Source organism: Drosophila navojoa, chromosome X (genome assembly GCF_054131105.1).
Source record: "Drosophila navojoa isolate 15081-1374.11 chromosome X, UAZ_NAV_1.0, whole genome shotgun sequence".
Taxonomy (NCBI): domain Eukaryota; kingdom Metazoa; phylum Arthropoda; class Insecta; order Diptera; family Drosophilidae; genus Drosophila; species Drosophila navojoa.
The window spans coordinates 21,708,304-21,768,076 of NC_142895.1; the positions used below are offsets into that span (position 1 = coordinate 21,708,304).

The following is a 59,773-nucleotide window of genomic DNA, read 5'->3' on the forward strand; positions in this document are numbered from 1 at the left end:
GAATGTTGCACTCGTGCATTTCATGCGTTGCATTTTCAAATTGGGCCCCTTTGGAAATGGTCGGCGGTTTGTTGTCTTTTTCGTTGAAATACCCTGCGTGTAAATGGGGTATATGGTTTTGATACCCCATGATACTGTAATGCTGTGACATAGGCAATTATTTTTCGGAATCTGCATCCGATCTCGTTGGGTCCACCTCTGTATGTCTCTATATGTCTCTTTATTCCAATGCATCTACCATTCGATCTGGCAACGTATATGAGCTAGAGGCTCAAAATTATTTTACGGCATTTACTTTAGGTATCTCCAAGTCGAGCACTCCCCAATTCGATCACTCTCACTTGTTCTCTCGTTGGTGACAATTAGCTCAGAGTGCATGTATGCGTGTGTGTGTGTGTGTGTGTGGGTGATCATACATTTCCCACAATTGAACCGGAAAACAAAGGCTACGTACGCTGCAGCCCCGAAATGCGTGGAAACTCTCCCCCGTTTCAGTGGAAAACCCAAACAAGTGCCGAGTGGGTAATATAAATATCCGTATTGCCTGCTCGGATTTGATAGGGCCCAGGCATGGGCTTTTCGTTCTGGGAACTGTGCGGCTAATCGATATGAATTGGCCCTCCACTCGTTCGACTTGTGATCAATTTCTGTATTACTTTTGTTCTATTTGCGTACTTCCGTCTGCAGCTTATTTTTGGCTTCCATCTAGCCCTATCCTATTCTCTAGCTCTCTCTCTTTAGCCCCTTTCCCCTTTTGTTCGATAAACAAATCGATTCAAAAACTCGTTCGAACTGCGATTGCAGCTGACCCACAAATCCTACGCGCAAATCTCTTTGGACAATTCGCTCCTCGTCTCTGGGGCGTCGCAGTGGCGCCCAACGCGTTGGCCCATATTCGTGAGGAAATCGTCACTCGGTGGGGGCCACGGTCACCGGCTGTTCGGCATATTGGCGACCCGACAACATGCCATAAGCGATATGCACAGAGATATATATATATCGTCAAGCATATCATGACACAGCACCACAATTTCTCACGGTTCCCGCTCTGCGATTTGCCAAAGTTCGTGCGGGGATCTTGACAATCCGAGATCCGAGATCCGAGATTCCCCCAACATCTGACAACTTGTCAGCAGCGGTAATAATGAGCTGCGTTTAGGGTGCCCCAACTAGGGGCACATTACATATGATATGATGATGATATGAAGCTAAAAAGCAGATATTCGGGTATGATATATAAGTTTATTTATATGTATATAATTCTTATAGTAAGCGAAATATATATATTTATAGATTACTTAGAGTTTAACCAGTCTCTAATATGCAATTCGTGTCCAGGAATCTGTTAGCCTAGTTATCAGCAACGTCTCGAAACTCCAGCCCCAACTTAGGCCCAGGCAACTCGATGCGAGATATCGTCGCTTGAGGGGAATAAAAATGAAAATTGCTTAAACACATGTTGTAAGACAGAGCCAGCCCACTGCTCGCTGCCTCGACTGGCCACCCACTTGCCGCAGCCGGAGTGACTGGGAGATTGGGGAGAATCGGAGGCAGAGAAGAGCCAGAGGCGTTGCAATGCAGTTGCGCAGCTCTGTGGCAAGTGCAACTGCCCCAAAGAGTGTCGCGCAGCAGCAGCGTGGGAAACTTTACTTTGCTGCAATCTCGAAAAGATCAGCATGAAGCGCAGCCCGAAGCCGGCTAAGGAATACCCTGCCAGAGTGCCAAGGTCTGTATATCGATATTTATCGAACTAGTCAACTATATGCTTAAGATAAATTGAACCTATTTTTGGATAAGCCGACGTATGAGGTTTCATTGCCATAAACTAGCAGACATCAAGCGCACCTGCAAATTGAGCTGGTTTCTACTTCACTCTCATAACAAGCATACTCTGTCTTATCTATTTATAGAGGGTATACTCTAATTACAGTATTTGCTATTATGAATGACAAAGATATCGCTGGCAGCTTTGAGCTTGATTATAGGTAGTTATGATTAATATTTCATGGTGTTAGAGTTTGCCCAAGAGCTAAGCAACTACAATTCAAGCACCAGCATTTAAGACTTAGTCAAGCCCCTAGCAGGCATTACACTCCCATTATACAACTATCAGGAAAGTAAAATGAATATATATTGTATTATTATATGCTCCATGTGAATCAAACCATTTCGTCGCAATCGAAGCTAGAGATCCTTGCCTGAATAAATATGAAGATTCCTCCGATACGTCCATTAGGGGAGTGGCAAACCGGTACATGATATTCCCCCCTTCGTCACATAGCCCATAGTGAACATATTGAAAGTAGCTTAACACTTTATAAGACGACGATCCTCTGACGACGATCCTCACATCTCTACATTTAAAGGTAGCCATAATACCAAAGATAGTACTTTCCGGTTTGCTCCCAATGAACTTATCAAAACAAACAAAAAAAATTCCAATTAAGGTATCTTTTCTCTTTATAAGATAATAATCCCAAGGAGTGTACGTTTCATATTGCTGTCTCTACCTCTATAAGTTCCTATATTACCAGAAATATAAAAAATCCAAACAGTTTATAAAGCGAAGGTACCTCATATGTGTATATTCTATTCTATCTTTTATGGGTTACCTGCAAATGGACAGACAGCAAAACTGATAAGAGAGTGATGCGGTATTTAGACATAACCCGCTTTGGATTTCGTATATTCATGAAGCAATTAAACCTGGATAGCTAAGGACTCAACATCGATAGAAATAATTTCAAGTTAAGCTTAAGCTGAGATCGTAGAATATCTATATTAATTCATTAGCAATTCCTGGCATTTCTTTCAATAAAACAATTTTTCATTTTGGTTTCTTTATAATAATTTCAAAAAACGTTTATTTTCCTTGCTTTAATATTGCATATTAATTTTTTTTTTGAATTACCATCTTCTATTTTTTTTATTAGTTGATGTGTTGGATTTTTATATTTTGATAGGCAAAATCAGAGTAAATCAATTTGCTTAGTTCTTAGTTGAATCATTCAAACTTAAATATTGCTTATGTTTATTAAAAATTATTGCATTCGGCTCGATAAAAGAAAGGAGTCACAAGTTTCTCGCTTGATTTAAGTATTTGTATTAAGTATTATGAAATAGATTAAATTTAGCAGATAACGTTTTTTTTTTTTTTTGCATTTGTAAGTTTTCTTTGCCTTAACTTAACGGCTAAATTTGGTTTATATACAATGCTTAACCCCTTTTTTGTCGAATGCATTAAGCGCCAAAAAAAAAAAAATTGATTGTTGCTGCAGTTTTTTTTTTTTTTTTTAATTTTTTTCGTTCAGTTTTGGTTTTTACACTTTGCTTCCAAAGGGAAAAAGTATATTGCTTTTTTCTTTATATTAAAGCAGCTTTTCTCGTTTGCTAGCTAATAATATAGTTTATTTATAACTATATAATGTATAATATAATTTTATTTTTACTTTGTTTGCTTTTGCTGAAGTATTTCGGTGAGAATTAAAAAGGCATGCAAATATTTTGTGCTTGAATGCAATAAGATATAGGTATATGTATATAGTTTACTGGCTATAAATAGGCCCTAGAAAACGTAATTTCATATTATGTATAAATATATACGTACATGTATGTCGTGGCGTTGGTAATACTAACGTCTTCTGCTTCGTACAGTTCACTAGCTGAGAAATGCTTTAATTCGTGTTCTATCAGACTCTATTTCCGATAGCATTCTGATCGTTTATCGATAACATAGCGAACCTATGTCCTCTCTCTCTCTGACAGTCAACATCATAATATTACACCGATACGACATATATGTATATACATATTATTTATATATACATGTACCATATAAACAATATCTGATGATATTTCACGTTAATCAAATTTGGCCTCTATCAATGCAAAGTTTGTTCATGAATTGTTAATTGTGCTGAGCAATCGAATAGTTGATTAGAGTGTGTTAAACCTTGTTTTTGCTTAGTATATGTTTAGCTACTTGCTTTGAGTAACGGAAACCAGATTATGTCAGCTTCTATTTATTGCAGCAATTTCTAGATTTATTTTGTTTTCCTTTTCCAACCAACACATTTTCAGTTTCAGTTTAGAACAAAAGTCTTGAGTACATGTTTTTTTTTTTCACATTTTACTATATTAATATCATTGCACTTCAAATTGGTGTTAAGCAAGTGATTTCACAATTTCTATTATTATATATTAATATTAACAAAAATATCTCTAAAAAATGTTTAATTTCATATATACGTGTATATTATTTTCATTGATTGCTTTTCTGCTGGAAACGTTTCCACTAAAAACTATACTAATACTTCAGACATCATATCGAATGATCACTGTAGCAACTGAAACTCAATTTTCGAAGAAATCGTCTACAAAAACGTAACGCAAGCATTAAGAAAAATTCCTTTAATGAAAACAAGATAATAATCAGAATAAAATTGAAATATCGAACACTAAGAATAATATAGAAACTCAAAGCAATATTGACGAATAGATAACATAGGTGTAAAGTAAGTGGATCGAATAGAGTATAGGTTGTATAAAGCACATTGCACCAGAGAATGTACAATCGAAATATGTATAAATAGTATGCCCTGAACCCAGATGACACTAAAATATTTCATTTATCGTTTCTTATTTAAGTTTTTAGTTTTTTTAAGGAGTTTAAGGAGTTTTTAATGGAAATATCGGTTTATAAATTTGTTTAACGGTATGGTTGCTTTAAAGCTGAAAGCTTTTTACTTGATGTATGTCAGGGTATTTCCTGGTCAGGCAGTCAAATATATCGGAGTAGAGCGAACAAAATTCTTCTGCTATGCTGTAAAGCTAAAAGTGGAGATAAAAGACTCTCTATTTTGGCTGAGTTATTCATGTGTATAAAGAAAACGATGCAGATCTCAGGATATTAGAAAGGCAAACTTTTCAGGGTATTTCCTAAGCAAGCAGATATATAAATCGGACTAGATCTAGCATTTTTTTTTTTTTTTTTTTTTTTTTTTGCCAGGGTATTTGCTAGTCAATCTAGTCAGGGTATTTCCAGTCAGGCATTCATATAAATCGTACTAAAGTCAAGCAAGTTAATTCTTGTAAACTATCCATACTGGGTTCAGGGTATTTGCTAGTCTGACAGTGCTGACTAGATTATCATAGATATGGTGTTTTAACATTTGTTTTTATTATTCTCAGTTTTTTAAGGGGATGTTTAGCTTATATTTTATTGATATATATATATTTGTTTTATTTTATTTTTGTTTTTGTGTATTTTTTTATGATTTTACTATTTCACACATTTGATTTTACTGTAAGCTGAGTTTGTCAGAGTTTAGAGTTTGGTTTTAATGCTTTTTTTCCTTTGTTTTTTTTTTTTTTTAATATTTTTTTTTATAAAGCTGAACCACATATAAAATAGAAATCATTTTAGTATGGTGATTAGACTGTTTGTAGAGAAGAAAATATATATACGAAAGCAGAAAATTAGGAGAATAGTGTATAAATTGTTAAGCATAGGTGTATAGTTCGTATAGAGAGTGTATAGAGCGTGTATAGAGCGTGTATAGAGAGTGTGTGTTGAGTCTGTTTTCCAGAGAGTTTGCACGACGATGATTGTAAAATGCGATAGTTTCTAAGGCATTCCAAACGTACTTATATTATTCTAGATATATAAATATTGTATGTAAATATATATATATGTATATTTTTTGTTTGTTTTTTTTTTTTCGTATTTTCATTTGAATATGTTTTCGAAAGTTGCAAGCTCTAAGTAGTTGTAGATTGCCAAAATAAATCGAATAGAAAATTTTTGATATTATTCAATAAGGCATGCATGAAAATATCATATCATATCATATATGTATATATGTGTTTAACAATAGTAAATTTAAATAGAAAAAAAAAACACACACACAAACACATATATTCGTATTAAGTATATATACAGAGTATGTATAAGCGACTTTTATTTCAATTTGTACTCCAAAAATATCCATATCCGCATCCATCCATCTCCATTTATCATGTATGTGTGCAGCTTGACTAAACTTGTAGATAAGCTCAAGCGTTGACTATTCCAATCAAGGTTTCAATATGTAAAGGTTGACAAAATTGAAGTTTTTAATTAAAAACGAAAGTAGATACATCCACTATTTCTTATTGACTGTGGGCATTCGACATTACAACTGTCTATAAAGTATAAACATATATGGTTTGATTTAGCAGAGTCCATCCATTTGTTCGTCCATCCGTATTATCCTTCCATTTATTCTTCTTCATAAAATACTAAAAAGATAGATTGTCTGAGCTCCGGAAAGCGAAAAACTGAATACAAATCAATGAAATACTGCACGCATACATCACTCAGCGGAAAGGATCGATTAGAATATACAGAACTTAGTATGTACATATATACATATATATAAATATATTTATATATGATGTATACATATGATATAAATAAGTAGATTAGAAGCATGCCACATGCAATAGTAAAATTAAAAAGTTTTTCCTTTTTCAAGTTTGATAAAAAGCTTCCTGACTTTAGATTTGACTTGAGTTATCATTTTATATATATGTATGTATATGTATACATAAATACATAGGTAGGTACATATACATATGTATATACGCACATGTATACATATGTACATATATCTACATATATATATACTGCCTTACAGCGACGCGAGTACTGCAGGACCGGCCCTCGCAACTGGAAGTAGAGCTCGTCTCTGTCGCTGACCATTGGGAATTGCTAGCCTAAGTAGCGTTTGCTGCCCAGAGAGAGTATTGGGTGGTTTAGTTACTCCCGTGTCAATAGCAGTTCTTAGCCCAATGAGAGCTCAGACCAGATTAAACCATCAATACATTGTGTATGTATTATAGTAGATGCTTTCATACATCGGACCGGCTCGAGCTCGAGATTCTTTGTTGCTGTGGAGCAATACCCATATATATATATACATATACATATATAAATATATATATTTTTTTATTTGATTAGTTCACAATAAGCAAATTTTGTATTCAATGAATATCGATTATCAACATATCGATATAATCGAGCTGAGTAAGCGGCGTATTTAGGGGACTGCCTTGCTTCATTTGTTTTTTATCAATTTCTTTTTATTTTATTTTAAAAGCTTTAGCATTAACTTTAGGCAATTGTAATGCAATAATATATATATACCTATGTTAATATATATATATTGTATATAGCATTGCCTAACATATTTCAGATATTATATGTATGTATATTAGCGTATTTCATTTATTATCGACAAAAAAAAAAATATATATATAAATATTAAATAAAATTTCGGAATTTAAAAAATTTGCAATTATTTTTACTCTTCTCTTTGAATTTGTTTTTGTTGGTTTTTTTTTTTTATTTCTTCAAGCATTTCAATAAAAATGCTTTCACAATTGAACAAATGCCTAATGTTTAGTTATATATGCATATATTTATATATAGTATATACATACATACGTAATTAAAAAAAAATACAACAAGCATTTCCTTTATTTTAGTTGGTGTTTTGTTATATAAATATATATCATATATTCCTATTATTTTTTTTTTATGCATAACATTCCACGCTGTTAATTGTGTTTCTATTTTGTCTGCTTATTGTTATTGCTTGTTTATTTTTTTATTTTTTATTTTTTAGTTTCAAATATTCTGCAATCATGTTGAATTTCTAAGAAACAAATTTTCCAATTTGCGTTTCGCTTTCATTTTTGCCTCCAGCAAATGGTGTGCGTGTGTCTGTGTGTGGGCGAGTGTGGGAACGTGTGTGGGAGTGTCTGCATGTTTTGTTGGATGTACTTAACCATTTATAATATACATACACATATACATATACATACACATACATGTGCATATGCATATATATGTGTGCGTCTGTTTGTTTGTATATATCATCGAACCATATTCAGATTTATTGTGCACGAATTCGTTGTCTTCCAACTCGGTGACAATCTCGAATTACAATTACTCCATTGGTTAATCACCACCTAAACTTAACGCCTGAACTATACGTGGATCAGCTTTACTACCCTCACGAAACTCTTCCAAGGTTAGCCGATCGTCGTGATTCTTGTCCATTTGATCGAAGATCTTGTCGACACGCTTCTGCGGCGTATTCTCATCCTCCGTCTGCGGCTGTTGGCCCTGCCGGAAAGTAACGAAATTGCATCAATAAGAAATGAATTCTATAAATATTCAATAATGAATTCAATCAATTTCTAATCAATTCAATTCAATTCAATCAATCTGAATCTGACTCTGACTCTGACTGTGACTGTGACTCTGACTCTGACTCTGACTCTGACTCTGACTCTGACTCTGACTCTGACTCTGACTCTGACTCTGACTCTGACTCTGACTCTGACTCTGACTCTGACTCTGACTCTGACTCTGACTCTGACTCTGACTCTGACTCTGACTCTGACTCTGACTCTGACTCTGACTCTGACTCTGACTCTGACTCTGACTCTGACTCTGACTCTGACTCTGACTCTGACTCTGACTTTGACTCTGACACTCCTATTTACATATATTAGAGATGTACATTCCTTTGCTTGCCTCTACTACTTGACTTCTACTCTTTGCATAGTCTCCTCTCTAACAGAGAGAGAGAGAGAAAGATGTGGTCACACGTACAGGCTCATTCCTGCGATTGTCAGTGGACAGTGGGAAGGTGTCAGGGCATTGAAATTCTGGTATCGTGCACATTGTGAAAGCGCAAAGGGAATTCGTTTTTGAGCGCAGTAGTGAAAAAAATATCAAATTAAAAGTTGCCACAACTCCAACAAAAATGTTTTTATTTCTGTTTTCATCCAACTCCCTTTTACGCGCTGTGGCTCCCTCTCCTGGATTTTCTCCCGGGAGACTCCTCGAGCACTTACCACCATTTGATAAATTGCATCGACAATATTGTACATTTCCTCTCGCGTGATGTAGCCATCGTTGTCGACGTCATAGAGACGGAAGGCCCCTATCGAGTGAACAGATTCGTATGTTGAATAATTATTCAGCTCTAGCCGTAACACCGGCTCCACTTACAGTGCAGTTTCTCATCCAGATTTCCACGCGATGTTATGGACAGCGCACGTATGAATTCCTCAAATTCAATAGCTCCATCCTGCCGACATTTTAATTGATTAATTCATTCATTCAATTGATTCGCGTGAAAGCGCCTCACTTACATTGTTCTCATCGAATACTCGAAATACCAACGAGGCAAATTTACTGGGATCACCGTCTGGGAAAAACTGCTTGTAAATTTTGATGAATCCCTGTGCGCAGAGAACGTTCACAATAGATGACAAGAAAATATTGATGAAATTATATCAAAATATATTGAGGATATATATTTAAATGTTTGTTAGTATTTTTAGTATATTTTAATTAAGACACGAGTCTAGAGCAATTCCTCTCGCCTTATTTTGTAACCATTTCAAGTAGTTTCTGTATTGATATTATGAAAAATCGAGTACTTCATATTGAATACCAATCGAATCTCTTTGAGCAGTTATCGATTTACTGTATATATATTCCCCTTGTATTTCGATAAATTCGACTAATCAATTTGTTATCATATTGAATTGGAAATTAAAGCTTAAAGTACTTTTTGAGCAGACCTTGAACATAGAGTATATAGAAGTATATGTACATCAGAGTATAAAAGCATAAACCAATTCGCAGCCAAGACATGTATAAAATTTTAAGCAAACAGATAAATATCATAAAAATTAGTTGAAGTTTTATAGTTTAGTTTGCTTTTACAACGGTGAAAAAAGTTAGTTCTAGTGATTAGAGTAGTTCGTAAAAGTTAAGCAAGAGCTGGAAGTTAGTGGAGCGTATTTACATTAATTGGAATTTCAATTAATTTCAATTTCAGAAAAAACTGACTGGGACAGTCTTAATAGAGCTATATATTTATACATGAAGTAAAAACCGAATTTTAATGCTGCACTAAATTTAATATCAAATAAAAGCAAAGCTCATATGCCATAAAAATGTTCATTTTATTTATTATGATTTTATTTTATTCTATTTTCGAAAGGCTCTGGTAATACATCATTGCATGAGTTGCACGAAAACCGCAAATGCCTTTGTGAGTATGCTGTGAATAAATTATATATCTACATATATGTGTACAAGGCAAAGTTGTATTACCCAACTAGCAGATACCACGTAGTTGCTCTAGTTGTTCAGTATGGGAAATGTTTCTTTCCCCGCTCAACTACGGAGGTGTCTAAACATCTATTCTCAGAGACGATATCGATATCGAGACGGTATCGGGGAATCGATAATATGCCTTATTTGTAGGTTTGTTATAGGAAATCTTATTATCATAATCGAAACCTATTAAGCTAGATAGACATAGTAAATGTTCGCTATATATGGGCTCTCATTTTCGATGATTATCGATTTATTGCAACGAATTTGCGCTTAGCAAAAATCAAAATGAGTAGCTACAATTTTTACATCAAATTTTATAGACGATATCTGGCGATCCACAGAAATGAAAACATGCTCGAATAGGCTACCCATTGAGCTAATACTCGAATTCTTTAAATATGCTCCTCAATTGCTCATCCTACCCAGGATCAACACAATCATATTTGGTGTGTCTAGCTCTTAAATAGTTGGCTTAAGTAAACTTAATTCTCTCACTCACATTACACTAAATCTGGAGTGTTTGCCTCAGACTCAGACGCTGCCTAAGAAATATTTGTTTACTCGACTATTTTGTGTATTCGATGCTGTCGCATGATACCCCTTTGTCAAGCATTCAATACTTATAGTGGAAGTGGGACCTGCGCCCTGGCAGCAACCACATTTTGCACAACACGGGAAAAAAAGCAAGTACAAAATTCAAGTCGAGGCTATTCGACTATGGGATGTCCTTTGAAGAACTGAATAGTTATTCGATAATAATCGATAGCATTAGAATAGTAATAGTTATCGTTGCTTTGAAGCAAACTTGATATAAGCTTGACTTACAGGGAGCTACAATAAAAATTTCCTTTTCTTTCGAAGATCATACAAGCGGACAAAGGCACAGATAGACAGACAGAGAGATAGAGAGTTCTAAATGGACTTAGATCATCAACTTGATCGAGAATCTTTATATACTTTCTGGGTGCGGTCACGCCCATTTCTGGCTGTTGCGAACATTTTAAGGAAACCTTTACGCCCTGACTTTACATTCTGAATGGATTCAGGGTATGGAAAACATGGACAAGTTCCATTGGCAGCCGCAAACAGGCCGCAAAAGGCCCCAGAACTGCGTCACCAATAATCGCGTTGGCATTGGGCGTGGCACAAGGCCAAACAAACATAAAATTTCGAGTATGGCCATAACAAATTTGGCATGTAAATAAAAAAAAGTAAAAATAAAAAGACGAGAAATAAAAAGAAGGAATTTCCAAGTAGTTTTCTCTTTTGTTTAAAATTGTGAATTATCGAATCGAAAGAGGCTGCGAAAAAAAAACAGAGCTCAGTTGGGCATGGTTATAGCTGGGTTAATGGGTTTATATTGCTTCGTTTTTTTTCCTTTAATTTTTGTTATTAATAAATAAAATTATGTAAACGTAGAGGCGTTGGGCTCGCGCCCTTTACTTACTTGTTCAGTCAGCAGACCGTTCGGGCAGTCTTTGAGAAAACCTTTGTGCCTTCAAAGTGACATAGATTTTGTTTGGTTTTTGGTTTTTGGTTTTGTTTTGTTTTGTTTTTGGGATAGCACAGTTTAGAGTTCAGTGAGGTACAGGTAAAACAAAACGAATCCAGAGCAAAATGCAAGAGTTGAAGTAGAGACAGTAGACAGTAGAGAGCGAGAGTATAGAGAGAGGGAGAGAGGTAGACGATTTAAGATTAACAAACAGTCCAAAAATCAGTTGATCAAACGCAAAAGAAGAAGACAAAACAAAAATGAAATAAGTTAAAGCAATTTAAGAGTAAAAATTCTTATTTAAATATCCGAGTATATATGTACATACACTAGTTTATATATTGATAGAACAGAAAACGAAAATGAGAGAAATTCGTACATGGAAAATTCGTTGAATGTAAATATTTAATAATCGAATGTCAACAATTTGGTGTGCATTATTTAATGCTAATTGAGTTTGTGATATTTACATAATGCGAGGCATTCGCAATCGAATATTCGAATATCGAATGCACACACAAACGCACACTCAGAGAGATAGAGATAGAGAGAGAGAGAGAGAGAGACATATGATGATGATTACATTTAATTTGAATTTAAGAAAAAATGAAATGAACAACAAATTATTGTGAATGGAATGAACTCATGTGTGTGTAATACATACATACGCATTAAGAGGCGCTACGATTTGTGACATTTGGCAAATTGCGTATCGCAAATTGCTTTCTAATTGGAACACCCAAAATCTTACCATTGACGTATTTCCTTTTCGGTAACTGCAAAGAGATGGGAGACAGAGAAAGAGAGAGGGAAATATTTACTAGATATTTGAAATGAAAGCGAGTGAGCGCGCTCTAGTCGGCTGTGCACGACTAGCAGTTACCCTGAACTCTACGAAGAGCTTACGGCGGTTTGAATGCATTCGAATTGATTCGGGTTGAGTGAGTGAGTCGCACACAATGAATTGAGTGAGCTTGAGTTTGAGCACGCATTCATCACTCTCTGTATGAATGAATTCGAGCCAACTCTGAATCACTCGAATCACTCAAGTGTTGGCCAAGCTTAATCTTCGTATTTCTCAGTGCATGTTCAGCATTGCGCATTTAGTTGACTATGTTTTATTTTCATTTTATTTTTGTATTGCTGTTGTTTTTATCCTCGCTTACCCGCATTCCCGCTCATGCGATTCGCTTTTTTGTCGCGCACTCATTTACTCAAAGTTTTTTAGCTTCGCATTCAACGTTCTCACTAAACGCATTTTATGCATTGTTAATTCGAGAATTTTTTATGTATGTATGTATTTACCCTGCCAGTAGCTGTGCTTGTGCACGTGCCTGCATCTGTATCTGTGTGCACACACACACACACATAAGCAGATATTCTGCTTACTGCGCAGTTAACGCAGCTTATGGGCTTTACTATAGGAAATTAATTGTTGCACAACCTGAATAACAATTGCGAGATAATGTCATTCGGAATGCGTGTTTTTGGCAAGTAAATGCATTACAGTAATTCCTGATTTGTGAATACATTCGTAATCTCTGTATTCATTGCAGCAGTCCGCATGGCACACTTCAAAGTATCCATCCTTTGCGAGTAATCCATTCATGTTTACAGCAATATATATAAAAACATTATATATCACAATATTTTAATATTCATTGATGTAAGCCTGAAGCGGCTACAGAACTCAGGCTATGATAGAGATACGAAAGTGAGTTATCGATAAAATGGGAAGAAAAATTCGTTATACAGGAATATATAAATAGATAAAAAATATTTATTTGCTTATAAACATATAGCATACTTTATGGGGCCATCCACGCGTATATCCTGCATATCACATTGTGAATCAGTACTTGGCTTATACTGTGGAGTCGACTGCATGATGCTCGCTCACTAAGCAATTAAACTATTGACACTCAAGATTCGTTCACAATACATATTTAAAAGATTTAAAATGTCAACCACAAATCAACAACAAGCTTGTTTATAATTACTGCAGAAACAGCTCGAGTGAAAGAAGGCAATGCTCGATCTCTTTTCAGCAGACTTAGCAAGATGGCAGCACATAAAAAGAAAGAGATACATACATACAAATATCTCGGGACACAGAAAGCTCACAAATAACTGTTGTCCGTTACGCGATGTCTGCCAATGAGTGTATCTCACTCGCACTCAGAGAGCGACCGATTGCATTGGCAGCTGAGCAAGCTCATTCCCGATCGGTTCATAACCGTTTCGCTCTGGCTGCTCTCTGACCGTTTCGTTGAGTTAAATGAAGCGAAATGCCTTTTGTGCATGTATTGGTGTGTTTGCCAGCTTGCTAAACGCATCGATTTAGTGTGTGCGTGTGTATGTGTCTTCTCTTTAGCTATTTTACTCAGCTACTGAGTCTCATTGTGCGCGCGTTAAACGGGTCGATGTTCGTGAAGCGAGCCTCACACGAATGAATCGTGTTGAGAGCGAGAAAGAGAGAGAGAGATATATCATATACATAAAAATATACATATACAAACTATGTAAAATATTGAAGTATAGATTTATAGTCACTCCACTAATATATAGAAATTCTTTATCAAACACAAAACTTAGCCTTATATGTGTGCAGGGTATTTGCAAGTATATATTCCACATATTTCAAGCTCCAACAAACCTGGCAATCAAAAGCAGTGCAGATAGCATTTTAACTAAGTGAATTAGTGAAACAGTTGAACCTCTCATTTGGGATTTACGACTGAAATGGAATCGAATTAGCAATCATCGGTGAGTTGTTCAAGCGAGCACAGCGCTTATGAGTCACAGATGAATAGAATCGCTATATATAGCATATGCAATGAATAATAATAATAGTAATTATAATGATAATAATATTAATAATAATAATACCAGCAATATTAATACTAATGCTGATAATAATCGCCATCATTCACAAGCTCAGCTTTCGCCCGTTCTCTCTAAGCTCGAGCATCCTCGATTGAGCCGAGACTGGGGCCTGGCCTAAGCTGCTTACCTCTGGCCTTATCGGCCGCCAGATGGCCAAGCTGATGAGCTCGTAAACAATTTGGCTCAGCCGCTGAGTTATGCCCTCTTAGGCCAAGTTTGGTCGGCTTACGGACCTCAAATATTGATGGGATGCCATTGGCCGGGCTTAGACCGGCTGACCCCACCAAGGAGCTGGCCAATTGATGTAGATCATCCCCGCCGGAAACATACCAACTGCCTGTCTATGTCCATGTGTATGTGTGCATGTCTGTCTGTGTGCAAGGTTGCATAAAGTTCATATCATTTAATAAATCATTTAATTTATTACCTGGCAGCTCAGCCAAAGAGAGACACACATACATACATACATGTGCAGCTACACCCATGCACATATTAACTATTAAAGCTATGTGCTCAGCTACATATACACACATATATCGATATGTATGTATGTGTGTGTGTGTGTGTGTGTGTGTGTGTGTGTGTGTGTGTGTGTGTGTGTTAGCTTATCGTCATATAACATACTTAGAGGCGCGTGTGGTGCATGCACGTCTGCACTTAGGAGCCAGCGCGAGGCCCAGACTCGTGCGCCACTTTATAAATGAAAAAAAAAAAACAAAAAAACATTGAAAAACACGAGCAAAGCTGGCTGGGTCAAGTGTAACGAACTCTGAATACCCTCACGCCAAGAAGAAAACAATTCTAGCGAAGTAATATAAATGGTTTTCGATGTGAAAAAAAAAAAAAAAAACAAATTCATAGCGAATAAAATATTTGTTTATCCTATTTGTTTAGCCTGTTGTTTATTTATTATTCTATATAGACAAAGATTAAGCTCAAGACTATAAGCTAAAAAAAATCTCTCTCCACTCCACATACGTGTTCAAGAAGAAGACTCAGTCGCCTCTACCTGTTGTTGATTGTTTACTTTAATGTATTTGCGATTCCATAAGCTAAATATCACTCTAAATATCTTTCGTCTTTTTATATTATAGCTTTTAAAAAATCGAAATTCTCTAAAAAGTCGAGAAAAGTTCGATCTCCTCCCATATGCATTTTCTTTTTTTTTTATTTTTAATTTTTTTCGCTTTAATAATACTAAATAAATATATTAAATATATTTAGACTAAGTTCATTAAAAGGCAACAGAACATCAATAAATACTAAATTAATTAATAAACAATAAATAAATATGCCATAATTAAAAGAATGTAAAGGAAAGAATGTAAAGGAAAGATGATATGATATGAATATGATATGATTTAATTTAAAAATGAATATATTTTCTATATAATATTTTCACAATTTTTGTTTAGATTAAGTGTTACAAAAGGCTGTAAGGCAGTAAAATAAATCATAATAAGAAATGATAAATAATAAGAAGTAATAAATAATTAATAAATATTAAATAAATATTTCATAATAATAAAAAAAAAATTAAATAAAAAAAATGTCCAGCGAACATGAAACATTACATTAATAAATATTAAATAAATATTTCATAATAATAAAAAAAAAAATTAAATAAAAAAATGTCCAGCGAACATGAAACATTACATTAATAAATATTAAATAAATATTTCATAATAATAAAAAAAAAAAAAATTAAATAAAAAAAATGTCCAGTGAACATTCCAAAAATCATATGAATATACTACAAATTGAAAATTTATATAATTTATAAAATTCCATCTATATACAGTAGTAGAAAAACTCTCTCTTTTTATGCGATCTTTATAGACTTACTATAATTTCGATAAGCCTACAACACATACACTAAAACAAATGGATTTTCTAATAACCAGAACTCATATTACTCCAGTTGAATGGGCAAATGGCGAATCACTTGATTGACCTTTCCAGTTCCTCAATTATACGCTCTATCAAACCAATCTGCGATCTGGACTTTTTGTAAAGCCAAATGATTTTCCATTGCTCAGTAAATTGATTTCGATGGCCACGCCCATCCCATCTATGTATATCTCAATAGACTCACATTTGATGCGAACTCTTTGATTGGGCTTGTTAAACAATTTGCTGCGGGGGCAGGGAAATCCATTTGATATTTAGATATATGCGAATTGCATTATTAATTGGAAAATGTGTAATGGCATCGGGGGTTAGCTGAGTGGCTGAGCTGGGTCTTGCGGCCGACTGGCCGTCAGTCATAGCAGTTCTTGCCTGGCACACGCAATTCAAGTCAGCCGCAGCCATTGAGCACAAATTGAAAAGCTCCTCAGTTGCCTGGCATCAAAATATAACTCATTATAAGCGCCATAGGCGCCGGCAAAGGCAAAGGCAAAGGCAAAGGCAAAGGCAAGGGCAAGCACAAAGCGCCATCAAATCGCTGGGGCTAACAACACCGCGCACCCCACTACCACACACACACACACGCACACACACACACTTAAAAGTCTACGCACGCCAACGCGTCCGCTAAGTTAGCTCCTGGGCATGTTGATGTCGACGTTAGAGGACTTTTACTGCGGCTATATGAATAATGCATATGTGTGGGTATATCTCAAGCTACATGTGTGCGTCACTATGTGTGTGTGTGTGTTTAGCGCCGCCAGCATTAAAGCAAATTAGTTCATAGCTGGGCGAAGTGAGTGAGCTACTCAAAGAACCAATTCCCCTCACACAGGCCAACAGAAAAAAATGAAAATGGAAAAAAAAAATAATAATAAGCAAACAAAATTATTTCGATTTAAATGTTTATTTGCACAAGACGGCATTTTTTCACGTCTGATTCAGCCATTTTGTCTTCCTCTGGCAGCAGTGTTTATTTAATCATTTTCGAGAGAGAGAGAGAGAGAGAAAAAACCCGGAAAGGAAAAACATTTTTCGTTGCCTGCTTTTAGGGGCGGGCGAGCAAAAGGCCAACGACTCTTGTGATTTTGACTTGGCGGCATTTGATTTAATTTTAAACTGATTAAATTTAACTTTTTTGCATAAGCACACACGGGCAATAAAAGAGAGAGTGGGAGATAGAGAGAGAGAGAGAGGGAGTGGGAGAGAGAGACATCGACACGCACACACCTAGCTGCACAGTGGTTGCGCTTGTATGGGGAGAGCGGCCAAAAGTACTTCTAGTGGAGATAAAATGATGAAATTTTGTCCAAAATTCTATAAAAATATAATAAGTAATATAGCATGCCTAAATAAGTCGTATAGCCCACCAACACCCTACACCAATACGTAACCTCAAAAAAATTTTTTTTTCTAATATAACATTAGAACAAAACAGATGATTTATTAAAAATAAATGAAGCAAATAGTAAGAAAATCTAAAATTATCAAGTTCTATGCTTATATTTACATATATTTACTCTTCTAATAATAATTTGAATGTACTGTTCAATAATTTTTTTTTTTTTTTTTTTTTTGTTTAAGGTAACTTTCTTTGACTCGATGAACAATTGCTTTGGGTATTGATCGGTGGTCACAGCACAATGAAATTGTTTCCTTTTCTTTTAGCCAAATATTTTGATATTGCATTACAGAGAATTTTGTAAGATTGTGTTTTTGCCAAAGAGTTGCGAATCTTTTACAAATGAACGAAATACGCTTTGGCAAATCATCCAGGTCGGCTCTTTTTAATTTCAATGTGTACAAATTCTATCAGTGTCTAGTTTTTCTGCATTGGTTCCATTTGTTGTGCACCAAAAATCAAAAATATATAGGCGCGTAAAAACACACCTATAAAAATTGTCTACGAAATTCAATCAACCAAATCAAATAAAAACGATTAATTAATAAAAGAATAATCAATTTTCGAATCATATATAACCACAAACGACGAAAAGAGAGACAAAAACAACAAAACATTACGCCAATCAGACGTTTCGCAGGGCACAGCTGACCTTTTATAATGGGAGACGCCGTCACTTTATTTACGTTTATAAATGCATGGGCAAATTTTGGCACCTAAACTAAACACATTTATTACCTTAAAAGTCAGACAAATACGGGGATATAAAACATTTCTGTGGAATTTTGTGGGATCATAACTAAAAGTCCACCTAAACATAAAAAAGACGCTTAAAAACACACATAAAAAGATTAAATCAAACAAATTAATTTCACAATAACAATTTGATTAGTTGACTAGTAATTTTAATTGGAAATTAGAGTAAATACCTTGTACTTCAATATCCATACTAAAAAAATTAATCTGGACCACTTAAGATAACGTCTGACCACTTTGAAATGCAACGCTAAAGTGAAAAAATGCTTACTGAGCGCATCAGCTGTGCGAAAATGAGCACGTTTTCGGCATTTCAATGCTATTTTTAAAAAGTACCAGTGAAAATCTAGGAAAACCCGGTTTGCCATTAAGAAGTTTGGACATTTACGAGTCAATTTGTGTGGGTTTTGTCAAAATTGGTTGCGATGGGTTTTTTGACTTTTGGCCTATGGGCGCAACCACTGTGAGCTGGTGGCAAGAGCTCATTCAGTCAGCCGCCGCCTGGGAGTGGCCACATGCTAATTAATGAATGACTGCCAAAGGTCTTCCACACATTGAAAAACCCTCCAACAAAAAAAAAAAAATGAAAGAACAACAAAAACAAAGTAATATAATTAAGAAATAAGAGGGGCAAAAAAAGAAGAGAAGAGAAAACAAAATAAGCTCGAGCTGCGACTTGCATGCGGGCGCATATGTGCATGTGTGTGTGTGTTTGTGTGTGTGTGACGTGTGCGTGTAACGGCAAACTTTTCCAGCTGTTTGCCACATTCAACTCCCAAGTTTGTGTGTGCACGCCGAATACCCTGTAAACATGACAGCCCCAAATAAGTTACAAACACGCCACCTGGCGGCGCAACAAATGACCAATTAATCAAAACACCTAATTGGCATTCGATGCGGACAGCCAGATAATCCACACTAAGCAGTCACACAAAATATATACCCGAATATGTGGATAGACACATATAGATGACTTAATTGGAAGACCAAATGTCAGCTCAGCTATTTCTCTTTGGAATTCCATTTATTCTCGTTTCACTTTTGATTTGGAATCTCAGCAAACTCAATCATCATTATTTCCATTGCAAACTGCATTTATTATATTATTCTCCAGGAGTCTCACTAGGAGCTCTAAATGGGAATAAGCATAGCTGTAAATCATATTAGTTTAAAACTTGCACTGCCCAAAAGTTTTGCATTAAAGTTCATAACAATTATCCATGTAATAGCTGAAAGTAGTTTAGCTTCAAATCTAGTTCTTCCTCGTTGTTTACGTCCTTCCGTCCATCTGTCTTTCTGTCCGTCCGTATGATTATCTGTCCGTCTTCTATGCGCATATTTATCCATTAATCTGTTTTCAGCTCCATCCGTCTATCCATGAATGCGTCCTTTGGTCCGTTCGTCTGTCATCTTTCTGTCTGTCCGTCCGTGCTTCTAACCACATTTCTATCCGATTTTCTGTCCATCCGCCTATCCGGCTGTCAGTTTTTCTGTGCGTCGGTCTAGCCTTCTGTCTGCCCGACCATCTTCATCCGTCCGTCCTTCTGTCCATATTGTTATCCGATTGTCTGTCCGTACGTCTGTCTTTGCGTTTCATACGTTTCTCTGTCCCTTCGTTTCGCGTACTTCTGCCCGTCTTTCTGTCCGTCTTTCTGTCCGTCTTTCTGTCCGTCTTTCTGCCCGTCTTTCTGCCCGTCTTTCTGTCCGTCATTCCAATCTGTTCGATTCGATTCCTTCTGTCTCTTCGTCTGTCCGTACTCCTGTTGTTCCTTCTATAAGTCCCTGCATCTGCTCACCTATCCGTCCCTCTGTCCGCCCATTTTTTTCGTTTTTTTTAACATACATAAATCCGAAATACCAAGCAAATATATGTACTTACTTAGGTTATCGATAGTCAATGCACTTCTAACCCTTTCATCCATAAATTCAAAAGAAAAGTTTAAATTTCAATTTCGCTATCGAAACTAACTTTTTTTTATCGCTCTAACCACTAACTGTATCTATGGCGTATCGTGTTACCAAGGCTGGCACCCGATTCTCGTTACCTTCAGTGGCACTACCGTTGCTAACAATGCAGCAATTAATACAAACTTTCAATTGGCCTTGGCATATTTCATGCAAGCTCCTCATTTATATTCCGCGTGTGGTTTGTGGAGGTCACGATTTGGTGGCATGAAACCGAATGCGTTGCAAATTCCGATTGGTCAGCGAATACGCAAAGAATTCCCACAACAGCAGCAGTTGCTCAAGAGAGCAAAGATGTCGCCGAGCCAAAAGTAATTTCATTAGCCTCACAGCTGAAACTGAGCGCCTGAACGAGAGACTGCAAAGTTGACAGCTGGAGGCAGCAGCAGTGCAGTAGTAGCCGATAATATCTGACGTAAAATTCGATAAATTTGACGTTAATTTCGGTTCGATACAATAATTGACACTTTGGTAATCAGCCATCGCTCTCTTTCCCTCACTCTCTCTCTCTCTCTCTCTTTCTCCATGTGCAGCCAAGCAAAACTGACTGACTGCGACTCGTCTATATGTTGCACTCAGAACTATAAAACTGGAAGAGCTAATGCTCTCGAGCACTTGTCCCTCGTCCTGTGAGAAGCTTCAATGGCGCCATTAGCAAATTATTTACAACATGTGCATCATGTTTTTGGCCTGGGATTGGTATTTGTACTGGGACTGGGACTGGTCGTGGAACTGGGGCCCCAACCGTGGCTGGGGCAGACGCCGTGCATCGTCGCTGGCGCTGTCAGCGGGGCAGTGACAAGAGCAGGCAACGATGCACAGTGTCAAGAGCCAAGTGGTAAATAAAGTGAAATTACCTGAACTCGATTTAAAAGCGATCTTAAATGGGAGTTGCCAAAATGATGACAAGGTTGATCGGCATGAGAAGGTAGATAGATAGAAGATGAAAATAGTGGAATTTAAATTCCATTGACGGTGCTCAGAGGTTTCTAACGAGCTCAATGCTAATCGGATAAGTCAGATCTTGCTATCTGTCATCGAAAAGGTAATTTAAGTTCAGTTGAGCTGAAACTTTTTATGTAAACCTTGAGATAAACAAGTGAGAAAGCGCTAGTCAAACACAAAAAAAAAAAAAAGGAGATATTTTCCAGGCGAGGAAAAGTACTTCAATAGACCCACTGACTCGAATAAAAATATACTAAAAGTTATTAAAGAAAGTAATTAAAAATAAATAAAATACGGAAACTCGAATTTAATTAAAAATAAATACATAATAAAAGAGAAATGTAAAACGATATTAAAAACCGCATAATATTTTTAGTGAGCAGTCTATAAAATAATATATAGAGTATATCGAATAACTGAAAGGGTGGACTTTATCACACATCACATTAAGTCACCGCATAATAAATGAAATGAAAAATAAACAAATGAGAAATAAAATAAATCAAATGAAAATATTCTGCAGTATATAGCAAATGTTAACTAGATTAAATTGTCACTAAAGCAAGCAGAATATATTGTAAAAAAAATTATCCATGTTATCCATGTTTGCTGCACCGCATACCACTGTGCGGTTGTTAGTGGGTGGGGAATGGGCGTCAGGCATGGGAATGCAGGCAGGAACAAGCGCTCGAGTATTCATTGAGAGCAGCTGTTCGATGAGGGCCGCCAGCAGTGGGCAGGAGGGTAAGGATGGGAGGGGGGAAGTGGGGGAAGGGGGGAAGGGGGGAACTGTGCTATGCTTGTATGTGTTTATACTGCTCTGGTTGCTGGCTGCTTGTTGCTTTTATACGTTTGATTTCCAGTGCTAAATGCCAAACAAACTGTCACGGGGAGACAAGCTGAGTGCCTGCTCATACCCATGCAGCCATTTAGCGGCGCACAGCAAGAGAGAGAGAGAGAGAGAGATGGAGAGAGAGGGAGAGTGCGACAATGAGGCATCCCACGATGCGACAAGTGAAATAATAATTTCAACATCGAATTGAATTTTGAGTGCCAGAACTGACTGCATGCCAATGCGTGCCGAATAAACTGATGGGCGGCATCGGTTGACAAGGACATTGGACCCTGCGACGTGGCACAGGCGAGAGGACCCGTCCCAGGCCAGCAGCAGGACCCTCTTCATATCCCTATGGCTCTGCATTGACAAGAGCATGTGCCAAATGAATGCAGCTCAAATGGCAGCGCAATGTGACATTGCGACAGGCACGAAGCCTGGCTCTGGCCTCTTCTGGGCTCTGGGCTCGATTCTGGGGCCACTGCATTGCATTGGCTGCATTTCAGTTTTATAAACGTTTTGCCGCCGTCTTGCTGCGACTGTTTTGGCGAAGCATAACGCAAATAGAAATTGACATAAAAACGAGTGAGAAAGAGAAAGGGAGGCGAATTCGCATTCCCGAAGATGGAAGTACTGCCAATGGGCGCAACGTCAACCAAAGTAATCAAATGTTGGCCACATTTCCGCACATTTTTCCTTGGCTCACTTTGGGCACAATATGTTCAAAATTTGAATGAATTCCCAAAACAATGAATAGAATTTGTACTTAAACATGGAGTTGTAAATGAGTCACTGCCTGTCTGTCCTTCATTCAGTCAGGCAGTTAAGCAACGATCAATCAATCAGGCAGAGTGTCTATCAGTCATTCATCCCATTAGTCAATTAGTCAGTCAGTCAATCATTTTATTAGCCAGTGAGTATGTCAATCAATCAATCAGACAAGCAGTCCGTCAACCCCTCAGTCAATCAGCCAATGAATCAGTCAATCTGTTATCCAATCAATCAGTCAATCTGTGAAACAACCAGTTTGTCAGTCAGTCGATCAATCAGCCAATCAGTTAGTCAATCTGTGAGTTAATCAGTCAGTCAATCAATCATCCAGTGTATCAGTCAGTCAATCAGTCGGTCAACCTGTGAGTCAATCAGTCTGGCAGTCAGTCAATCAGTTAGTCAATCTGTGGATCTGTGAGTCAGTCAATCAGTCAATCCGTCAGCCTATTAACCTATCAGTCAATCATTCAATCTGTCAGTCAATCATTTTATTAGCCAGTGAGTATGTCAATTAATCAATCAGACAAGCAGTCCGTCAACCAGTCAATTAACCACTCAGTCAATCAGTCAGTCAATCAGCTGGTGAATTAGTCAGTCAGACAGTCAGCCAATTAGTTAGTCAATCTGTGAATCAATCGGTGAGTTAATCAATCTGTCAGTCAGTCAATCAGTCAATTAGTCAATCCGTCAGTCAATTAACCTATCAGTCAATTATCCAATCAGTCAGTCAATCATTTTATTAGCCTGTGAGTATGTCAATCAATCATCCAGTGAATCAGTTAGTCAATCAGTCTATCAGTCGTCAGTCAATCAGTCAGTCAATCTGTGGATTTTTGAGTCAATCAATCAGTCAATCCGTCAGCCAATTAACGTATCAGTCAATCATTCAATCAGTCAATCAGTCAGTCAGGAAGATTTCAATCAGCTTCGATCAGTCAATCAGTCACGTAGCAAACCAGTCAATCAGTGAATCAGAGCTCGGTCAGTTAGCAAGAGAGTCAATCACAATCACAGTCAATCAAAAAGTCAGACAGCCAGTCTTCAATCAACCAGTCCATGCGTTAATTAGTCAGCTAATTAGTCAGCAGTCACTCATCAAATTAGTCAATCACACTCAAATCAGTCCGACATTCGGGCAACGAGTCATTCAATCAATCACCCCCGTAAGTGATTCACCCTCACCAGGCTAGTAAAACATATCGATCGCACTTGTTAAGCTCATTTTGAATAAACACAGAGTATTGGCTGAGTTCGAAACATTTAGCTGGATCGAAGCTCGATTGAAATACTGCCCAGTGGGGCATTCGGCACTTGAATCAAACGGGGATTGCCAATAATATGGCCACTCTGGCCAATGAACAATAAAGAATACTCCTAAGCTCTTAAAGCTCATGAACCGACTGCGAATCGAAGCCAGCAATCCAAATGCAATGGCCCGCCATGGACGGCGATGGGGAAGGGGATGGGAGCATGGCACAGGCACAGGCCGAGTGCACTCAGAAACTTTTGCCATGTGCAACTGTTGGAAAGTAGTATGTGTATAGAACATTTGTACCAATGCTCCCATAAACTAAGCTCGCACAAAGCGCCAAACCCCTCCCCCTCCCTCTCTCCTCCTTCTCGACGACAAGCAACAGCAGAGGAAGAAGTAAAAAAAAAATAACAAGTTTCCATCTGCTGCTGGCAAACAGTAATGGAGCACTCGGCCAAAAACTCACATGTCGCTGACGCACTTCACGTCCAATTTGTCGGAGTTCCAAGAAATCTTTCCTATGAAGAGAACAACTGATTTCATTCACATAACTAAATCACAAAGCTCTAGTCTCGTCGACGGTCAACAAATTCAACTCTAACTGAGTCCAAAAGTCATGGAAATCTCGGACGATTAGTGGGAAATATTGAATTGATATAACTAAGTGCTGAGCTATATCCCAGGGCAGAGCTAAACGGACAGAGCCATAAAGAGTTTCAATTCTTGATTCTAATCAGCAGCCGAGCTCTAATGAACCAACTTTCCGTACGTCTGTCTGCCACATGTCTATTCGTTAGCCTTGAAACGGTCATAGACAACTCTTTATGGTATGAAAACGGTCAAGTTTAAAAAAAAATCTTTAGCTTTTGAAAGTCTAAATTTACATACAATTATACTTTCATTCTATTCAAATATACTTAAAGAGTTCCAAAAGTTCGTATAAGAAATCTTTTAAGTATACCTCTCTCATTTCCTCCGCAATTATACTTTAATTCTAAGTCCTAAGAGCTAGAACCACGATATTTGGTATAAGAAATCTCTTGAGTATGCCTCTCTCATTTCCTCTTCAAAGGCAATCGCATTTTTAAACGCCCTGAAATGGGGTACATACTGCAATATTCTTCTTTCCACAACTAAAGCGAATGTTTCTTAATGCAAGTTTCAATGCATAAAACAGTTATCTTTCATCTCACTCTTGATCTCTTGATCAAATTCGCACAATCCGATTCAATCGACCTCATATTCGAGTGTAGTCTATTATGCATGCGATTGACTTTATGGATATAAAAATGATTTAGGACCTCCTGCGTGGTCAATGATAAATCTCTGTAACATCTCGAGCTGACAACTCGAGTGGAGGAAATCAATTGCTTCATATGCTCTTGGTGGGAGCATATGAAAAGCGGTCCAATTCGCATGGTCCCGAGAGGGGTTTACCAAACCGAAAAAAAGCCCAGACCCTCAGCTCTTGAGGGAGGGGCTCTTGAGAGGGATGCGGACAGCACTTAAATGCTACATGGCAGAAACACAGTTCGAGTTCTCGTCCTCCCCGTCTGGGTCCCCGTCGTATTTATCTGCGAAAAACTTGCGCACGTTTGAGCTGCCAAAATGGCTTTCAAAAGTTTTTAATGCTCGACACAATAATTCATATAGAGTTCAAGGCTGGCACGCACCCCACGTGATTTGTGTGCCCACAGGGGCAGAGGGGCAGGGAGGGGCAGAGAAGGGGGGCTGGCAAAATCGTTGCCTACTCACAGTATGTGTCCGTTGTCAGACGATCAATGGTATCCTGCTTCAATTTGGAGTTCTTCTTGCCCATTGTGCGGCTGTTGTGGTGCTGCTGTTGCTGTTGCCTGGTGCCTGGTGTGTGCCCCTGGGAGATGAGTGCGCCCGCTCAGCCAGTTGGGTCAGCCAGTCGGGGGTCAGCCAAGTGGGCCGCCAGTTAATATTAACAGGTAATTGGACGGGGCGTGTCTTATCCCGATTTGCCAACGGTTAGATCTGAAAGGACACAAATGACAGAGAGATTAAAGATAGAGACGCACGGACATGTCAGCGGCTCTGCTGCTGCGCTGCTGCTGCTGCTGCTGCTGCTGCTGCCACAAGGCGCATTGTCACGGCGCAACGCTATCCATCATGCGCCACCGTCGCCGCAGTCCCAGGCTGCACCTGCCATGGCCGGAGAAACACCCAAACACTCACAGCCCCCCGAGCGTCAGGCGCGCTGATGAATAGCAAAAGCTACTTTGATATTTAAGCATGTCAGAGCCAGTTCTCTGTATGTGTGTGTGTGTGTGTGTGTGTGTGTGTGCAGCCCCGGCCAAAAACAAGAAGCTGCTGACTACGTCAACAGCCAGGGACATCTCACAATACCAGCGAATGCCAAAAGGAGCTGGCGTCACTCACTCACACACTCATTCACTCACTCACTCATTCATTCACTCACTCACTCAATCAGTCAGTCACTTTGTCAACTTGGTCTACTCTGCCGCTCAGCTATTCATAATTTTCTAACCAGGCAGCTTACAATATTATGCAATTTCTATGAAATCCCACGGAATATTACGGTAAATTTATATAGTAATTCTTGTCATTTAGTATGTATGTAGCTCTCTGTTAATTAATTTACTTATAGATTTCATTAGCGAGAGTCTGAGCAAAGAGCATCCATCTAGTTGACGGTTGGCGAAAAGTTTCTACTACGCTGCGGCTCCTGTGTTTGCTTCCTTTACCTTTGCGGTTTGAGCAGAACAAGGACAAGGACAATGCCGAGAGTGCTGCTGCTGCTGCTGGTATGGATGACGACGACAAGTTTTGCAATCAAGTTATGTAATTAAAATGTAAATAATTTCCCAAGCAAATTTCGTGCGCAAACTTTTTTAATTCCTTTTTATACAATTTGGATGAGCCTTCAATTGACTTTAAATTGGCTAGTGAAACGCTCTAGCTCTTCTCTGTCTGTCTCTCTTTCTCTCTACCACTACTTTCTCTCACTCTGTCTCGCTATCGCTCTTCGAGTTTCTGTCTCTGTATTCCTCTCACTACCTTTTTATCACCCATCTCTGTCCCTCTCTCTCTCACTTTCTCTCTCTGATTCTCTTATTCTATACGTTGCTATCACTGTTTCTCTCTGTTTCTGTACTTCTCCTTTCATCACTCCGCCATTCCACATCTTCCTCAGTGGCGCTCATTCGGTTTCACTATTTCCCTTTGCTTTGCATCTTTATCCTTCGTTCTCACTATATCTCTGTTTGACATCATTCCTATCAATATAGATGTCTCTACCTCTCTATCACTATCTATGCTCTCTTCATTTATGTGCCTCTCTCTCATTCTCTGTCATTGTCTATGTATTTATATCACTTATTTTCTCCTCTGTGGCCCTATCTCTCTCTCTCTCTCTCTCTCTATCTCTGTATGCGTGATTGTTCCTCTCTTTCTTTCTGTATAAGTCTGTCTGTCCCTGAAGTCTCTCAGCCCCTGTTTCTCGCTTTCTCTCTCTCGCTCTCTCTCTCTTTCTCCCTCTTTCTTTCTTACTCTCTCTCTCTCTCTGTCTTTCTCTCTCCCTTTCTCTCTATTTTTCTCTGTCTCTCTCTCTGTCTCATTCTCTCACACCCCCTCTCTCTATTTCTTTCAGTTTCTCTCTCTCTCTCTCTCTCATACTCTCTCTCTCTCTCATACTCCCTCTCTCTCTCTCTCTCTCTCTCTCTCTCTCTCTCTCTCTCTCTCTCTCTCTCTCTCTCTCTCTCATACTCCCCCTCTCTCTCTCTCTATTTCTGTCAGTCTCTCTGTCCATCTCCCATCTCTCTTTATCATCTCAACTATGTTCTTATATACAGCTTCTAAGACATTCTCTTTTATGCAAATGAAATCTAAATAATTTCCATATTACATATCGAAGAGAGCAACAGCAATTAGCAATTCGACAATGTAATTCACATCAGATTTACTTCTAACCCATTTAATGTATAAATTATTCAGCTCTTAATGTAGTAATTAAAATGTATACAAAATAATTTAAAGCCCTGCGCCTGCGATTCAACGATCATTAGAAATGTACGCTTAATGACCGTACAACCCAGGGCTACACACGCACACACGCACATACGTATGTACATGTATGTATACATGTTTACATGTGGGCACAAGTATATAAATATGTGTAGATGTGTGGAGAGTAGATGGAGATATGTATTTAGTCAGCCTAGAAATAGGCGCTTGCTCGGGTAGGTAAACAAAAAGGACAAATGAAGCAGAACCGAGACGAGCTGAGATGGACACGGACGGACGGACAGCGTTGTCTGCGCTGCAATTGCACTGGCTAACGAGCTGGCCAAGCATCGCTCGAGTCACATTGCTGGCGGAAGTTGTTTGTGCCAAAGGCTCAGACTCTGGCTCTGGCTCTGGCTCTGGGTCTGGCTCGGTTGGGTCTGTGTCGGTGTAAGGAAATTGAAAAGGAAAGAAAATTGAACATGCTTTAAGAGCTTTGGGGCAGCAGCTAGCCAAACTGCAGGTACAGGACTCTCAATTGGCCAACGGGTGGCTCAGCTCCACTCTGGACGACTCTCCCCTATCATTGAGAGGGTCGACATTACGCGATTTCCTGTTGGCTTTAAATGTATTTGAGCTTTTGGCGCTACGTGCGTCGAAAATTACACAGAATTGCCGCTGGCGTCGACATTTAATTGAATAATTGCCAAACGACTTGTAAACAAGTTAGAGAAGACTGGCCCAGAACTTTGCCCGACGAGCTCGTATGCCAATTTGTTTTGGCCAGAGCCAGCCAAGGCACAAACATTGGCTACCAGCCCAGGCAGCGCTGACGTAGTTGCTCAACAAATTGCCCACACTCACACACACACACACACACACTCACAACCTGTCTGAGGAACAGGCAGCGCTGCTTAACAAATAACTCGAATGCCAAGAGCCAGAGAGACAAAATCCTTGCAATCGGTTAACTATGCGGAATTCACACAATTCACAGTCTAGCGAAATGTTGCTGGCTTTGTATAATTAAATCAAATGGTGCGTATGGGAAGATGTACTACAACCGAGTTAAGTATATTTGGCTAATTAATGTGCTCGACTCAGGCTACTGCTGCCGAGCCCGTAAAGGACTTCATTAGGCCATTGAAAGACAGCAGGGAAATGGAGAGGCAAATCTATAAGCCATTGACTAGTAAATATATACATTTTATTGAGTGAAATAGAGTGTGTGTGAGAGAGAGGGAGAGAGAGAGAAAACTGCTGAGAAACCAACTTTTGGGTAATTAAATCATCCTTAAATGCACAGCTAACTGTAAAGAAGAAGCTCTATTGCCAATATTATGGAATGAATGAGTCAATAAAAGAGAATTACTCAAATCTAGAAGAAGAAGAAGATAGTACTTTATATCTATAATGCCATGGAATGTACAGAAGCAGAGTTATCACATCTCCATAAAGTCTTTGGCCTAGAGTTGTCCTGCCGAGTATATTTTCCCAGATTCTATGCAACTGCATCTTAGCATAGAACTTCCTGATTTAAAACATTCTCAGTTGGGATATGGTAATATCTTATGATTCGAGGGTATCAATGGGTATATTAGTGTATTAAATTTGAAGAGGGTTGTTTCCATTCTGATAAAGAGGTATATATGTATATATGAACGGACGGATATATGAATAGACTGACATACAGACCGAAAAACTGATAGACCGACAGCCGGATAGATGGATAAACGGACAGATAGATGGATGGACGGACGGATAGATGGATGGATAAACGGACGGATAGCTGGATAAACGGACGGATAGGTGGATAAACGGGCGGATAAATGGATAAACGGACGGATAGGTGGATAAACGGAAGGATAACTGGACGGACGGACGGATATATGGATGGACGAGATGGACAAGCGGACGGACGAGCAGACGAAAGGACGGATGACGAAATGAGCAGAAGGACGGACGGATAAATGAGTTGACAAATAAATAGATAGACGGATAAATTGGATAGAGAGGCAGTTGGATAGCTGAATGGACCGACGTATGGATGTATATACGTAGAAGTGGATAAATAGATAGACAAACGCACATGGATAAGCATGCCGATGACAGAAAAACGTGCAGAAGTACGGAGAACTAGGGACGAAGGAAGAACGAAACCAAAGTAATCCCTCTCTCTCTCGCTCTCTCTCTCGCTCCCTAGAAATTGTTGCTCAAACATGACCTAAGAACTTCAGCCATTGCAACGAGCAAATGGTGTTTAAATAGCTGTGCAAAGGAAATGTGAGATGCATTTAGATGGAATGCCAAACAGACGGACCCAGCAGAGTCGCCTGTTAATGCTCACTATCCACACATAATATATACATATATACATATACCAAACGACTTCTTCCGGCTATTCCATACTCTAATATAATACTTTTATATTTCGAGCTTCCTTTTATAATGAATTTTGAATTCATTTTCCTAAACTGCCATTTTCATTAGCCTAAAGCTTCGAGCTTAACTGTTTACCCCACATGCCGCCATTAGTGCGAATCTCTGAGCCGTATCCCAGCCCGTTCCACGGCTTCTTTCAATGGAATTCCGCAGCCGAAAACTATTCGCATGGCACATGCTGGCCCGCTCCATGGCTCCAGCTAATTGCCATATTCAGGCAGCCCAGTGCCACGCCCCTGTCCCGCGCCTAATTTAGGTGTGTATTGTGTGTGCCCGGTTTTTGTAGTTTTCGGGTCTGCCCAAAGGTCGTGGGTGCCGTTGGGACTTGGCCAAATGCTATGCAGAAAAGCCAAAGGCCGCATACGGCTGGCTTTTTGTGCAATTTTTCCTCTTAAGCTGTGATTGCAGTCTTCAGGTTCAATTTTCCTTTTTTTTTCTATTCTTTTCTACTTCTATTTTCTTTTTTCCTTTTTTTTTTTGCAATTTCTTGTTCAGCGTTCGCTGAGAAATGTCTTGCAATGCAAATTGCAAATTCCTATCCTGACTATGTCTGTCTGTCATTCAAAGTGAGTGTGTATGTGTGTGTGTGTGCTTTAGTTGAGATTGATTGTAGTTGTTGCTGTTGCTGCAGATGCCGCATATCGTATATATGTAAGTCTGTGACTGTCGTTGCCCAACTGAAATGATTAGTGCCCAAAATAGAGTCCAGCTAATAGTCTTGCGGATGCGACAGCAAAAACTTTTCACTGTTGTTCAAAGTTCAAATATTCCAAGTGAATTCCCAGCCACACACACATGAGCCACCCATGCCACCAAAAATGTTTCCACACATGTGTTTGGCTATTAACTTGCGCTTTAAATTATGCAAAATCCCAAACAACAGCAACTGGGATGAAAAACAACGCCAGCAAACTGTTAGATACAAGTTTTTGCCATAATATATACACACACACACACGCAGAGAGAGTGAGAGAGAGAGATAGATATGTGTGTGTACAAGTTTTTATAGTGGGCGGCTGCTATGGGGCGTGGCGGCGCGAATGAGAGCAGGCAGCGCGATGCTGTCGACAAACGTGAGCGCCAGCATTTACATAACCTCCTTCATTCTGATTTGATTATATTCATTCAATTTCGTAAGCCAGCGACCATCGACCATCGTACAACAACAACAACAGCAACAACAACAATGGCAACAGACAGCAACAAAGCGCAACAGCAGCAAAGAGCAAAAGGAGCAAAAGGACCAAAGCCAGCAGCATCGCACCTTTTGCTTTGAGAAACACGCAAGGAATAAAAAAAAAAAGAAAGAAAAGCCTGAATATTTTAACAGACAACTGTATAGATGTGCGCCTGTGTGTGTGTGTGTGTGTGTGTGGGTGTGACTGTTACCCTTTATGGCTTGCCTGGGCAGTCCATTAGGCTGTCTCCTTACACAACTTAAGCAGCATTTGGCCAACTCTCAACTCTATCTCTATCTCTCTCTATCTGGCAGCCTGGCCGCCTGGCACCTACTCCACGCCCACCGCACTGCCCATATTTGGGCCATGTTATTTTGTGTCGTCGTACCTCGCTCTTTATTTGACTAAGTAAGTCGTTAAGTTGTCAGACTCGTTTTTCAGTGCGGTCTGTCCCCTCGCCCGTCCGTCCGACCGTCTGCCAGTGTCTCTCTTCTGTTATGTTTGTCTCTGACTCTGTGTGTGTGTGTGCGTGTGAGTGTATTTTATTAAGTTTTGTGTGTGTGGCTTTATCAATATAGCAGCCGCTTTGCTTTTGACTGGCATCGCCTGATGTCTGTAAATTTATTTATTTTATTTTTTTGCATTTCTTGTTCTTCTTCTCTCTTTTTTTTAGCACAAAAACACTTTTTACACAACAAAAAAAAAATGCAAATGACTTAAATGAATTAAATAGTTTAGAGTCTGCAATTGCTTGAATAATATACCTTATCGAGCCGGACGGCAACAGCGCGCACACACACACAGACACACACACGCACACACCCGAGCACACACTCTGTTGTGATGGAAGTGGCCAACGGGCAGAACAACAGCAACAAAAAGAGATTGTTTTTCTTTTCTATTTCTATGTTTTTTTTTTTTTACGTTTTCTCTTCTTCTTCTTCTTGTTCTTTAGATTTAAAAAACACGCTGCATGCTGGGCGCTCGCTCGCTCGCTATGGGACTCCGGCGCATCGGCAGCCCTCGTGTTCCGTACGTGGCACGGTCTCAAAATCAACTGAAAAGCTTCGGTGCGCAATCAACAGTAGGTCGAATGTCCTTGTTGATACCACGGACGACGACGACGAGGACGACAAACGACGAGCAACTTCAACACTAACACAGGCACATATGCAAGCACACACACGCACGCACGCACACACACACATACAGTGGCACACTCTGAAGTTGAAGAGACGCGCATCGTTCGTTCGAGGCGGACATGCTCCTGGAGCGAGCTTTTCAAGCGATTGCCGACAAATAAAAGCCTAGCCTCGCTCGCGGCCAGCTGCCAGCGGTCGTCGGTGTGCCGTGGCTAAAGCAACATCGGCTGATATCGCCGGAATAGTTTAAATAAATAAATGCAGCATTTATTTGACTGCCACGACTCGGCAGCCCCGGCCCATACATAAGTATGCTGTGGCAATTTAACCATCCGCCTAGTCACACTGCATACAAATGAGCCCCAGCTGGGCCACAACACACCCGCACACACACACACACACACACACCCAAATAAAGAGAGAAAAAGAGAGAGCAGAAAAAGCAATTTGTTGCCGAAATGTTACCAAAATATCTTCTAGTGAAACTATTTACCGTTTGACTACGGCATCGTATTAATAGTAGCTCTGATATTACCTAAATTATTACTATTGGGAATCCTATTTGATTGAACTAAACTAAATATTTATTCGATATCAACATTTATCATTGTAAACAAATCTTGGGATATTATTTAATGCTAGTTCACAGAGTGAATGCGTTTATTTTTTACAGTACTCGAGTGGAACTAGGAGAAATTAAAAACTATTGTTTACTATTTACTATATATTTTTTAATATTTATATATTTTTTATGTTATTTTCTGTATACTTTTTAGTATAATTATCTATAATATTTTTTGTATATATGTACATATTTTTATTAATTTTGCATTATCACAACTTAATTATTTTTAATATTTTTATGTTTATATTAAAATAGAATTTCTTTTTATATTTTTTAGTATTTTTGTTTTTTGTTGTATATTATTATTTTTTAATTTACTTTTTAATATTTTTATATTTATTTTAATATTTATTTTATATTTTCTTTATATATTTTAGTATTTATTATTTTTTTAGTATTTTTTTATATTTATTTTAGTATTTTTGTTGTATATTATTTTGTATATTATTAATTTTAATTTATTTTTTAATATTTTTTCATTTATATTAAAATAGAATTTCTTTGTATATTTAACTTAGTATTTTTTTTTGTATATTATTATTTTTTAATTCATTTATTTAGTATTTTTATATTTATATTAAAATAGAATTTCTTTTTATATTTGTTTTAGTATTTTTCTTATTTTTTGTATATTATTAATCTTTTCGTTTATTTATTGGAAATATATATTTTTTATATATAAATTATTAAAAAATGTTATTAGTTTTATATTAATATTATAAATTTATTAAAAATGTATTATTTGGTTTTATTTTTCCTTTTTTTTTTATTAATATTATATTTAATTTGTAATATAATTTTTTATGCTTTGAATATTTTCATATCTATACTATTTTATTTTATACAATATTTATTATTATTTTATTTTTAAATTTATTATTATTATTATTTTTTTAATTCTTTAATTTGATATTAGTTTTTATGTTTTCTATATATTTGAGTAATAACATTAATATATTTGAATATTTAAACTGTTTTGTATGTATATATTATTATATTGTTTTTATAATTGCTATATTTACTAAAAATAAATGCTAACAATTTTATTATTATTTTTGTTCTTCCAACTGCAAACTGTTAAAAAAGAAGAAGAAGAGAACATAAAGTTTTTTCAGATGCATCAACGTTTACATTTCTTAACTATAAATAAATCACTGTCAATATAGAATTCATTAGAGTTGAGATTGCTGCACTATTCAATAAATCTGTATTTAATCAAGTTACATCAAATATGAAGGTAGACAAATTTTATAGAAATTAATTATTAATAGAAATAATTTTTAGTCTAACTAAACTAAAATCAAATAAGTATATGCATTATATTCATTAGTATAATATAAAAGCAGCCTTGGGGCAAAGAGAATTCAAATTTAATCCCAGCTGAAAAATGTTCATGCTTCAAAAGTTATTATCAATATTATTATTCTATTTCTAAATCCGCTTGAGCCACATAAATAATGAAATGAAAATAAGCCCGCAGGCAACCAGCCGACCTGCCAGTCCACATTATCATATAATTTTCAGCTCAACTTATTTCACTCGCATTTGATTAAGAGCTATGTATATGAAGAGAAAGTGTGCTCGGCTGCTGTTGGGCAATCCCTTTTAATTATGCCATAAAATTTGTTATTTTCATTAGCAAAATTTTATTAATTTCGCTCGTCTTGCGATGCCCGAAAAAAAAAAACAACATTAAATTGGAAAAAAAAAAAAAAAATCCGAAACGAAACAAACAGCAGCCAATGCGGCGTATGCGTTATATTATAGCATTAATAAATCCACGGAAATCCATGTGTGCAAGTCCGTGTGTCTGTTCGTGTGTGTGTGTGGGAGCGGGCTTTCTTTTGTCTCAGCTGTAAGCGAGGCAGAGGCTTAAAAATACTGCACACAGACTTAGAGCCCAAGCAATTGACATTACGAGCGCTAACTCCCACGCGCTCAACCCGACCAATCCTCCGCCCGCTCACGCTCTCAAGCAGCCCTTATAACAGCTTTGCACACACTCTCTCTCTCTCTCTCATTCACTCTCTCTTTGCGAACATATTCAACACAAGCTTTTGTTGAACTGAAAGCTTTAAGCTTTTGTCCGTTAGCGGCATCAAATCGTTATCAACTTTTGGCGCCTGCCCGCAGTCAAAAGGCGAGCAAAAGTTAAACCCAAATCTCGTCGCGCTAATCGCATTTTCCAATCGGCCATATCCACTCTCGGTCATCTTGACCTTCTTCTAGTCCGACAAGTGCCGTTAACAATCACGTAAAAACGGCGCTGAACGATTTTCAATTGAAGTCGGCTTAAGGCAGCCGGACAAATAGTTCAGCTTGGCGCTCTGAGAGCTTTTGCTATAGAGATTTGTTTGCGCTGGCTAAAAGAGCAGCTTCGAGGGAAATTTAATTAGATATATTTGTATGTTGAGTATATAAATTAATCAAATATTTATTTATACGCTAAATGTATACATAAAATTGTTTTGGGTGGAACAGAAAGAAAAAAAAAATTAACCAAAAATCTTTAACCTTCTTAAAGCTCAACCATTTCCATCAACTGTGAACATTAGGTATTAATACTTTCTTATTGAAGCTGTATAAAAATCTTTTATTAATATTAAAGAAATATATATATATTTTATTTTATTTTATTTATTGTATTGATTTTGAATAAATATATTTTATTAATTTAAAAAAATATATATTTTATTTTATTGAAGTTCAAGTTGAATAAAAATATTTTATTAATCTTTAAAAAGTATTTTACTTTATTGAACTTGAAGTTGAATAAATATATTTTATTGATTTTTAGAAATTATTTTATTTTGTTGAAGCTGAAGCTAGTTTTTAAGAAATATTTCATTTAATTTGAATTTTTTTATTGAATTTGAATAAAAATATTTCATTAATTTTTAAAAAATATTTTGTTGTTTTATTTTTAAAAAATATTTTATTGGGTTTTTTTTTATTATTTTTTTTAACAAATATTTTTCTTTGATAAAAATTCATCGCTTTTTTCTGCTCACTCTTAGGCAATTTAATTTACGCAGAAATTTAATAAATACATATATGTTCTATAAGGTTAAGGAAAGATAAATGTAAGTGCATAGCTTAGAAAAAGCAAGACCATAAGTAAAAGGAGCAGCTACCTGAGGTATATCTCAAGGGAATCTTTGATAGATATAAGTCAAGACTTCTTTAAGATGCTGACGTCAAAGTCTTCCCCCTGCAGTAACTGGATCGTAGCAGACCTCCTCTCAGTTGAGAGTCTATATAAAGGACGCAGGCTCTTTAGCATTACGAATTCTTGGGAAAGCCCAAAATAAAACTGAAATAAACACCCGCTATACCTAGGGGGTGACTATGAAAAGGTATTGTAATATGAGCCACGCTAACAGCTTAATTAAATCCGCAATCAATCGGTTCTTGACAAATAGAAATTGTAATTTTAGCCCACTTGAAAGATTCATTAATTCCGAAAAAGAAAAGCTGCAAATCCTTTTCTTGTTCCCGTTTTATTTTTATCCATACTGTAAACAAACACTTTCGCCAACACGTTTCGTGTTTGGTATAAAAAAGGCTTTTGCTAAAAATAAAAGCGCCCTCCACACACACAACAACAACAACACAACACACACACACACACTTACACACACACAAATACACATTTAATTACACTCATTATTGCATGGCCTAGGTGTATGGAACTAGAGACTTGGTGGCTGTCTGCATTGGTCTCTGGTCTCCGGTGCTTGGTCCCTGGTTCCTGGTCTCTGCTCTCTGTGCTCTCTACTCTCTGCTCTCGGGTCTCTGGTCTCTGCTTTCCATGGAAGTCTCTGGCTCAGGCCCTGCTGATGGCCGGCTGGGCCGTGTTTGCCTCGGCGCCATATCGTTTAGCTGCCTCAAAGCCATTGTTAATTAGTGCACCGACCTTGTCGTAATTAGTGCGCACATTGCACACTGCACAGCCCCAGCACCAGCACCAGCACCAGCCCCAGCACCAGCACCGCCCGGCCCTGCTCCGCTTCCTGGCCACAGCGGCCAAGCTGGCTAAATTTCCGTTGAGCTTATAGCAAATGCCGCCGGCGGCGACTACATTCGGCCAGCAACATTTTTAGGCACTGTCCATGTGTGTCTGTGTGTGTGTGTGTGTGTGTGTGTGTAACTGGGTGTTGGTAATGTATCTCAGCTGAGCCGTGCTGAGCTCATAAGCTAGCAAATTCGCATAATAAGTTTTGCATTAGGCGTAGACAAGCCGCTTAGTCTAATGCAATGCAATTATTCGTCTGGCCAATGGAAGCGCGTCCGAAATGCGATGCAGCCAATTGCAACGGCCCCGCCAGCCGGGCCAAAAGCCAGCCAGTCGATGCTAAAAACATTACTGGATAGAGAATGCCTGATGAAGTTCTTCCTGAGTCGTGAGTCATTGGCCTGGGCTTGCTGTAGCTGATCTTGAAACTGCATCGATTTATTGAGCAGATCTAAGGAATATCTCGGAGAGTTTATAACCTCCCCGACTTGATTAGACTCTGGCTGTGCAAAATTCTATAACTGTGCTCATGCGCTTTATATGCGTGTGCAATAAAACAATCATTGTTGCCTCTATCAGCCACCTTGAACACATCTAACGTATGCACAAACTAATTTAATTAATATTTAATTAATAATATAATGCATATTATGAATGGATAACTACAAGGAGTGTGTAGTAGTGTAGTAATACATTCGCTACCTTTAAAGTCTCATCTATTTTGATCAACCACAATCTAGATCATTACAAATTATTTCATTTTCTTTTCTTATTGTCATTATGTAAAGCCTATTAGGATGTCCAATGCTTTGCCTTAAAACCTGTGGATTTTTCTGCTGAAAAGTTCAACTAATTTTTATAAGGCCACTCTAATAATATATATTACTATTATATTATATATTTTTTTTTCTCTCCCAAGAAAGCGAAAATTTGTAATGTCTTACAAAATATCATTTCACCATTAACTTTGTTATTAGCTCTTTAAAAAATCAACTTTAAGCTGAACATAGACATAGAATTAAAGTATAATTCAATTGAAAATTGGTCGACGTAAGCTTTATTAATGACATAATAAATGGGTAAGCAAACAGCTAATGAATTCAGACTGATAATATGCATGGTAAAACTATGGAATTGTGGGAGAACAAATAATTATTAATGCTGTTCTGCTTTGACTTTATTTAGTGAGTAAAACATAAGACCTAAGAGTAGACAATTATAATCCAACATGAAACATTATTATTATTAAGTTTGAGAAGCTTTAAAATCAGTTAATATGTCTGATGTCGACATATAGAATAATTTCAATTCTATAATATAATCATGTCTATTTCTATGAGATCATATAATATTAAAAAATGTCATATAAATGTGTTGGCTCTGGGAATAATAAAAAATACCGTGAATATTCGAATCATTATCCTGAAGCTGAACAATATTAATAATCTATAATATATAGTAAATAGACAACAATGAAGTATATAAATTAAGACATCCAATTAATTGTACTTAATTATTGCAGCTAGTCTATTATCCTGTTGTTTAAGTTAAGATAGTTTGCCAATAAGAGATAATTTACAAAAAATAAAAATAAAATTCTGTACACATTTTAATCACAGAAATTCCAGCTTAATATCCAGGGTAATTACTCACTCAACTGAAATCCATAAGCAATTTCTGGTATGCCCCATTACACTGCTCCTCCCTTCACATAGTCGAAAAAAAAAAAAATCTCAATTTTATTCAGTCTGGCAAGCGCTTATAACTTGCATTTTACACTTTGGTCTTAGCTGGCTCTTCAAGCATCAATAGACCTGCTCATAAAACACAATTCGCACTTCAGATTCCATTTGAGCTGAGCTCCTCAAGCCGTTGGCAAACAAATGAAAATTTAAATAGAAACAAGTAAGAAAGCTCTAGTCGAGACTGCTCGACTACGAGATACCCTGAACCCTACAAGCAACTGATATTTCAATAATAATTAGCACCCACACACGCACTCATGCAAACAAACACACGCATACACACACACTCACATATACAGGCGATTGCGCTTGGGTTGCGCTGCAGTGTTGGCAATATTAGGAGAACTTATTTGTTGAATAATTTAATTTGTAGACGTACGAACGTAATGAAACTTTCAGAACGTATTCATATTGTTTAAATGTATGTGTATACCGAAGCACAAGTTTCTAGTATTTGATATACGACTTTTACAAAGATGAGGGTGAGGGGGTGGATTTGGGGGTGGGGGGTAAATTTTAACAAAAACCGAAATTGTATGACATGCGTCTTAATATACATTTTAAATTTGGAGACTCTAGCTTGAAAGATGTAGGAGATACAATTTTTTTAGTGATCTTCGATAAGGTTTTTTATCGATAAAAAAGTATCGGAATGAGTTATCGTTTTTTAGTGATAAACTCGATATCCGCGTGATATATACGGACATTTTAAAAAAAAGTTGAAGTCTCTAGCTCTTGTATCTTCTGAAATCGACGCGTTCAAACATACGGACAGACGGACGGACGGACGGACGGACGGACGGACGGACGGACGGACAGACAGACGGACAGGGCTAAATCGACTCAGCTCGTCGCCCTGATCAAGAATATATATACTTTGTGGGGTCTGCCACGCCTCCTTCTGCCTGTTACATACATTTTAACAAAACCATTATACCCTGATTTCCCATTTTCAATGGGTTCAGGGTATAAAAACTTAAGTCGCAGCTGGCAAAAACAGTGGGCGATCGGAATATGCGTTGAGCCCAACCGCAGGGCGGCAAAGGAATGGAAAACGCAATTGCGGCACATGAGCGAGCCAGAAACTACTACCACATGCCCGCTCACATGGAGAAGGCGGGCATATTACTGGCTGGTAAAAGAAATGGAATATTAGCAAGGATATGAGTAAGCCTCTGCATATTTGTACTCTGTGAACGAGCATTGTGCAGTCGTGCATGCCCCACACTCTGTGAATATGTTCATCACGGATTTGATGATCATTCGTGTCGTTTGTGTGGCTACATTTCAGCATGAAAATCGATTTGGCTTAAATGGATTTATATGCGCTTTCCTTTCATACCATTCATTTGTCATCTCTCTCTCTCTTTCTCCCTCTCTCCCTATTCTTTCCCCCACGCATAAATTTGCTGCAAAACTAATGCTGGCCAGCACTTAAGCGCTGACCAGCTGTCCCTTTGTCTGCTACTGCAAATATTGTAAAATTATGATTAAGGGCTACAACTGACTGCATGATGCTCGTTCAGGATTTTAGAGCAAACGAATTGAATTAAATGTAGTTGAATGGAAAGTTGTGGGATAAGGAACTCGAGGGTTAACCAAATATATATTTATATCCTAGATGTTCAGCTCAACTCAGCATCTAGTTAGCTATTGATGTCATAAGAATTAAGCAAAGACTGTGACGTCATCATGCTCAAGACTTTGTGTCGACCTTCAAATCTATCAAATATTGCCATGAAGCTGTAATACTTTCCGTTCTCACTCATAATAATTCTTTTGTTTTTAATGTGAGAGTGGGAGAGAGAAATGAGAGAGAGTGAGAGTGAGATAGATAGAGATAGGTAGAGATAGATAGAGACAGATAGAAAAAAATATATAGATAGATATATAGATAGACAGATATATAGATAGATAGATAGATAGATAGATAGATAGATAGATAGATAGATAGATAGATAGATAGATAGATAGATAGATAGGAATAGGAAAATAGATATAGACAGTTAGATAGATAGATAGAGAAAGAAAGAGAGAATGAGAGGGAGAATGCAAGCAACTCAGAAGGCATAGCGGTAAATGGTAGTAGAAGTTGGACACTCAATGATAAACTCTATATACAATAAGAATCAAATAAATATACAGGACTGTCCATATTCCATGGACCCATCTGGCAACCCCACTAGGCTGCCCATATTCGATGGATCCATGTATTGTTCCCTATAAATCATAGAAAAACACAATTTTCGGGATGTTGACGTTAATAATAACTTTTTGAATATATGGGCCATGGGTCTATACGCCGTAATGTGTCTATCTCAGTCAAAATATAAAGAGCTGCCGGATATGGGTCTGCTGAATAGAGATAACCCTGTTACTATGTTATTCACTTAAATGACGATTTTCAGTTACTAAGTCTCTACAACTATTTAACATTTTTTATGGAGCAGCTAAATCGGAATGCACTTGATTCACTCTTCTTCACTCATCAGATGGGCTTAGTCGAAATACTCGCTTACGCTCAGCGTATGCAGAGCGGCATTAAAACAATTAAAGATTATACGGAGTATTTTAGACCATTGGAGGCCACGCTCCGACCACGTTTTGTCCAAAAAAAGAAAATTTAATGCTACGTGCCGGCATTAGTTAAGCGACTAATTATTTAATTTGTTGCGTGCTGCTGCGGAATGTTGGCAAACGGCAAATGGCAGCGATGGCGATGCAAATGAATGGGCGATGGGCGTGGCCGCATTAGGCGCAGCCAATATAATTATTAAGATCTAACGGCGAAATGAAAATAAATGAATGCACGCACTGCAAAGTGGTTTCACCCACACACACACACACAGAGAGACACAGACACAGTCGAACAATCAAATGAAAATGGCGTGCAGTTGGTTTAAACCAGGTGTTTGGGGCTGTGGTTGGAGCTGGTGCTGGAGCTGCCAGGGAGCGGCCGGTGGGCGTGGACGAGCGTAAAGTGGCCAGCGCACACACACACACACACACACACACACACACCCACACCATGCACGCACTCTAATGTCAAGCTCAAGAGGCGCACTCAACGCGACGTATACGTAATATTTAGCATAGACACAAAACACAGAGAGAACGAGAGAGAGAGAGAGAGAGAGAGAGAGAGAGGGATTGCACTCAGTTCATATTACACTCACAATTGTTTTCACTTGTCACGCCATCACAATTACAGTGAGCCCACAATATGACAACTCGCACACTCATTGACTTCTGCCCGGCGGCTGCAGAGCGCCTCGTCCTTTGTCTGTCCTTTGCGCTGCCTGATTGATAGGATGCTGGGACAATGAATGCGGCTTTTATATGAATGAATTTGCACTCACAATGCGAGAGGGGCTGAAGGGCAATTGTTGTAAGCATTTTCGTGTTTTGATTACAAATGCACAGAAAACTGAAATCCATGGAAATCTGAAACTTAGACTGACTGACTCACTGCTTTAAGTCAAGCCAGAACTTGGCTCTAGTGTTTACCATTCATACTATCTCAAGTAATGGGTGGCCCATTATGAGAGCATATACATTTGATCTGTAGACTAGATTTAGCGATAGTTTCGTGGGTATTTTATAGAGTTGGAAAGTAAGTTGATTCCTCAACGCAATCCCCCGAAAAGTTGTAGCCTTGATCTATCTAGCTATCTGTTAAAACTACCAAACAATATCTACAGAAACTAATTTTGTATACTTATTAACGAATGTGAAATGTTTGTATTTTCTTCTATCCAACTGTGCGGCCATCTGTACGTCCATTTTGCCGTAGAAATGCAGACTTTTTAGCTTTCGACAGTGGAACATATGCTCATGTGTACCCTCAAATTACAATGTACCGAGACTTTCCCGCTCCGCCCAATTGGTTTTGCTATTGACATCCTCTATTGATTTGCGCAACAATAATAAATACAGTAAAATCCAACCATAACAATACCGTATATATATACCTACTAAGGTGTTAGTAAATCGGAAATTAGGTCTGGCCTTGAGTGAGATGTATATACAAAAGCAAATTTAAAATTAAAAAAAATAACTAAAGAAAATCATAAAATAAATAAATAAATAAAAATAAAAAGCTAAAAAATAATATGGGAAATAAATTTACGAAAATAATAAATTAATTATATAAATTTAAACAAATATAAATAATATTTTTTTAAAATATTAAATAATAAAAATATAAAAAAATTAAAAATAAAAATGAAAATAGGAAAATATATAGTTTTTGAAATATATATATATGTAAATATATTTTCTTCTTTATATTTTTATTATTTAACATTTTTTTAATATTATTTACATTAAGAAAATATATAGTTTTTGAGATACATATATATATTTTTTCTTTTTTAATTTTAATTTTTACTTTTCTTTATATATTTATTTTTATTTTTTTAAACTATTTCTTATTTTGTTTTATTATTTACATATTTTTTTATTTTTATTAGACTTTTATTATTTTTATTTTATATTTATTTGTTTAAATATATATATTTTATTTTTTATTTAATTATTTCTTATTTTCATTTTATTTTATTTATTTTATTTGTTTTTATATTTATTTAACTATTTTTATTTTATTTTATTTATTTGAATATTTATTAATATATATTTTTTAATTTAACTATTTCATATTTTTATATATTTTATTTTTTTTTTTTTAATTTTTTTTTTAACACATTTTCTGCTAACTTTCATGTGCACTTAATAGAGTTTTACATTTAAGAGCAAATTATCACATTTAATACATACACACAGCTAATTTAAGAAACATGAAACACGTATATAATTATATACAATATTTACAAATATGAACCGGCACAGCCAACGCTTTTGATCTATTTAAATCTCTCATAATTGATAAAAAAAAAGAAAAAGAAATTTTCAAAATAAAATAAACAGTGCTGAGCCGTAGTAGATTTAAAATATTTACGGTCTGCCCAGATGCGCCCATGCGACCTTTAAGACGAGGCTCTCAAGGCCCGTAATGATCCGATGCCAGCAGATCCAGTCAATTGTGGAAGTAATCAGGCTACTTATTTAAAGTCGTGTCGCGGCTGGCAAGTGATGCCGGGGCGAAATCTATATAAGCACATATTTATGTGTATAGTACGTGTGTACACACACGCACACACACACACACACACACATTAGCACACACTCTCGCACACACCTGGGCATAATGTGCTATCAGCGAGAGGTAGTTAACAACATGTGAGCCAAGTGGCCCGAACCTAAGGTGGGAGGGCGGGGGGGTGGGTGAATGGCAAGAGACGTTTTTGCTAAGCCAGAGGCCGTAGCTCGGCTAGGAGAGTCGTCCCGTCACCGTTGCCCTGTCGCCCCATTTTGCCGTCGCGCCGTCTCAACCAATCTCTAGCTCTTTGCGTCGTTGGCTGCGATAGCTCCGAGTAAACAGCATTCGAGTGTAGTGTAAACAATCATTGACCTCGTTCATATTTCTCGGAGCGCTCATTTGCCTTTGGCCCCAGCATCAGCGAACCGCCCCAGTGCCACACCCACACACAGACACGCACACTCATGCAGTGCCATGATGGCGACGATGACGGCAACTTGGAGCGGAGCACAATTAAAAATTGTTGTTTAGTTGCTTAGTTGGCCATGTCCACAAGTTGCTACTTGGCTAAACAACATTGACAGTCTACAGTTGGAAATCAATTAGCCATGGTAGCTAGCTAGCCAAGTTGTGCGAGTGTGTGCGTGTGTGTGCTACACCAATCAAAACCCAATGAGTTCTTTGCTTGCCCTTTTGCCAAATGATGATGAGCACAGGAACAGCGCAAAGCAGACAAGCCAAAGGCCAACAGAAAATGAGCAACGCCAACAACAAAGGCAGCAGCAGAAGATGGAGAAGGAGATGGAGAAGGAGAAGGAGAAGGCGCACCAAATAAGAGCAAAATCACGATAGTCTCACACAAAGAAACGCAGAAGAAGAAGAAAAACAATGAATGCCGACTATCTGCGACAAGTCAAAGATTAAATACTCTAAGAGATTGAATTATTTGATCTTAGCATAGTCATACTCAGAGCTGAGAGAGCATTTTAGTTTCTCACTTTGAAGATAAATAGAAGCCAGAGTCCATATCTAAATGATATCGTGGACATAGTTAGCCCAAGAATCATATCCGTATAATAATATCAAATGTACTCTACATAGTCATATATTAATATATCTTTTGATCTATCCACCCAGCTTACTCTACATTTATGTTTGCTCAGATATCTAAGAGATGGAAATGAAAGGAATTATATTAATATCTATAGATACTATAGATAGATGTGGATTGAATTGAAAAATAAACTAGAAAATATTTTAAATAAAATAAATAAATATTTTAAGTACTCTAGATGGTCATATATTAATTTTCTGGTTCACATTTTTACTCAGATACAATCTATAGAAACTATAGATGGATATGAATTAATAATATGGACTAATAATAATGGATTAATAATAATGGATTAATAATATAAGATAGATATATTTACGTACTATAGACAGTTAAATATCAATATGTCTTTTGATATATATAGCCATCTTTCTCTACATCAAAATATTTTCTCAGATACCTGACTGATATCTTATAGAGTAAATCGAAGTATAGATAGATAGATAGATAGATACATATATAAGAATAACATAAAATAGATTCTAATATCCTTACATAGTCTAGATATACCTATTAATATATATTTAAGTCCATCTACCCATCCAGACAGATATCTTACAGAGCAAATGGAACAGTGTAAGTCAAGCATCTATACATAAATATACATATAGCTATATATACATATATACATATATTAATAAATCTTTGAATCCATCTACCCATCGCATGTTTGCTCCGAAAGTCTTGTGACCCTTTGGCCAAGTGTGTGCGTTTATAAGAAACGTTGAGCGGCTTGTTTGCAGCCGCCTCATATCCTGCTATCGAAGCAGGCAATCAAGGATAACGCGCATTATACTGCGTCCAACCATCTCCTGCCATTTCACACACACACATGCACACACACACACACAGACGGGTAGAAAGGGAGAGCCACATACATTACTATATGGTCGGTCATATGAGCTGGGTGTTTGCGTCGTTGCGACGCCAGCATAGCGCTGGTTTAGCATTTTTATGTGCCGCCCCTCGGCCCCCGGGTCGCACCCTGGCCTACAGAGACATTATGTAGTTGGCTTTATCGCAAACGATTTGCCAAACACAATATGACGACGACCAGTTCCAAATACAGCAGCAGCAGCGGCAGCGGCAGCGGCAGCAATCCACAGATGAAGGCACTGACAGCGCCACTGTCAGTGGGTGGATTCAATAGCAACCACAGAAGCTCGCACGCACACACTTAAGCACATCAACTGACAGTTGACAGGCGACAAAGTTGTCGATTTGCAATTGATAGCAGCTTGCTTAATTGCATTTCTTTTCTCATTTTTAATAGCTTGAGTTTCATGCCCTACAAGGAATCAATTTTAATGGGATTACTAGTATATTATTAAAGTGTGTAAGACGAAAAATTATTCGAACAATATTTTTAATGCTTTCCTATTGATATCGATATCGATTATAATCGAATGATATTAATCGGTTTGGGGTTTGTATACATTCGTTTTGATTTGAAATAGGTTTTGGAGCAAAACATTATAGGAGAAGTACAGCTCCGAATTTAGCCACTGCATATACACATTTAAATTCTATAGGAATATGAATCTTTATGTATTTTTATTGATTCCTTCACTCAGTATAAAGCTAAAAACGATATTCAGCAAAAGATGAGAATCAATATTAAATTGAATCGAGCTCAATTTTAAAGCATTATAAATAATTTACATATTTATATAAATAATTCAAATATTTAATTTCTCAATTTAAATGTTTATATTGCTATACAATTATTTTGTATTTATTTATTTTTATTTATTTATTTATTTATTTATTTTTTTTTTTTATTATTTTTTTTTTTTTTTGTTATCCTACAAATTTTAAATGTTTTGTTATTAAATTTAATCAATTCGTCTAACGTTTATATGAAAATAAAATTTCATCGAAGAATCAATTGGAAATTGAACAGAGTTCACCTAAAAAAATGAGCATTCCTTGCAGCTGATGCACAAATAAAAAAAATAGAAAAAAAATATATATACATATATAAAAATTTAAAAAAAAATCAATTAATTAAAAAAATTATATAAAAAAATATTCTTAGTTTTTACATTTTTGTCATAATGATTTTTTAAACAATTATTATGATATAGTTTTTTTTTTAGTTTAGTTTATTTTATTGATGTTTGATTTATTTTATTTTATTTATTTATTTAATTTTATTTATTTTGATTAGAAATCTTTCTCTTCATTTTAGCAGAATTTTCTAAAAATATATCTTCTAACTATTTCTATGGAATAGTCTCTTAAGCATAGTCAGCCGAATAGTTCAGCTTCTTTCTGACTCAATCCGTGTTTTGTGTGGTGCACCGTCCCATTTTTCTTTTTTTTTCGGGGCTCAACGACAGCCGTCGCCATAGACACTTTGTAGTCGGTGGCAGCTTTGTTTACTTGACGCCGGTGACTTTAGGGTCTACCGTTTTGTCGAGCAGAAAATGCGAAACAACAAGAAAAATAACAATAAATCGGCCAACAATCAACAAGGCAGCATGACTGGCAGATACCCTGTATGTGGCTACAGCAGCCACAAAGCAATACAAATATTCCTTCTATCTATTCAGCTGAATAGTATAATTCGATTTGATGGTAAATATGAATGGGTAAATGGAAAAATTAATTATTTAATTTAAAATAACATAAATAAATGAATAAAAAATAAATAAAAATATTTCGACTCTATGGTAAACATAAATAAATAAATAGAAAAATAAATTATTTAATTAAAAATAAATAATAATAAAAACAAATAAAAAGAAACAGCATATTAATATATATTTTTTTATAATTAATTAGACGAATTGTTATGGAGTTTTTAATATTTAAATTTGCTTTCTACTTAATTTATTATATTCAACAGTTCTTTGTATTTCTAGAAACAGCGAACTATCATATACATATTTCTTTAACCTTTTCATCAAAATTCAACGGAATTTAGGAAATTCTCTTCTCGAAGTTCCTCTCCATTTCATTGAAATTCCAATTAAAAACTGGACATCTTTATATATTCCAACAAGCTGAATTTTTCTCACATTGGGCTATACGCCCATCTGACATCAGTATAGGGTATAACAACTACAACTTTTATTGGAGCAGCCAGCGAAGCAATGGCAAGTTTTTGACTGAACGGGGCAGGATTAGGGTGTCCTTTCTGCCCTTCACGTATGAGAATATATTATGACGGTTTCTCTTTCACTCATGCTCCAATATGTGGAGACAAATGTGAGTGGGCGCCCCCCTTCCCCCGGCCGTATCGTACAGTCTGCTGATTTGGCAGAGAAATTGATTTCGTGGCCAGTTCCAAGTCAGCTCTCTCAATCAGCACGTGCGAGCGAACAAAAGCAGGCCCGATTCGAACTTTAGAGATATTTATTTATGGAAATATGTGAAAAACATGCTGAAGAATTTTATAAAATCAAAGAATATGAATAGACGTAATAAGAACATAATCCAGACACTTATGAAAAAAAATTGTTTAATTTAATAAAACTTAAATTTAAGCTGATAAAAAATAAAATAAATTTATAGGGTACATTTTATAGGAAAATTATAGTGCAAATTGAATTGAATATTAATAGATAAAAATAAGAAACAAAAGGAAATTTTTATGGAGCTTTATATATGCATATAAAATTGTCCTTTTCTTTTTAATTTTATGTAATGATATTCCATTTAATTTATATTTAAATTTTCTTATGAAATTTACCCTATAAATTTAATTTTCGCGCTTTGATTGGGATTGAGACCAAAGTATTTAATCCTATTTTAAAATCATATAGTTAAATGTTTGGTTCGATTAGTTGAAGGTAACACAAAGCCCTGATAAATAACTCAAATATATTTGACATTTGTTGCTCAAACAAATACAAATAAATTTAATTTAAAATAATCTTTTGGCTTTTAGAATGAAAAGAAACACAAAGAAAAATTTACACCATTTTTTTTGTTATACATATATAGATATAGAAATTGTCAGTCAGAAGATTGACTTGATCAGTCGAAACTAATACGGAGCCAAGCTCAAACGTATTTGACTTTTGAGTCTGTCGTTGTTTTCTCGTTGTTTTTTTGTTCATTTCATACGCACCAAAAATAAATAAAATAAATAAATATAAGGCAAAAGCACTTCAAATCGTTTATAGCTAGCATAGTTGAAGCTACCCTTTTTTTTTTTTTTTGTTTTTGTTGTTGAGAATTGTGATTCCAAATTCGAGAAGAGCACTCGAGAGCCATGGGACAGTTGCGCATGCGCCGCTTGCAGAGGCGAGCCGAGGAGCTGGTGCGAGAGTTTTACGAGTCGATGCTGGTGCTGTCGCTGAACCTGCTGCTCCAGTGGAACCAGTGGCATGTGATACGCGTGCTGAAGGCCAGCAAGCTGCCCGACGAGGTGCCCGAGCCGCTGCCGGTCAGCTGGGCAACGCTGTTCTTTGCCAACGGCCTGCTGCTGACCCTCACCCAGTACCGGCCCCAGTGGCTCAAGCGGTGCCCGTCAGTGGTGCGGAAGCTCTTGCTGCTGCTAGAGCTGTTCGTGATGCTCTTTGCGGTTGATTACGTGCTGCTCACCATATGGCAGCCATTGCTGAACATATGCGATCAGGCGCTGCAGGCCCTCGGCCATTCGAATTGGACGTGGACGCGCTTCATATTCTACTACTGTCCCGGCCTTTCCGTTTGGCTGATTAACGATGCTTTCTACTTTATGCGCTTTGTGGCCTCCCTCTCCTGGTTCCTGCTCGCCATCGAGGGTGCAGGTAAGCCGTCATCACCCATCAGCTATCACCTAACGACTGACTAACCAACCCGTGCCACCCCCAGCTGCCAAATGGCGTCTGGCAATTGATTTCATGCTGCTCGGCCAACTGCCCGACACCGTCATATTGCCAGGGCATCGACCCAAGCGCCACCATACCAAGTCTCGGCCCACTCAAATCTAACGTCTATTTTCCCACCCCCCCAACGCTCGTTACCAGGCCAAGCCACGCCTGGGGCAATCTCAGTCAAAAAGCAGCGAGGAGAGAGCTGAGATGCACTGCATCTGCATCCCGGCTCGTGCTCCAAGCAAATACATCCCTCATAGCTATCCAAACAGATTTCTATGCAAATGTCTTCTGCTGTATTATTCTAATTTAATTTTTTTTTTATTAAGCTCGCTTTTGCTGAGCACTTTAAATTATTTGTATAAGACTTTTTGAAAAATATTGTAATCATAAAATTATAAAAATAATAAATAAATAAAACAATAATTAATCAAATTAAATACAATATAAATTATTATAAAATAAAATAAAATAAAATAAATTATAAAATAAAATAAAATAAAATAAAATTATAAATATGCAAATAAATAATATTAGCACACACAAGTAGCTTAAAGATAAAACTTAAAAATAAAACAATTTAAAATATATACTGTATATGCTATACAAGAATGCGGTTGACTCATGATATCTTCTATAAGAACATCTCCGATAAACTCACTCGCTATAGCTTGATGGCTGATGATGATGAGCTGATGAGTGAAACTGAAAACTAACGGAGGATGATGCATTAGCATTAATATATGTTGGCATACATATAAACAAAGGATCCTGGGGGAGATCTCTCTAAGAAAGTGTGGGAGAGCAGATGGGCAATATTTCTCTTTGCGCAAGCAAATTGTTATTATTTAGTATATCAAAATATAACCATATTAATTTCACTTGCACTCAGGCATTCATTCTGCTTCGATCTCTGATAAATATACATATATATATATCTCCCTCTTCCCCTCCCCCTTTTCAGACTTTTTCTTGCAAAGTTCACTTCTACAAGAACTACAATGATCCGTTTAAGCTCTGCATTTGTTAAATTTTATAAGAAAACAAATTTAAGCGCTCGCACAAGAGAGCAAGAGAGCGAGAGAGAGAGAGAGAGAATGTGTGTGTGTGAGAGCGAGAGAGATTAGCCGAGTGTGAGCATGAGATTACAAAGTGCAGACATCAGTTAATGCCTAATTATAAAGCGTTCACACGAACCTGTATGCATTTGTTGCCACGCCCACGTTGTCGCCGCTGGCTGTTGTGCCTGAACCGTTGCAAATGAAACGATAATAAATATGTAAATAATATGCTCATTAAACTGACGTAATCTTCAGCTTAACTGAGAGTTGACGCGCACTCACTGAGCCAGGGAAGCGGGCTAAACTGAACGCAGTTTAAGATTTTAGCACGGCAACACAAACAAAAAAAAAAATATAAATAAAAAATAAAAATAAAATAAAATAAAACACCAGGCCAAAAGTACAATTAAACAAGTGCAAATATAATGAACATTGCGCGAGTGCGAGTTTGAGAGAAAGAAAACCTACTTTAAAATATGCACAGCGCACGCGAACCGAAAATAAAATAACAATGCGAAGGCAGCCGCAGAAGCAAAAAGAAAAACTTAACGCGCCTCAACATGCAACTTGTGCGAATGGCTAACGGCAGCCGAGTGGCAGCAATACGCCCAGTATGCCACTGCCAGCAGCGGCGGCAGCGACGGCAGCGGCGGCAGCGACAGCGGCAGCAGCGGAAGCACAGCCACAGCGACAGCCGCAGCGTCGACGTAGGCGGAACTACAATAAGAAATTTGGTCGATTCGAGAATCGAGAATCGAGCATTGAGAATTTAGAAATTTACTTGGCATTTTTGTGTGCAGGTGCCGACAGCAGATGCTGTCGCTGTCGCTGCCGCTGCCGCTGCCGTTGACTAATTGCAGCAATGAGTTTGGCTAAATTTTTAGTTTCGATCCAAGGCGCGCAGACCTAAATATAGTAAATAATTAAAACCTTATGAGACGCCCATTGTCGGGCGCATTCAAAACAAAACAAAAACGATCCAACAACAACAACAACAAGAATAAACAATAAGCAGAACAACAGATACGATAAAGTGAAAATTTGTTTGCCATAATGCCAGCTCAGCAGCCGGCCTCACGAACTGCATAGCCGCTACAGAACAACAGGTGGCGCTGTGCACTTAACATTTCGTTGACATTTTTGCTTGAATATATATTTATTCATTTCTATTTATTGTACGCATTTTTATTGATTGCAATATATTTCAGCTATGCTTTCATTATTCATTTATATAGCGCATAAATCTATTCAAGTATGCATTGAAATTAGTTTTAAAAAATGTGCAAAAATTTGATTTTATTTTTCATTTTATTTTACGTATTTTTATTTAACATTGAATAACTTTAAATTAATCAAGCAAAATAAATAACTTATGGATATATGTATATGTAAGGGCATTATTTACAGTTTGTTATACTGATGTCAATTATTGTATGAATTTTTAGTCACAAAACATACTGGAGTATTTTATATATATTCCACATATACCCGAAAACGGCAAAAATTGTGTTCTCTATAGGGCGAGATTTAAAGATTTACACATAGAAGAATTTCAACAGGAATTCAACTAGGAAATTCAAATAGGAAAATTTATCAGATAGCCTTTGAGCCATGAGGGAGCATTCTGTAGTCGGTAAAGCCCGACTGCAACGGTCCCTTATGCTTATATTTGTTTCTCAAACTTTGTTAACAAATCCTCAAATAAATAAAGATTAATTGATAAATAATTTAAAAAAAAAAACCTGTATAAAAAATATGTAATAAAAATTAAAAATAATAATATAAGAATTTATATACAATAATTTATCACAATTTACTAAAAGTAATACTATATTACTATATATATATTATTTATATACATAAATATATATTTTCTTTTAAGTAAATATAAAAAATATACTTCAACTACATTACTATATATACATTAATAATTTTTTAAAGTAAAATAAATATATAAATCATATTACTATATATACAGATAGTTTATATATAGATATAGATATATATATATATATATATAGATATATATATATATATATATATATATATATATATATATATATATATATATATATATATATATATATATATTTTTTTTTTTTTTTTTAATAAAGTAAAAATTAAATGCAAATTTTTGTGTATAAAAGAATTTTAAATATAAATATAAAATATAAATATAACTATAAAATGTATTAAATAATAAAAATATACAGTATGATAGTTTATTTTTATTATTTAATTCATTTTATATACGTATGTAAATAAATACTTTAACTATTCTTTGTTTGTGTAATAAAAAATACAAATTAAAATACTAAAATACTCAAATTAATGTTTATATATTTACATCACCTTCAAGTATTGGATGTACTCAATCAAGCTGTTTACCACTTGCACATGTATGTCTAATGCAAATGTATATACCCAACGCTTCTGCCGTAGCGCCTTCAAAATTCGAACGCGCAGAGAATAAATTGGGAATTGCGTACGTAAGAGGCGCATTTAATGGGCCGCAATCGACGTACCTAAGCTGGCTCGATACGGTCTTGGTCTTGCCGGTGCTGCTGCTACCGCTGCTGCCGCTGCTGCTGGTGGTCAGAACGTCGACGCTGGCGTCGGCAATAAATGGAACGCATAAACGAAATACTGAGGAATTGAACGCAGCCAATAATTGTTTATTTGTTTTAGTTCAGCGCTGATCGCTGCTGCTGCTGCTGTTGGGCGCACAAAGGGGGCGGCAGTAGGGGGTGTGGCTGGAATTAGGTGCTTTGCAAGCGGTGCGGCAAATGTTGTACTGTGTAAAATTGTTGAAATTGAAATTTGTTCATCTAGAGAAATTCATGTACGTGGCATTGTTTCGCACTGCGGACTACACATTTTATTCGATTCGTTAATTTGCTTGTTAGCTCAATGCTGGCGACGTCAACGGCGACGTCGACGGCGACGGCGACTGCGGCCGAGGCAGCTGAGCCAATTTATAGATACAAACAAAAAGGAAAGAAAAAAGCAAAAAGCAACAAAAATTAGACACCAAGCTATTTTCATTTTTATTTGGCAGCCTTTTCATTATAAATAGTTGGGCTGCCTAGATAAACAGACTCCGATGCAGACACGAGGCTGCACAGTCAGCTAAGTAAGTATATATATGCCTCTCTCCTCTCTCCTCTCTCTCTCTCGCTCTCTTTCTTTCCATTTATTAATTATGCACGTGGTCACAGCTGACGTTCCGATTGCATTATTAATTCATATTCATATTCATAGCATAGCCGCAATGGTAAGCAAAAGGGTAATTAAGCTGCCCACACTCAGACGAACCGCATATAAATGTCAACTCACACACACACACACACACACACACATTTATATACATGTATTGTGAGCCCCGGCATGATGTGAACTGAAAATATGCAATAAGCCCAAAGCATAATCAAATCAACTTCAACGAAACCACAAACAGCAAAACGAACCGATGCGAACCCTGAGCTGTTCAAGTGACCGACCACAGAGCATGTGCTGTCAGAGCTCTGAGTGTGCCAAATGAACTGAATGATGGGCCACAGCTCAACGTGACCGCAAGTGACACACGACTCCACTCCACACTCAACTCGGCTGCCTTACGCAACAAACTCACGCCCCTACCGCATTTTCGCAGTGAAATAACCGCAAAATTCTAGATTTTAATGAGCCTAACGCCACGCCCCCCTCAAGCCTTTACGACTTTACAGTATTTTATGTCTTACACTGTATAATAGGACTCGCAAAATTGTCTTCATTATTCATATATATCTTGTTATTAGATTGTAATATAATGTAGTGCTGAAGGCAAACTTGAGAAAATATTAGTGAAGAAGTTAGAGTGATTAGCTAAAATAATATTAAACTGCGCGTGCCATAATAAGCCACGACAAAGAGAATTTCAGGTGTCTAGATTTTATAGGTTACGAGATCTACGCGTTTACACATACGGAACACACGGACTCATTCCGTTGCTCTGATCAAGACTCTGTATGCATCCTTCAACTTACTGTTACTATTATACTCTGACTTCCCATTTGCGATGAGGTCAAGGTATGCATAATACTTTTCCATGATTTTACACTTTCCATAAGTTCAGAGCATAGAAAATAAAACATTCGGTAGCTGTGAGTAAAACTCAATTGAAGGCTAGAGCAAGACGTATGACTTCGTGTGGAATAGTCGGGAGTAACTATAGAATTAGGTAAATTATATATTATTATATTCACATATATCTCTATATATTTATATAGAATCATTAAAATTCTCTAGACAATAATTAGACAAGTAAATAAAAAGTTTTTGTATATAAATTATTAGTAATTAAAAGTTATCAAGGTATTCAACCCAGACACAAGTAACAATTATTAACGAATTTAAAATGCAGTTAATAGAATATTATTGAAATGAGTATGACATATAGGGAATCTAATGATTGAGTACAATTTAAATATCTTTCGACAACTTCATATACATTCTGCAAACTACTTATATATCTTCCTCTTACACTCTTGTTCTTGGGTGTCCTATTGTCATCCCATTAAGATTGTGTAACCAGTATGCGGCGCTTCTCGACAAAGTTGCCGTCGTAACTACCCCCATATATAATTATATACGTAATATAATTACGTATTTAGTCAGTCCAACTCTCCCTCTCTCTCCCTCTCTCTCTCTCTTTCTCTCTGGCTGACTTAGTTAGTTAATTAAACATTAGTTGGACACCACTCAACGAACGCTTTCGTTTATTCATTCAGTTGACTACAAACCCCATTTTAAAGTACTTTTTAATGCTCGTTCGCAATGCAAAATGAGTATATTGGTTTCTATGAAACTAATATTCTTTCAATAGTCACACAAGGCAAACTATTTTTCTTTCTTAGTGAATGCGTATGAAAAGTCAGCTCTTTGTCTTGAACATGTTCTTTGTATAAAGAGCTGTGACTATTGCAGAAAATTAGACAGTGCTAGTCAAAAGTATTTACACAATGCAAGATTTATATGACTCACAAAGAAACATTTCGCTATTGCTGAACACAAAGGGATGAATATTTTGCATATGGCTTGTCTACCCTGTCTATTAGAGCAAACAAAAGCTCAAGCTAGGAAACTTCCTAGTTCGAATGGATTAAGTATTTCACAATCAAGGAAGTTTGAATTGCCAATCAGCAAAGTCAACTATGGGACTCAATAATGCTGAGAGCTGCATCTCTAGATCTATCCCTACATTTTAATAAATTGAGCTGTTTCATTTTTCTTTACCACGAACGAGTATCATGCAGTCGCTTCGGATGTTGTTAAAGTTGCGTTTCACAATCACAAGAAAATTCACACTTCTCTATCGTAAAGAGGGTCAAGTGGAGAGAGAGCAAAGTTTTGTGTTTATTTGGCATTGAAAGTGTCTTAATAGATCTATTTTAAAACCAGTAAGAATGCTCTGGGCGTGCTCCGATCGACCCGATTAGGCGGTATTTACATTCAAAAATTTATAAATTTAGTATACTTAGTATACTTACTGATCAGCCTAAAAACTTAATATTAGTCCCCTGGTACGGTATTTAAAATACGCTTGCCAAACAAATTCTCATCAAAAACATCTCTCATCGGTAATACGAAAATTGGATGAGCTATCGATTCAAAATTGATTAATTGGCTTGCCATGTGGTACACTTGAATGTATATCTAGAGATTCATAAGGATGGACGGACAGAGAAACAGACGTGCCTGTACGATGGATTGATAAATAGACGGACGGATGGCTGTACGGGCAGGTAGATGAATAAACGGGCAGATGGGACGATGGAGAGACGGAGTGCCAATAGACAGAAGTGCAAATAAACGGAAATACGAACGGGCGGACTATAGAATAGATGAACTATTGACTTTTCTCAGGAATATACATATAGTATACACTATATGAGATCAGACTCGCTTCATGCTGTATGCTACATGCATCGTCACAGAACCAATATACCCCAACGTACTAGCGCATTAACAAAGTATAAGAAACTGAGTCAGATACCGGAAACGCAGTTCAGTTCTAGCGCCTTTCGGACAGGTTGAGATATAGACTAGAGCAATCAAAGCTATTGTTAGCCAGCGTTTCGCAACTGTTTTTAATTGCATCGCTCTCAGCGACGTCGATGTGAATTTGCGTTGCGAGTCGGCGTAATCAAGCTGTCGAACTAAATGAAGACAAATCAAAGAGCAATTAACTAAAATTGCGTATACGCCGGATGGGCGCTTATATTTTATTGGACCTAAGGGCGAAGGCATATCGCCGCCTCTCTTGGCCATAAAAACAATTTTGATTCAACAGCCGAGCAGGGCGGTGGAGCAACTACAGCAACTACTACGACTGTAAGTGTAGCGGCCCAGCCCACCACCCCCAATCCCCCAATCACCAGTCCCCATCCCCTTAAAGCAGATGTTCAGTTCGCAACGGCATTTTGTGTGGGTAGTGCGTCGAGGGGTTTGACTGGGGGGCTGGGCGGTGCTGGGTTGTTGTCTCTGCTGGTGTGCGTGTGTGTGTTACATTAGTTGAACTTACCTTTTATGCATCTTTTATGGGTAGTTAGGGGCACTTAAGTTAATTGTCAGAAAGTACTCGACACCAGGTTTGGCATATCATTTTAAAATGTTTATTTGAAGTATAAGTAATATTTCTGACAGTAACAAGATAAATTTTCTCTTTTTTGTTTTGTATCGTTTCGTTTCATTTTGTTTTTTTGTTTTTTAATGCTTTTTGCTTTTTGGTTTTGCTTCTTCTTCATTTTGCTGTTGTTGTTTGTTTCGGAAAAAAGAATAATAAAGGTAAAAGAATTTTGCATTTTGCTGCTTTCGATTTTCGTTTTGTTTTTTTTTTTATGTTTTAGTTCGTCTATATATGTATATATACATATATAAAAGTATGTGTATACACAAATAACAGTAAATAGTTGTATATATATATAAAGGAGGAGAAGAAGACGAATTAGCAGAGAAAACAACAACAAGTGAAAAAAAAGTGAAACAAATTCGAAATTGCTTTAAAGTTTTTCTTTTTCATTTACATTTCATATTTTGGTTTTCCTCTTGCAATATTTTGTTTTAATTAAATTTCTAGTTTTTGTATTCTTAACGTTTCTTAGCAAATAAATCAGATTCGATTCGTTTAATTTATTTTTTGTTTTGCTAAAGAGTATCACTAAAAAATGTGTGTGTGTGTGTTTTTCATTCATATTTATTTTTATTAAATTGTTTATGTTTTATGTAAATGTTGACATTTATTACAATATTTGATTTATTTTGCCAATTATTTGTTGTTTTTTTTTCGTTTTTTTTTTTTTTTCTTTTTTTTAAGAACTCGCATCTATGTAAGTATATACTTGTATATTTTTTATACATTTATATATGTATATATGTATATATACATATATATTTATATATTGATTTGTAAAATATTGCTTGTGAAACGTTTAACTTGACATTTGTGTGTTCGTGTTATCAACGCCAGCTGAAAGTTGACGCCGCGCATTGCACAATAAAAAACAAAAAATAATTATTTAATATATAATTTTTTCATTTCCTATTTCTTCTATTTCGCATTTGCATGAGTATTTTTCATAGCTCGCAACTAACTGTTGTCCGTTACTCGATGTCTGCCAAGGAGAAAACAAATAACTCAGAGAGCAACCGATTGCATCGGCTCCTTGACGAGCTCGTTCGCGATCGGCTCGTAACCGTTTCGCTCTGGCTGCTCTCCAACCGTTTCGTTGAGTTAACTGAAGCGAAAGCTTGAGTGTATGGCTTGGTATATGTGTATGCATATGCCAGTGTGTGCGCGCGCTATGCATATCAGTTTCGTACCTGACTTTGAGTGTGTGCGTGTGTATGTGACTTGCTTAGCTATTTTACTCAGCCACTGAGTCTCATTGTGTGCGCGTTAATCGTGTCGCTCCCTCAGCGATGTTCGTCAAACGAGCGTCACGCGAACGGTTAAACTCAGGACGCTCAACCGAAAACGAAAAGGAAAAGGAAAGGAAACGAAGTAAGAGTGAGAGCGAATGCGTATGATTTGTTTTTTTGTTGTTTTTTTTCGGTTGACTTTGCAAGCAGAGCGTAGAAGTTAAACGGCTAACAGTTATTTGTGAGCTATTCTTAATA

General features: G+C 36.9%; 2 protein-coding genes across 4 annotated transcripts; one reads left to right on the forward strand and one right to left on the reverse strand.

The window, feature by feature from the left end:
- Positions 1 to 5,346: 5,346 nt before the first annotated feature.
- On the reverse strand, positions 5,347 to 52,221 carry LOC115564301 (frequenin-2). Of its 3 annotated transcripts, XM_089264989.1 has the most exons (9): positions 52,085 to 52,221; positions 51,753 to 51,801; positions 26,154 to 26,399; positions 12,430 to 12,454; positions 11,634 to 11,682; positions 9,208 to 9,297; positions 9,065 to 9,143; positions 8,908 to 8,996; positions 5,347 to 8,170 (listed from the first exon to the last, which is right to left on the reverse strand). In XM_089264989.1, exons 3-9 carry the CDS (start codon positions 26,215 to 26,217, stop codon positions 8,003 to 8,005), a joined length of 564 nt encoding a protein of 187 aa, XP_089121115.1. In that variant the 5' UTR covers positions 26,218 to 26,399; positions 51,753 to 51,801; positions 52,085 to 52,221; the 3' UTR covers positions 5,347 to 8,002. The 3 variants fall into 3 exon arrangements, with proteins under 3 accessions (XP_089121115.1, XP_089121117.1, XP_089121116.1); XM_089264991.1 differs by lacking the exon at positions 51,753 to 51,801 and having other exon boundaries at positions 52,085 to 52,216; XM_089264990.1 differs by lacking the exons at positions 51,753 to 51,801; positions 52,085 to 52,221 and adding an exon at positions 32,773 to 33,071.
- Positions 49,897 to 50,754, forward strand: Andorra (andorra). Its single transcript, XM_018110555.3, has 2 exons — positions 49,897 to 50,489; positions 50,554 to 50,754. Exons 1-2 carry the CDS (start codon positions 49,970 to 49,972, stop codon positions 50,670 to 50,672), a joined length of 639 nt encoding a protein of 212 aa, XP_017966044.1. The 5' UTR covers positions 49,897 to 49,969; the 3' UTR covers positions 50,673 to 50,754.
- Positions 52,222 to 59,773: the final 7,552 nt, after the last annotated feature.

Coding starts and splice junctions, on each gene's coding strand:
- LOC115564301 (XM_089264989.1), bottom strand. CDS start 26,217: ATGGGCAAGAAGAACTCCAAATTGAAGCAGGATACCATTGATCGTCTG. Junction 11,683..12,429: donor GAAAAGGAAATACGTCAATG/GTAAGATTTTGG, acceptor GTCACTTTGAAG/GCACAAAGGTTTTCTCAAAG. Junction 8,171..8,907: donor ATGCAATTTATCAAATGGTG/GTAAGTGCTCGA, acceptor ACTTTCCGGCAG/GGCCAACAGCCGCAGACGGA.
- Andorra (XM_018110555.3), top strand. CDS start 49,970: ATGGGACAGTTGCGCATGCGCCGCTTGCAGAGGCGAGCCGAGGAGCTG. Junction 50,490..50,553: donor GCTCGCCATCGAGGGTGCAG/GTAAGCCGTCAT, acceptor TGCCACCCCCAG/CTGCCAAATGGCGTCTGGCA.